Here is a 60948-nt window from a genome sequence, read left to right on the forward strand (position 1 = left end):
TTGTTAAAGAATGGCTAACTCCAATCCAACATGGGCTGATTTACCAAAAATAGTATTCTATAATATTCATATATACATGGATTTTTGAAAATGAAATTGTATTTAGAATCTTCACCTGTGTCTCAATACATTGATGTTACAATCTAGTCGTTGATATATCCATCCTACATTATTCCAGTGTATAATAACATATGCTTTCAACATATGAAATTTCTAGGCATATTTCATTCTGTTTAGCTAACATCATGCTTGTTTGATTGCCACCACTTGCAGGGGTGAGGTTAGAGGGATTTAGCATAGACTGTCAGTTTTACAGTTATCTCAGAAAAGTAAACTACAAGCGGTTTAATCACCTAGCACCCGCTATCAAAATCATGTCAATAGATAAATAGCACGAGGTAAAGTTTAGGGAACATAGTATACCTAAATTTGTTTAATAACTAGTATGTCTTATTTCAGATTCCACTGGTTTTAGAACCAATCAATTCTATGCTTTTTTATTCATATTCAAATTTAATGTCACTGGAAAGAAAAGGTCCCCCAAAAATATTTTTCTGTTTAACTGTTGGTTTATTTATGTCTCTAGTTTATTTCTTCCAAGAAATAAAAATTTGCCATGAGTTCTTAAGGAGGTATCTACAGGAGTAGCACAACCTTGGGAATTTAAGCTCTCCATAATAGTAGTGTTTGAAGGGTATATTACTGACTTATAAATGGGCCATTGTTTATAATTGCTTACATTAATTATTTTACAAACACCAAAGCCAATTATATGTCAGATGCATTTGTTATATCTAGAAGTATTCTAAATTCTGGAAATAAGAGGGTGAAGAAAATATACAAGATTCTGGCTTGCATTATACTTTATTCTTGTTGAAATGGAGTAAGTAATAAACAAATACACAAATGAGATTATTTAGGAAGTGAAATAACGGTGACAAAATAGCAGCATGCTAGTAAGAGAAGAAGGGAAGGTGGAGTGCAAACAGAGTGACCAAAAAGCTCTCTCTGAGGAGGCGACTTCTGAATCAGTGAGAAGTAGAAATATGAAAGAAGGGGATGCAAATCCAGAAGTTTACAAGAGGAAATATCAGTTTGGCATGTTGAAAAAGAGTATTGCTAGAGACATTCCTTTATATATTAAAAAATATGTGAACTCTGATTATATCATGACCCATCCAATTAGTTGCAGGGCACATTGGAAAAATTAATTAACTCTAAGAACTATTTTCTTACCTTTAAAAGGGTTAATACAGGAACTAAATATACCTTATATAAAATGAATTGGGCATAGAACATAACAGGCACTGAAGTTTTAGTTTTGATCTAAGTTTTCCATTAACGATAGATTTCCATGATGGTAGCTCATCTGTTTTAGCTCCACTATTTTATTATTATTATTACTCAAAAAATCTGAAAACATTTATCCGTAAAGATATATGTATCTCTATGTTCTTTGCAGCATTATTCACGGTGGCCAAGGCATGGAAACAATCAAAGCTTTGGCTCCTTGTAAGTGTGGAAATAGCCAGATGAGAGCTGCAAACTCTGGTTGGGAAATAGAGCTAAGGTCAGGGATTTCCCTATGTAAAAACTCCTGACCCCAAATGATGAACCCATAATTCTCTAATTAACAGAGTTTGACTTCATTTAATGGTACTATTGTATTTTGTAAGTATAAAACATTTTTTTTAAAAGCATCAGAGTATCTAAGAAACATAAACTGATTCTACTTCTACAATTCTGTTTCAGTCCTTGTATGATGTGTGTATTTCTCTTCCTCTGCACATAATCATCAGCTCTGTAGTAGTAGAGTTTGTCTCATTCATCTTGGAACTCTTTTAAATGCCTAGCTTAGATGTTAAATATAACTGATATTCAGGAATACTCACACATATGATTATTTAAGAAGGTGTCGTGATCTCTAGCTCAGCTTCATATAATATATTCCAATATTTCAGTGTTATGAAATATTGAACAATCTACGAAAGACTGTTCTAGTGACAACCATCTCACCTTTATAATATTAGTAAGAATGCCTACTGGATGCCTGCAAAATCTTTTGCATGCAAAGGTTATGAAACAGGTTCTATTAGCATCATCACTTTATAAATGAGGAAACTCACGCACTAAAAAACTAAAAAGGTCTCCACGGATCAGACATCTACCAATTGACCTGATTGGGAAGCAAACCAATTAATTTAACTCCAGTGTTGTACCCTTAATAACCTTATGTTGCTACCTCTTTGATAAACTATTATTCTATTTATTTACATTTAAAATTCAGTTTGAATATCCTCCAAGACAGAACAAAATTGTCCTTTTACAATGTCACCCTTGATGAACTAGAAGGGCTCTGAGAGACCCTAGGGCAGGCTGAGCTGTAGTGACAGCAGACCACTGCTTCTCCCTAGCCCTCCAAAGTTAAGTGATCCTACAGACCTAGGACTGGATGACCAAGTGACTTCTGAGTCAGGGCCCATTTATCACACAGGTGTGCCTCATCTATCGAAACAGCTGATATATAAATAAAAAAATCATTTTTATTAATGTTTCAGGAATTTCCTATGAAGTAAAACAGTGAAGGTACAATTACTGGTCCAGTCATTCCCACTGACACAATATCCTCAACTCTATTCACATATATTTTAAAACAATAATATACAAATCAATGGAATTTGTAGAGAAGAATGAAAGGGTGAAAAATGAGGAATAAAAAAATTGTAAATCCCCGCCATAACAAGTTCATTCTTATGATATTTTGAATAAACTCTGGCTAGAAATAAGAATATTTCCCAGTAACATAATTTCACACAATAAAACTCTGGAATAACAAATAAGTCTAAAAATAGGGTCTCAGTCTTTTCTTCAAAACAGGGATGAAAAATGAAAGATTTCACTGTGTTAATATGTACTGCAGAGTATAAAATTTACAGACCTACCTTCAGCAGAGGAGAATAACTAACGATAATTTCTCACTACTTATAAAAGAATTTGAAACACCGAGAGCGTCTCCCCAAGGAACCATCAAGGTAATTATGAAAGGAATAATGATTATAATTCTAGAAACACCTCAGGGGTAGGAGAAGTTACAGTGTTCATTGGAAGAATAATTATTTTAATAAAATTAAGAAATCAAAACTATTGATATCATGTATAATCTATCTCACCTTCACATGAGTTCTGTCCCCTTTCACTCAGTTGGCAATTTTGCCTGTCAAAAATTTTTCTTGGTTAGCATCATATAAAATTTCAACGCTTTCTTGACTGTTGTGCTACAGTTCTAATAAGCACCATCTGTCAGGATACATGTTTGCAGCCATTCATGCCCTATGCATCTCATTTAAAAAAAAAAAAAAAGATGTCAGATGCTTCAAAAGTATAGATCACTTGGAAATATTTAGGGAAAATGAGTACAAGTAAAAGTCATTGGTAAAATGGTCAATTGTAATAGAAGAACTTGCCTCACTGAGTTTAGGCTTTTATGGGTGAAAGTAGAGCATCAGCTTTGAAGTCAGGTCAGGAATCAAACTTGGCTCAGCAGTTCAACGACCTATCGTTTGGTAAGTAACAATTCTCAACCTCAATACTCATTTAAGAATGGGGACCTACTATCTTACAGTGTGATGATCTCAGGTGACAGAGGCATAACTCCTAGCACAGTGACTCTCACATGACACACTCAAAAAAAAAAAAAGAAGTTATTTGTGCAGCTTCACCTCTAAGTAGTTGACAAGTATGATCTCACCACCTCCGTAGGACTGTGACTAATATCCCTACGTTGAAGAATAAAAACATGCATATATAAAATAACTATGAGGTTAAGTTTTTCTACCAAGTTTAGATAGCCAGCAAGTTAGATACCCAGGATGCCAACCTAAGTTGTTCATAAGCTCTAAATTATATACTCTCTCCATTGAGTCTAGAAAATCATAGGCAGAATTACGCAGGCAGTTTTTTCTGCATTCTTGGGTGCCCAAGTACCCAGAACTCCTGCATTTCTCCTCACTTACTATGGAGAAAATTAATCAGATGAACTTTTGGGGACCAGGTTATTAAAAGGTAATAAAAACACTCTCTCAAGAAAAAGTAGACTTGAAAAGAGGAAAGCGCACGTGCACGCGTGTTAGAGAGGAAGAGAGCAAGAAAGAGTGACAAAGAGAGATAAATACACTTAGTGATGGAAATGCTTAAATATAACGAAGTTGATCAATACAGAAATAAATGTAAGCATAAAATCTATTTTTAAAAGTATTTTACAGAAATATCCTGAATGTTCAGCAAATGGAAAAAAATTGCCTTAAGTTCTGCCCCGTCATGGAAATTACGAGCTAGAAAAAGCCTTGGAGATCAAAGACTACAACTTAAAAATTAACTAAATGAATAACAAAATGTGACTTTCCCAACGTCACATACAAATTAATTTGAAATTTAGAAACTCAGACCAGGAACGTGATTTAACCATTGACCTTGGCATCAGCATTCTTCATGTAACACTAAACTAATTCTCCAAAAAAGTAAGTTAGGAAAGCATTTCACCTATGAAAGAAAAACCAAACAGGTAACAAAGTGCATCCAAATAAATCCACCTGCTAAAAGATTAAAAGTATTAAAATGATTTAAAATCATATCTTGAAATATGGCGTAATTTGGCATATCAAGAGTTCTCTAATAAATGGTAAATAAATGGTTTACTACCGAAAGAATTTTACATTTAACTCACCCCAAAGGTAACCATAAGTAAATTCATTCTAGGGAATGAATGTACTTGGAAAAACAACAATTCTTCCATGTTGTCACCAATGTTCCTATATCATCTTTTCTTACCACTGAATAGTATTCCATTGTGTAATAAACCAAAAACAACAAAAGAACAAGACAAACAAATGAGAAACAGAAACTCATAGACACAGACAACAGTTTAGTGGTTACCAGAGGGTAAGGGGGGTGGGGGGTGGGAGATGAGGGTAAGGGGGATCAAATATATGGTAATGGAAGGAGAACTGACTCTGAGTAGTGAACACACAATGGGATTTATAGATGATGTAATACAGAATTGTACACCTGAAATCTATGTAATTTTACTAACAGTTGTCACCCCAGTAAATTAAAAAAAAAAAAAAAAGAACAATTCTTGACTTTGGTGTCATCATCTATTAACATTGATATTTACTTATTTATTTATTTATTTATTTATTTCTCCATTTACTATGTGCCTGGGATAGAATTTTAAATATATATATGTATACACACACACACACACATGTGTGTATATATACATATATATACATATATATGTGTGTGTGTGTGTGTGTATATGTATATATATATATATATATATATATATATATATATATATATATATATATGGTACCTGCTCTCATGAAGCTTATATTCTAGTGATATATTCTCATTCTGATGAGTCTTCCATATTTAGAAGTCTACGACCTCTTAATTATTGCCAACTTTATATACAGTTTTTTGTCCCTTCAAAACCAGGGAACATTTTGGAGCTACCACACTATACTTGACCACAGAAGGCTTTGGGAGACTGAAACTCTACCTCTCTAGACACATGCTGTAATCACTGTTCTGTTGGGAACTTGTATCTTACGATAGTGTGAGTAGAAAGAAATGAAAATACAGGACGTTCTAATACTGAGTTCTACAAATCTAATAGAATGGATGTTTATCTCCCATCAATTCCCCAGCCTAGTGCAGAGAAAATGGATAAAGGACATAGATTCCTCTGTTTCTCAGGCAAACAGCCTGAAAACTTCTAGCTTATTCTTTGTCTCTCCCCTTCCTCCAAATTAGAATATTTTCCAGATGTTTTAATAAACTCAGCTTTCATATTTATTATTTATTTCTGTGTCAGTTTCCTTTCTTAATATGTATGTAATATATAATTGTATAATATTAACTAACATTAACTAAATAGAATTATTAATGATCATAACCTAGAGAGCAAGACTGTTTGGACCATCTAGGTGTCAACAAGTTTTTAATAAATGCTCACAAATGCCAATGACCATATTCAATTTTCTCATAAGCATAACAATTAACATATTGATAAATTATACCTCTACTGGCAAAACTGTTTCAAACCAAAGCCTTATTTATTGAACTGATGGCTAAATTTTATTGGTTAACATAATTTAATAAAACGTTGATAATTATTGTGTATGAACTTCTACTGTGTTCACTGCCTTATCTTTTATAAAACATGGCTAGGTGTGAGAGGAAACACCATCAGGTTTGACTAGTACTTAGCATATCAAGTATATCTCTCTGCTACATGTTGTTTCTCTCACTCCATAGTAATTCAGTCTGTGATTCCAAAGAGTTATGTTTCTATATTCAGTATTTGAGGATTGGATAATATGCTTTATGGACAAGCCACGTAACCTAATTCTAACTCTTTCTTGATTCTTGAGTTTGAACTTATTGACACCAGATAGCTTTACACTTATGGAATATCCTGTCATGGCAATGGTCCCTGAAGACCACAAGTCCTCTCCTCTGACCCAGATGATAATTGTATCTTTGCTTTTATTGCTAAGACATTTTAAGAGATAACATCAACCAATAGAGAAGCTAGGTAAGAAAATTATAGTGCATCCCTGTTCTTCATTGATTAAATATTAGCAGTTTTGACCATTCTCTGTCAACCCCAAAAGATTAAGGAATATTATAATTTGCCTGAGATCATGTTAGAATCCCATGTACTAGTCTAGTGAAGGAAATGGTGGAAGGCAAGAATGGGAGTATGTCTCTTACTTGCATATGACTGAGTCTTACTGCCCATGTTGATATCTAAGCTCAACTAAACCAAAACTTCATGATTTATAAAATAACTTTAGTTAATACTAATAAAAATTATTCATTTGTGATTTCTTTTAAGAAAAGCTCCTTGAATACACACACACACACACACACACACACACACACACACACACACACATACACACACAGAAGTTGGGGAAATTAGATACCATGCACCATCAGCCTACATAAAGGAAACACAATCTTCTATACAATCTTGATTTCTAAAACAGCCAAATGCATTTAGAAAACACACCCATAAAGGCCTTTTTATGATGCTGTAAGAAAAGCCTTACTTAGTTGTAATATTGAGCCCCTAGAAAAATGTTTACATGACAAAATATTTTAAAAAGAGATTTCATTCAACAATATTTGTGTGGAGACTTTATCAGGTATCTAAGATCCTCCCATCATCTGTGAAATAAACTGTTACTAATTTCAAGTGTTGGAAATCACTGGAAGTGGGTTAGTTATGAGTAAGGGGTGAAAGTGAGGTATTTTTAAAAGGTGGGGTTGAGATTGCTATTCACCAATGGGGTGGAGGTAGAACCCTCATCATTTGGCCTGATATACAGTGTCCTGGAATAAACTTCTCCCATACACTGTTTCAGGGAGATCTGACTAAGTTTGGCCCAAGAGATCTAAGAAAACATGTCGTATAGAACAGTTAGAACATCTGAAGAACATTTGCACATGTGCGCTGGCTTCCAGCAGCAATTTTGCAGCATAAAGTGACCTTAAGAATGTAAGCCATGTTTAAAATAAAACAAGCTGTAGGGGGTTCAGAAACCAAACCAGAGTCTGCTAACCTCCAGACTGCTAACCTCCAGACTTCAGACAGAAAAACAAAACAAAGTGAAAATTCCAATTTGCTTAAGCCACTATTTTTTATTATTTTTATTTTTTATTTTTTTGGTAGGAAATGAGACTAGCCGCTATGGGAATATGAATGAATCACATAAGTGTTACTTCCTATTCTTCCCGTTTTCAAACACTGCTTTCAGGCATTTTTACCTAGTCAGCTACCCAACACGGGAAGTTAAAAACGTAGTGTGCAAAACTAACTTAAAAAGAGATGTCTAACCCAATAACATCATATCTTACTATATCTGGGAATGTTTTTAATGACAGTTTAACACTTTCATTTCTGCAATTTTTGTTTCTCTATTGCTCTCCTCAATGCTCCTTTCACATCCTTGTTCCTCAGGCCATAGATCATGGGGTTCAGCATGGGGATCACTGTGGTGTAAAACACGCCCACCATTTTGCCCTGCTCCACAGACTCCTCTGTGGGACGTCTCAAGTGCATGCAGAGGAGGGTCCCATAGAAAACTGAGACCACTGTCAGGTGGGAGCCACATGTGGAAAAAGCTTTTTTTCTGCCTTCTGCAGAACGGCTTCTGAGGATAGCGACAAAGATGGACACGTAGGACGTGAGAATGATCAGGAGGGACTGCACGTTGCTGTAGCCAGCTACTATGTACATCGATAACTCTTTGCTGTACGTGTCAGAGCACGCCAGTTTGATAAGAGGTGGATCAGCACAGTAGAAATGATTAATTTCATTGGCATCACAGAAAGAGAGGTTGTAGGTCCTCAAGGTTTCCATCACACTGAGGAGGAAGCCATAGACATACGGGATAATGACCAGGCAGACACAGACACTCTTGGACATCTTGCTACTGTAGAGCAACGGATTACAGATAGCCACGTAGCGGTCATATGCCATGACGGCCAACATGCAGTGCTCTGTGAGGACCACTGCAATGACGATGTAGCACTGTACTAAACACCCTGCATATGAGATGGTCTTCTTCTCCGATGGGAAATTTTCTAGCATTTTGGGAGTGACATTTGTGGAGAAACATAGATCTAGAACAGACAAACTTAAGAGAAAAAAGTACATGGGAGTGTGAAGTCGAGAATCAATTTTTATCAAAACAATCATGCCCACGTTTCCTATCACAGTGACTATGTAGACCCCAAGGAACAACACAAAGAAAGCAACTTGCAACTCTGGACGGCTTGTCAGGCCCAAGAGAATAAATTCTGTCACTTCAGTATAGTTTCCTCTGGACATTTCTTTGTCTCGTATGTGAAGCATTGGTTTGACTATCGAAGGAAAGATATAAAAGGATTCTTTTAATCACTGAATATTGTATCAGGTTAAATACTGTAAAAAGATCCAAAAGGCCTTAGTTATGCTATCTCAGTAGCATTTCCATAAGTAGATATGAATGAATATACCATGAAGGAAGTATACGAGTTTTTCAACAAATGAGTTTCATTCCGGTTGTATTTGTAATCACACTGTACAATTAAGTTGAAGTCTAAAGACAAAATTATAAATTTAAGTCTCCCTATACTTTGAGAAATTTTTAAAAATCGAGATAACCTATATGTCAGAGAGGAAATTATAACATAAATTGAGAAATGCTTAGAATTCCTGTCTGCATTCTTTCATATGAACACAAGATACATAGAAAGTGAGAAAGGACTTTGAAGGTAACACAGGTGAACTTCATTCTGAACACCAAGAAACTGAATTGCAGAGAGACGAAGTGACTCAGCTGCCAGAACTTCATTTCACATTTCCCAGGTGGGTGATTTACTGATGTATTATACGTCTCACCAAATACAAATTTATAAACAAATGTTCATAAACTAACAATTGCATAAAATGGACTTATATTTAAATATTCTTTTTCCACGATTTTGGCATTAGCAAATGTCATTATCAAAGAACTTGTCCGAGGCTGTGTAAAACTTCTCATACCTTCGGAACAGACTCAGGATATTAGTGTAAGTAGCACATTTTTCACCTGACCTAAGAAGATAAATGAAACTAATAGATCTGGTTAATTTGCTGCTTGAAAGTTTAACTACGCAACAACATTTGCTGGGTTCTTATAGTCCATACACGATATTAAAGGACTTTCCAGGTATTATCTTTAATTCCAACAACAACCCTATGAAATAGATACTATATCATTCCATTTTACAGTTCAGGTACACAGATGGTTTCTTGGATATTCTCATTTCAAATCTCATCTTCTTAGCTATTAAATACTATGAGGTCTTTCAATAATTGTACCCATCTTATTAACACTACATTTTATAGTTCAGAAACACCTTAAGTCACTTTATAAAGCCTTGTAAGTCATTCATTCATTTGTGCATACATACTAATAACAAGTAATTAATGGGTATCTTTCAAGTTCCAGACATGTTGTTGGACGCTAGAAGTAAGATGGTGGGCAAGATAGAGGTTCAGTTAGGTGAGTCATCAGGTTTACAAAATTTAACACTGTGACCCTGGCTTACAACTCAGAAATGGAATAACCAGGAGATGAATCAAATATTACAGTTCCCCACTTAGTGTCCTTCGTCTGTAACATTACTTCCCCAGGAAAGTTCATCAATTCCTCTCACTTGAATGGACTGCTTGGAGAAAGAAAATAACTGTTGCCAAAAGTGTTAAAATTCAATATCTAACATTACTGCCTCCTTATTCTGCACCAGTAATTGTACTATAGGCTACTGGAAAAACAAATATGAATAAAATAGAACTTGAACTAGAGTTGTTTTTGTTTGTTTGTTGTTTGTTTGTTTGTTTGTTTGTTTTTGAGGTATAGATAATAAGGACAGACCAGACATTCTAACAAAGATGAGCAATGGAAGATTGAAAAGAAAGACAGGCAGCCAAGGTATCAGTGCCCTGTTAAAAATAAGATGAAATTTTGACCCAAAGTCTAGGATGCTGCCTAGACACAGTGTGATTCAACGGCAAGAAGGAAGCCAAGAGATCCTTCTTCTAACTCTCTGCTCATGAGCAACTAACTTCTCCAGTTCAAGATCTAGATGATAGTACTGACTTAGAATCTAAGGAGCTCTGTATTTCTGCTGAGATCTCACTAGCCATAGGCACATGTCATTTTTCAGTGGAAACCATTGTCACTAACCATATTTTAATTCTAGAATTGTGCAACCATGGCAAATAGAGACAACTAATATAAAGATATAGCCCGTGGGAGATCTGTCAGACTGCTGCTAAGAATCAAGAAACACTCACAGCAAACATTCAGATACAGTCAGCAACTTTGATGATGACGTATGTGACCTGACAAAACAGAGATGAGAATCCTTCTCTTCAACTAAGTGTTGTAATGTCCTTGACCCAATTTAGTTCTTTGAGTATCATCAGACTAACTCATATTCAACTATCTTGGTTGAAAAAAAAAAATTCTGAAAAGCAGATTCCCTGGAGTATAAAGCATGGCTTGTGAAAAAACAGGTCCTAGACAGAAACAGAATATTGGAAAAGAATCCACAATCTTATAAACAAGAACCATAAAGGATTAGAGATCTTCTAGTCTAAACCCTTTAGCTACATACACTGAAGCTAACTTCTCCATATGTTTAATAGTCACAAGATATAGTCTATTTGAGCAACAGAAAAAATTTAAATCATTAATAAACTACTTAGGCTAAATTTTCAATTTGTCTTTTTCTTATGGAAATTGGTGACAGTAAACACCAAGACATTAAGGAAATGGACAACACAAAAGGAATACTATTTGAAATTAATTTTAGTGAAACATCTTCAGGAGATCTATAGTATGAAATTCTACCAGAATGACTCAAAAACACTGATAAGATAAAGAAAAAGACAGAGCTGAGTGAGCACCCTATAGATTTTCTCTCATGAATAATGCATTGTCTGTGCAAATTTCCTGTAAAACTGCTTATTTCAATACATCAATATCTAAAAAGTATGCAATTTGCTGCAGAGAATAAATTACAAGATATTGAAAACTAATATACAAACACATTTCCACTCCCACCTGTGAAAATGTCTTCTTAATGACACAAAAGGTCAAATTTTGGCCAGTGCTGTAGAATTTATGCCCCAGTTATTGACATCAGCATTTATCTCAGGAGATTTCCCAACTGTTTCAAGAAGAAGCAATTAAAAAATGGAATCCCAATGGCGAACATCCTCACAGGGAGAAACATTAATTAGAAGCACAATACTCTCAAATCACATTTTTGGGTTTTTTTTAAAATCCATATTTTATACTTCACTGATGTTCAAAACAATTGTCCGCTATGAGTATTAGGGCAATACTTTAGACAATAGAAAGGCCAAATATAAAATGTTCTGGGGACACAACTCCTCATGAAACTGAATTCAGGCAATTGTCTTCTTCACTTCAAAATCTCTAACATATTTCCTACATTGTTCATCCTTTAACAAATTCACATAAAATATGTACTACTTAGTGCAAAGATCAAGGCTGGTTAACCTTCAGATTACAAATATGAAAAATATATCTTTACTCTAAAGGATCTTTCACACTGATGGGATACTTAAAATGTATAAGGAAATGATACTTGGTATAAATGATTAATTTCACAACAAAAAATACATGGGATGCAGCAGGTAAAAGAGACTCATAACTACCAATCACAACAGTGCCTGACATAGGTAATAATCAACAAGTATATTTTAAATATATGAATGACTAAACAATATATTTAATTTATTGTTTCCATCATGCCTCCCATGTTGGGAATATTTTCCTAAAAATGAGTCTAAAACTGAACTCAGAGCACACTTGCCTCGAAATGTAATTGAGGAAAAGGTAATTTACAAATAATTTGATATTCACAATAATCCCACTAGATGGGTGCTGCTGACTATATTTTGCAGTTGAATAAACTGATCCTGAGAGGTAACTACTCTAAGCTTACCCAAAGAAATAAATAATAAAACTAATACTTAGACTCAGGTCTGAATAACTCCATAACCAACCCTTATCCCACCCATCATTCTGTTTCAATGTGAAGAGATTTTTTTCAGTAGATAAGAAATTGAAGGGAATATTTCAACAGTGGCATGAATCTTGAGATGGTTGGTTATAAAAAAGCAGCACACAAAGTTGTTATTCACCATATCTAAAGGAACTTACGAATTCCCACCCTAAGTTCACAGCCATGTTTTCTCGGTGAGTTCAGTGGTATAAAGAGCATGAAGAGACTGTATTCTTTTCCGGGACTGAACCTTTCTCGGTCTCGGTAAATGCCTGCTTTATGATGATTCCCACCAAACATTTTCCCAGCTTGAGCAGCAGTAGAGACCCTTCTGTCTCTAAGTTGTTTCCCAAATGTAACCTGTAATTGTGAATGGCTATCAAGGAAGATGCACTGTCGCAAAGATTGCTCAGAACTAGTTCCCTTCAATCTTTTCACTGTGATTCAACATTTACGTTTATGTCTCTATTTAATGAAAATGGACATTTAGTGCATGATCATTCCTGTCTGGTGCCAATAAAATCATCATCTCAAATTCCTAGTCAGAAAGAATTCCCTTCAATGGGTTTGTAGCAGGCTATTTACGATAAAGAGCTTGGATATGATTTCACTAAACCAAAGTAATAAGCTATTGTTTTTCCACAATTACATGTTAGGATGGGATAAGGGAGTATCACAGAGGAAAATCTCTAATTGGCCATAGACAAAGACAGAGGCAGAAGGAGGAAGGAGTGACACATTCTTACTCTTTCAGAAAACATAGCAGGCAATAGCAACTGAAACATGGAGGTGAAAGCAAATTATTGCAGTCTGTTTGCCTTGTCAACTATGGGAATCTGCAGTCCCTTCCAAAACTAACGGAGACACTCTTCTGGCATCAACATGTCCTATTTCTCCTCGCACTTACTAAGTTCCAGCCACAGGGTCTTTCTTTCCACTATTCCAACAGGCCAGGTTACATCCCGGAAATGTTGATTCTCCTGGTCACAGTTCCCCAAGATTTTGTTTATCTTTGGCTTTTTCTGATTATGCTGGCTTCAGTTTAAATGTCTCCTTCTCCAAGAGTCCTTTCCCATCCATGGAAACTGACACATTAGTACGAGCCTCACTTCTGACGCTGCCAAGTCACTGGCTTCCATATTACCTCGTTATACTTTCTCCACAGGACTTACCAAAGCCTGAAATATTTTATCTGTTTTGGTGCCTTGCTGTCTAACTCCCCATCTCCTAAAATGCAACAAAGGACATCTTCTGTCTTGTTTCTTGCTGCATCTCCATTTTGTAATATGTTGTCCAGTAATCAACATAAGTTGAATGAAGGAACACTTTAAACCAAATAACACCTGCGCAGCAGATGGAGACGGCAACCAGTGCAGACTCCAACGGGAGCACAGAGGGGCCCTAGGGAGAAAGCACGCAAATTATAAAGCGTTGACTGGTTTGCCTCTATAAACTGTGCTTTATAGTTCTGTGAAAGGTTGGGGAAAAGTGGGTACAAAAAGACAAAGGAAACTATGAACTCTATGGAAATCAAATAATTGTGCAAGAAAATTGCATTCATAATATTACTCATAGTGTTAGTAATTCCTATTAGTAATGCTCATTGTGTTACTCATAGTATTACTCATATATTACTAATACTATATTCATAGTAATTTTAACAACAAATATCAATTTAAGGAAAAATTTAAATGTGACCATATTATGAAGATGGGAAGGAAAAAGTGGTGGTTCTTGGGTAGAGATGCAGGGATTGGTGGGAGAATTTTCATACTTTATCTTTAATAAAAAGATGCCAATCAATCATGTCCATGATTGAAAAATCAATAACTACACATATAAGCATATAATTTAAAATGAGTTAAGTGCCAAAGGAGATACCAAAAAAGGAGTTATCTATGGGGAGATGGGGCGGGAGAGAAGTGACACAGGAGTTTATATGTTTTGTAATATTAGTTGACATTTAAAACAATATACATGCTCTACATTAATAATTTTAAATAATTATTGTAAGTAATTTTAACTAAACATATGCATATATGTAAAAGCAGAGAAAAGACTAGAAGAACATAAAACAAAATGTCAAATATGATTTTTTTATGGTTGTGGTGTTTAATTTCTATATTATATGCATCCACATGTTTGAATTCTGTATAGTTAATATTTTGTCAGTCAGAAGAGTCTACTTCTTACGATGGAAAAAGCAATTCAACATATTGTACTAGCTTATAAAGCCAAAGGGCATTTTTCATCCATTCTACATTTCTTTTGTGAGTTGGAAGAAGGCTGTATTCCATGTCTCCTCATTCATGAACTGATGCTTACACGATGAATCTTAAATCTTGCTGGTCACCATGGTAAGAAAAAAAAAACACTAATGGGTTCTCTCACCAACAACCAAATGCTCATCTGAGAAACAACCCATACGAATTCTAACCTAACTCATTGTCCAGAAATAGCCAACATTTCCATTTAAACCCCAAAGGGAAGAAGCATAATGCTGTCATGTGCGCAAAAGGCAAAGAAATGAAAACAACTGATGAACAAAACGAATGACAAGTACAAATGTGTAAACTTTTAAAATGAAACTTTTACTTTTGGGGTTTGGATTTTTTAAAAAATCATTGAAGCTTTTTTAAAAATGCAATGTTTTCCATTGGTATACCACATTTCTCATGTCACCATCAATTCTGTCCTGTAACTTAGGAAAGAGATCTAGAATACATATGTGTGGGGACTAAAAGAATAGTGACGTGTTTTATGGAAATACTTTTTTCCTTAACAGTTCTCTCATTAATGCTTCTTTCACATCTTTATTTCTAAAACTATAAATCAGGGGGTTCAACATGGGAATTATTGTGGTATAAAATACAGCAACCATTTTTCCCTGTTCCACAGAGTCCTTTGAAGGGGGTCTAAGATACATGAAGAAAAGAGTTGAGTAGAATATGGTGACAGCTGTCAGATGACAGCCACAGGTAGAGAAAGCTTTGCGCCTGCCTTCTGCAGAACGAATCCTCAGGATAGACGGGAAAATGTAAAGGTAGGAAATCAGGATGATGAGGAGAGAAAAGGAAAAGTTACATCCAGCCACAACAAACATTGACATTTCTTTGTTGTAGGTGTCAGAACAGGCCAGCTTAATCAATGGTGGGTCCGCACAGTAGAAGTGATTAATTTCGTTGGGGCCACAGAAGGCTAGGTTGTAGGTCCACATGGTCTCCATCAGCCCCGTGAGCATGCCATACACGTAAGGCCCCGTGATGAGGGATGTGCACACACTCTTGGACATTTTGCTGCCATAAAGCAGAGGGTTGCAGATGGCCATGTACCGATCAAAGGCCATCACCGCCAGGATGTAGATCTCCACGTGGACCAAGGCAATAAAAAAATAACACTGCACCAAACAAGCAGGATAGGAAATGGTTTTCTTCTCTGATAAGAAATTCTCCAGCATCTTTGGGGTCACATTGGAGGAGAAGCACAGATCCACAAAGGATAAGTGGCTCAGGAAAAAGTACATGGGCGTGTGAAGCCGGGCATTGACCTGGATGAGTACAAGCATGCCCACGTTCCCTGCCACTGTGGTCACGTAAATGGCCAGAAACAGCAAGAAGAGGAGAATCTGCAATTCCAGGTGATTGGTCAATCCTAGCAGGATGAACTCAGTCACTGAAGTGAAGTTTCTTCTCATAATTTCCTTCAATGGGAAATGAGAGCTCTGGATCAGTACAGAATTTTTGTTTAATGGCATAAATACATTCATAGTTTCTTAGGATAATACTTTGGTCTTCTTCTCTGCATTTTTGTCTTTCCTTTTCTGTGACTGTTTTTGTCCCCAGAGACACTAGAAATAGTGGTTTAATTAAAACAGGATCTAATTAAATGTTAGCAGACACATTCAAACTGGCTCTCAGTCACTAGTCAGCTCCAAGTCTTTTTTTTTTTTTTTGTAATTGTCCTCTTATTTCTCTTTGTCTATTTATCTTTTTGGTTTATGTTACTACATTTCTTACACATCTCCGTTTCTACTTTGTTCTCTACATTTTATTTAATTAACCCTACATCAATTTTTTTATCCCAGATTTTGCCACTCAGTGGCAATAAGTAAACGAATACTCACCACTTATCTAAATGAATTTAAAAGACAACTGAATTAGAAGTTGAGGGCCTTGTACCAGAAACTGTTTTTCTTATAATGGGTACGTCTTCCAGTCCATGCCAGATAAAATCCCTTAGGTTCTTTGTAAAAGGGCACTAAGTGACAAATTAAAAGGTATATCTTAATTCATTTTTAGTCAAATATAAAAAAGTCAGTACTTCCTATTTTAGACTGACTAGATGCTATTTTGGGGGGAAACTGAAGAAAAGAGAAATCATTGGAGGCTGAACAATTGTAAATATTTTATCATGAATGGGAATCAATGTAATGTACAGAAAAACTTCCAAAAAGTCATCTAACATTTTTCCAGTCAATTCAATAAAGTGTGGAGCAGCTAACTTTTCAGTCTCTCCCACCTAAATTAGACCTTAGAAATGACTTGGTCCCGCACGTCCTCTATAGGTAGGAAATAGATTGAAGAGCAAAGTAAGCACCAAGCCACACATTGGGGTTTGACAGAGCCTTGGCTAGAGGTGGTACCTCCCCATAATCCACGCTAGTGTTTGCATCTTGGATCCAGAGTTTATCTTTATGAGACAGCATTAAAAAATAAATAAATAAATAAAACAAAATAACCATGAAAGTCCCTTTTCTTTGTTCATTCTCAAACTAGATTTGCTACAACCAAAGAGTAAGTTCTCAACAAAAGAAGGTGACAAGTAAGGGTGCAACCTCGTATAATGTGTATAATTTTATATATCGCTTTATGCCACAGGCTTGCCCTCCCCTTCCACTTTTCTGCCTCCCACTGTAATATGGACTTAGTGCTGAGCCATCCTGGATTATATGAATGAGATGGCAGAAAAATAAGGGGAATAAGTTGAAACTCCTAAAATCATGGCAGCACTGAACTGACAGAGCAACTCAGAATTGTTTGTAAATGAGAATTGAACTTCTAACTTGTTTGACTATTATTTTGTTTTGCTCTTGCAGGAATTGAAATCATTATCCAATGAATACAGACCTCTAGGGATAATACTCAAGATATTCTAAGGCTAACTGCTATATACTATAAAACTATATCAAGTAATAATTATTTCTTTATTTATTAAATTTATTGGGGTAACATTGGTTAGTAAAATTATATAGGTTTCAAGTGTACATTTTTATAATCCATCATCTATATATTGCATTGTGTGTTCACCCCAAAGTCAGTTCTCCTTCCATCACCAAATATTTGACCCCTTTTACCCTCCTCTATCAACCCACCCTCCCCCCTTACCCTCTGGTACCACTAAACTACTGTCTGTGTCTATGAGTTTCGCTTTTTTATTTGTTTGTCTTGTTCCTTGGTTACTTTTAAACCATGAGCAAGATTACTAACAGACAGACAGAAGCAGGAAATGCCAACTCCTACACAGAATAGGGCACTACACACTTAAACATGACATTAAGGGTAAAGAAGATAACAACAAAAAAAGAAAGAGAGAAGAAGAAGACAACTTGCTACTGCAACTCAGAAATCTACTCACAGTATAAGTAGTGATAATTTGTGACAATAAAAACATAAGAGGAGAGAGAGTAAAGTAATAATTATTAGTTAGAATTTAATTAATCCCCCAGAGCTTATGCTCAAGAACCCAGCCATGACTTAGAAATCGTGATGATAATGCTTAGATAACCTCAATGTTAGCAATTTGAGACCTTTTAAAACTGAGTTGAACGTCCTATCCATCCTTTCCATGCCATCTAGAAATCCACAATACACACACACACACACACACACACACACACACACACACACACACACAGCAATTCTATAGAATGCAGGTGAAAGATTGTATTCATTGCAAAAACAAATTTAAAAATTAAATTTAAACAGTGGGTATATTTATTCTTTAAATTCCCTTCTTGTGCCCTAACCACAGAGGATTTTTCCGTAGGCTACTTTAGAGTACTTAATTCCCAGCTCATAACACATACCTGGCTTCTCTTATTTCTTTGCTCCTTCCTATTTCTCAACTCTATCTCTTCTTTCCTGGAATGACCTGAAGAACTTCATGTTTTCCTCTCGATATTATTCTGAGCAGCTCATCTTTTGCTCCAGTGTGTGTGCGTGTATTGTCATGTTGATTGGATGGTGGGATGTCTCAATATCTTTTTCCATCTGACTTAATTATGCTCAGCATAATAATCTTGTTGTCCATCCATGTTGTCACAAATGATACCATTTCATCTTTTCTTATGGCAGAATAGTAATCCATTGTGTATATATACCACAGACAAACAAATGAAGAAACAAAAACTCATAGACACAGACAATAGCTTAGTGGTTATCAGAGGGTAAGGGGGGAGAGGGGTGGTAGATGAGGGTAAAGGGGATCCAATATATGGTGATGGAAGGAGAACTGACTCTGGGTGGTGAACACACAATGTGATATATAGATGATGCAGTACAGAATTGTACACCTGAAATCTATGTCACTTTGCTAATCATTGCCACCCCAATAAACTTTAATTAAAAAAAGTGTATATATATATATATATATATATATATATATATATATATATATATATATACACACACACATATATATACACATATATATAAAGTGCATATATATATATATATATATACACACATATATATATATATATGTATATATATAGCATCTCCTACCAGAGAAGACTGAAACAGCATGTTGTATCCTTCTATGTGTTCACACCCTAGTCTTACACGCCTCCTTCCTTAATAATGGTCTACCAAGTTATCTTTGTGCTTTCTAAAATTTTTTAAAATTATTTTGTGCCCAAACATTTCTGGTATCCTGAATACTGGCATGCATCTCACAAAATCAACCCTGGGTTTTGGAACTAGGCAGATTTGATTTGAAAAATTACAACTGCAGTGCATATTAGCTCTACAATTATAGAAAATTTAACTTCTATGAGCCTCAGTGTTCTCACCTTGAAAATGTTGTTGCAGGGGTTTCCTTTGAGGATTTTGAAAGTTATAATATATGTAACTATCTCACCATGTGTGAGGCATAGAAGACCATCACAAGAAATTTTTCATTTCTACCTCCCCTTTAGTTAATATTAAGGAGAAATAAAATTTCTCAAGTAGGAGCATTGGTGCTTCTCATATAATCAACCCTAATCCTTTCTATGGAGTCGTTTAAGAATTTCTAACATGCACTTATTTTTATCAAATGGGAAATTGGATTCCAAGTATAAATATTAACACTATGGCTAGCTCATAACACACACAATAGACAGCCCTACCTGTAAAGAAGTAGGAAAACCCATGAGCCTTCAAAACGAATAAGTGAGGGAAAGTGTTGCTTGTGTTTATAAGGTTGATTCCTTTTCCCTATGGCTTTTTTAAAAATTGAGATTAAGCAATCAATTCTGCCAATTAAAAGTTCTTTGAAGACGGCTCAGGGACTTTTCACGATGAAGTGAGGAATGGCTTCAGCATCTCTTCTGTATTATCTTCATCTCTCTTGGGAGTGACCTTGCCAGGCAGTGCTGGGCACCATTCTTTCTACTACCTTCATTACTCAGCAAAAAGAGCTGCATTCTAAAGAAAGTAACTCATTCATTTTACTTGACTACCATTGCAGCCCGAGGCTATTCCACCACATGATATCATTGCAGTGATCATACATTCATTTGAAAAAAAGAGGGTATTTTTAGCCCTTTTTTTTTCTTGTTTTATATTGTTTTGTTTTGTGTTTAGAAAAGTCCAAGGGCAAATGTAAACAACTGGAGAAACCTAAAGCAGGCACATGATTTTCTTTACTTTCCTAGGCCATGATGTACTTTGTATAGTTGTTGAATTTTATGTAGTTAAAGGTTTTTAATATAGTTGATTAATAAAGTAACTAACTTTCATTAAACTAGACCTACTAAATATGTTTTTCATGCATAATCTTATTAGAAACTCATAAAAATATCTTAGGTTAATATTAAACCCATTTTACAGTTGAAGGGATTGTGCCTTAGAGATGATAATCGATTTTCCTGAATTCAAAGAGCTACAGTGACTGGACTGAGATGAAAAAACAGATAGATGATAAATCTCTGTCTTTAGCCACTAACATTCGTGGCTTCCCTTACAGTTAGTTCATCTCACTTCATGAGACGGATTAAACGTTATATCATTCATAAATGGATTAAACATATGCTATAACAAGTCAAAAATCCCCATGCCTTCCAGGTTCATGGGAGCAATTTCTAATAAATCCATTACAATTTGTTTAGCTAGAGAGAGAACTAAGTACAATGGGTTTAGTTTCACTGAGTAATTCTGTTTATACAGCCTAGTCCATTTGTTTTAGATAAATACCATCTTTTAGCTTCTTCATTTTTAAAATATATGCATATGTCTATCCTAGGTCACTTCCAATTCAAATATTCTACACTTTAAGTCTCTTAATATCAATAATATAAAGAAAATCAGTATATATTGAAGTATCTTGTCTGGGAGTCAGAAAACACAACTTATTATTTTTTCTGAGGTCTTAGTGGAACTCAGCTTCTGTTTGACAATTTGGGGAATAAAGAGAGATTTATCACCATGTACTTTTGGACTTTGGTAACAGGAAATTGAGCAGCACAACAATAAATCTGTAATGAAATGGGGTGCTGCATAAATCCATAAGAAAGGTGGCAAAAAAAAACATAACAATATATAAATTAATAATTAATTCATGTTTCTCCTAAAGTTAATTCCTAGATGGAAGCAAAGAGCTAGAAACGTTGGATGGGAATAAAAATGGCCTGAGATAGAGACTCTCATTTTCTGGATTGATAATGGTGACGTCGTGTAGTCAATGTCTACTTATAGTTAAAAGAAAATCACTGCTCTTCACAGAAGTCTTCTCTCAGGCACATGCTGAATGATGACTGAAGTCATATTTCCCTTGGGTCACTACTCAGGCTAAGAAGTGTTAATGGTTTGTCATCTACACCAAATTAATTCTAAACATGTTAGCAAAACATTCCTTCCTGAAATACACATGCATTCATTTTCCTTAAAAAAAAAGAAAAGAAAAAAAAGCCCACCAATTAGAGTCATGAACTTTTAGATAAGTGGAAAGAAAAATATGAAATATTATCATTATTGTTCTTTATGGAAATAGAGTAAATATTCTCTATTTTCTCATAGATTCTTTTATCATCACGTTGCTCAATTGTTTTTAAATAAATATAAAAGCCAGCAGGATTAACTTTCAAAGGTGAAACAAAAGGATTTAGGAGCCTGTTCCTAAAAGCCCTCATCAGAGGCTTTATCACTAATGAAGGAATTTCTTAACTTTTACATAAAAATTCAGGTTCTACTACAATAATTCACTAATACAAAAAGGATTTAATCAGCGCATATTTATTCTATGTCCAGCACAGTGCATTATGAACTAAAAAATAAACTGTCTTCACAGGCTGACGGTGTAATGCCAGCCAGCCAGTCAATTCATAAAAGCACTTTATGTAATTCCTCTCATCTTAAACTTGTGTGTATGTCGGCATCACTGTGGGCTTCATATTGCTACTATTTGTCATAAATTTCAATGACATTATGGGTTACTTGCATTTCTGAACATTTCTGTTGGCTTACAACTAATATATTTCCTCAGTCATTTGTTGGTCCAGTCAAAGGCATTTTTTCTGTGTATATCTAAAAACAGAGACAATGTTTTCATTTTCAAAACTGAGATTCATTTATTATTTTATGCTGCCATCATTACTGAATCCTTACTGGGTGCCAAACTAGGCTGTAAACATAGAAACATGGACCCTGAGATAAAAAAATTTGGAATAATAAAGGGGCTGGTTTTACATAACTGAATATGTGTGTATCTTAAATAGTAACAAATCTAGGTATATATTTAAGTAGAAGTCAACAAACTATCAATGGAATGTTAAAAGTTACAAAAATAGTTATTTGTTTATATGTGTTTTAACAGAATTTGTAGACAATCTGACTTTCAACATAAAGTTATTTAAATAACAACAACTAGTCGTAAAAAAGGTTGAAATAACTGTATGGGATAATATAGAATTAATGAATACTAAAATATTACCCTGCAGGAAATTTGAGCAAAAATAGGCTCAAAGGTAGAAAAGAAGCTTTGAAATATAACTGAGTCAAATGTGTCAATTGAGGAAGTGACTAATTACATGGCTTTTCCTTTTTCACTGAAAGTAACATTCACAGATACGATTACAATTGGTTCTGACACTTATTTTGTTCAGACCCTGCCTGGTCTGACATAACATTGTACTAGAAGCTAGCAGTGTGTTGCAGCAGGAGGATAAAGGTTGAAAAAGTTCTTGTCTTATACAACCATAAGATTAACTTCAATTTACTCAAAATAAATTGCTTCTTTCCTCTTTTGATCAAGACTTCTGTTTTCTTATATTTATAGCACTTAAAAAATTGTATTGATTTTTCTCTTTACAGTTTCATAAACTCTACAAAACTGTATAATCCTAGAGCTCCTTAAAGGTGCCTTTGTACTTGGAGTAGTACTTGGCTTACTGTAGAGACTCAGTAAACATTCATCAACTTTCTAATGGGATATAGCTGCAAAATCACCTGAAATGTTAACATCTTTAAAATACCTTCTTATCATTTGCCTCCTTTAGCATTAAAATATTTACAAACAAGTCAACATATTTAATCCTATAGTTAGATATATAATAACTGTGACAAAGGACAATTGTGGGTGAATTTGAACTATGGTACAAATAGAACGTATCTGTCTCATCCTGAAAAAGAGATTAATATGCAAAGATAAGGGAAGGCATGAAAACCGCAGACCCCAGGAGGCTAGAATGTCACTAATAAACTCTACAAAAGACACAAGTAAGGTAAGATTATATCTTTGTAAGAGTCATTCTTTGCCTGCTTTGGGAGTTAATATCTAAAACAAATAATTGTTTGGAGGTTCTTGTTTCTTGTATGGCAGGAGGAAGAAAGTGTTTTTGTGAAAGTGACTCTCACAAGTGGGGAGGAATACACGAATGACAGGGGGATGTTATCATAAGCTCTCTCTTCTGGAGGTGACAGCAAGTCTCATCGCCACTGAACTAACATTCCTCTCTACCATGGGACCAAAGCCCATGCATCATAAATGCTACAGGATTATGAAGCACTAAAAATTAGCTCATGACATTCGACATGTGTATGTACAATTTTGTGTTGGTTTGGAGAGATACAGAAATTTTCAGAAAACATAAGGCACTGTTCATAGTGGTAACTTTGAGGAGTGAGAAGGATAGAAGATGAGCGTGGGGGAAAGTAAAGGAATTATTTTACTCTTTTATTTTATATTCTTCTAAAGACCGAATGTTTTACTATAAGAAAATATAATTTTCATAATGTAAAAGTAATATAAAAAGTTATAAATGTAGAAGTGTATAAAGGAAGAGGAAGTATGCCCCATACCTACATATATAATTCCATCCCTTCACACTCACAATGCATTCATTGTTACATGTAGAACTATAAATCTTATATACCTTTGTCTTTCATGTTTCGCCATTAGATTATAGCTTTTCATCATCGATTCAAAATTGATTTTACTGTTAAGGCAGTTAAAGTCAGATGCAGTTCTCACATACATATCTTTTATTTAACTTATAAAGAAAGGTACACTGTGATTTTGCTCCGAACATACATTTCTTCTGATCAATTTCCGAAAAGCTATTTTTACATCCTTGTTCCTCAAACTATAAATGATGGGGTTCAACATAGGGCTTACAAAAGTGTAGAAAACAGCAAGGATTTTGGACTGCTCCACTGAACTGTCCGTGGGAGGTCTCACATACATGCAGAACAGGGTGCCATAAAACACAGTCACTGCCACCAGATGGGACCCACAGGTGGAAAAAGCTTTGTGTCTGCCTTCAGCAGAACGCATCCTCAGGATGGCCATGAGAATGAAGAGGTAGGAGACAAGGATTATGAGGAGGGAGTTGGAGAGGTTAAATCCTGCTACCACGAACATGGATGTCTCCTTAATGAAAGTGTCAGAGCAGGAGAGTCGGATGAGGGGCGGGTCGGCACAGTAGAAGTGATTAATGACATTGGAGCCACAGAAGGTCAAGCGGTAGGTCCACATGGTTTCCATCAGGCCACTAAGGAACCCATAGGCATAGGGACCAGCAATCAGACGAATACAGAGCCCTTTGGACATCTTGCTGCTGTAAAGCAAAGGGTTACAGATGGCCACATACCTATCATAAGCCATTACAGCCAGCATGTAATATTCAGTAATCACCATGGCAATGAAAAAATAACACTGGACTAAACACGCAGCATAGGAAATGGTTTTCCTTTCTGATAAGAAGTTCACCAACATCTTGGGAGTCACGTTAGTGGAATAGCACAAATCCAAGCAGGACAAACTGGCAAGAAAGAAGTACATGGGGGTGTGGAGGCGTGAATCCATCCTGATCAATACCAACATCCCGAGGTTCCCTCCGACAGTGATCAGGTAGATCACCAGGAACAGCACGAAAAAAATGGGCTGAAGCTCCGGACGATCTGTTAATCCCAAGAGAATAAATTCAGTCACCAAGGTGGAATTTCCTCTGACCATTTTCTTAGGTGCCAGCATTGTTCTCTTAGATGAATTAAAATAAAGATGGGAATGAGAAGTCCATCGTGTGTTTCTTCTCTCTCATGCTTTCATTCTCCTTCTCTCTCCTTCCACTCTCCTCTCACACATAACTATTATTAAACAGAGACCGAGACGATGGGAGCTGGGACAATAGTTTAGTGGTTACCAGAGGGTAAGGGGGGTGGGGGGTGGAAGATGAGGGTAAAGGGGATCAAATATATGGTGATGGAAGGAGAACTGACTCTGGGTGGTGAACACACAATGGGATTTATAGACAATGTAATACAGAATTGTACACCTGAAATCTATGTAATTTTACTAACAATTGTCACCCCAATAAATTTAAAAAATAAATTAAAAAAATAAAAATAAAGAGGCAACCAAAAAAAAAAGAAGAAGATCATGGCCCCTACTAGCTAGGTGTATAAAGTGCAGTTGATTCCCAAAGAGAATGACTCCTGTGACACCAACTTGCTTTGGAATGGGGGAAGTATGACCCAAAGTCTGTCTGAAAATGGATTGAGCCCCCACTGACACTTGCAATTCACTATAAAATCAGGGGCTTTATAATTGAGCCCAGGAATGATGTGAACAAAATGGTGACGGTGTATTTGAAAACATTTTTGCAGTCACTAACATGTGTGCATATTTAGAAGTTCAACCTTTGAGAACTGCACTCCTTACCTGCTATATTAGAGCCCAGAATTATAGAGGTTTGAAGAAAATGCTCTGGGGCCTGTTTTACTGCTGTAACGATGAAATATAGGAGATTGTGGTATTCCTATGCAAACAGACCAAAGATAAGGACCACAGATTTGGAAATAAAGCCCTATACGAATTACCAATGAAAGAATTTTCAGAAGAGTTTGTATGAATGAAAACAAGAGAGACATGGAGAGGGGAAAAGAGAAGTGGCCAAAAGTTTTACTGGCTTATCCATTTTTTTTTTAATTTAACCAAGAAAGCATTTAAGTGGTTTATAGCATATAACAAAATTTGGCAAATTGTGCTGCTGGTGGAAAACAAATTTGTCTAAACTTTCTAGAGGGCTGTGTGGATACCTCAACCTTCTTTATCACAGACTATAATGTTCAGAAGTTATAAAACAAACACTAATTAAGAGAGAATTATTCTTAGCACAAAGGTCAGATGTTACTAATTATAATGAAAGGATTATACATTCAGATAATATTATCAGTTCAGATAATATTGATTATAATGGAAGAAAAAAATGAGAAATCTTTGTGCCAGGCATCTGGAGAATATTATTTTCATTATGTATTCTTATTGTTGTCATGTGTTATTTCATAAGTGATAGACTAAATGGGATAAGGAATCAAATTTAAAATGCCTATGGCATTTAGAAAATAAGAATGAGTGGAGCGGTCTGGGTAAGAGTGAACTGAAATGAACAGAGAATTGTTCCCAGGCTACAGAGGCAGCAGGCTGGTTGAATTTTGTGGTAATGTGGCCCTATGTTCCAAGATCTTAAGACCAATTTTAAAGAGGTATCAGAATTCATTATTTTTACGTGAAGCCTATCAAATACAGCATTGGCAAATAATTCAATTTTTAAACCTATCTTTAACCAGAGCATACTGAAAGAGCATATGAAGAGAAAATTAAGAGCAAAGGAGATTGGTTCAGTAACAAAGATTTGAACAAAGTAACCAATTACATTCAGGAATCAGGATAGGCATCAAAGAATGATAACCTTTAACTGAGGCTTAAAGAATAACTCTACTGTGTTTCCCCGAAAATAAGACCTAGTCGGACAATCAGCTTTAATGCATATTTTGGAGCAAAGTTAATATAAGGCGTGGTCTTATTTTACTACAATATAAGACCCGGTCTCTAATATAATAATATAACATTATAATATAATATAATATAATATAATATAATATAATATAATATAATATAATATAATATAATGTAACATAATATAATGTAACATAATATAATGTAACATAATATAATATAACATAATATAATGTAACATAATATGGTACCAGGTCTTATATTAATTCTTACTCCAAAAGACGCATTAGAGCTGATTGTGCGGCGAGGTCTCATTTTCAGGAAAGAGGGCAGGAGGACAAGTGTGGGGAGGATTCTCAGATAGTGTGAAAAGTATATGCAGTAATAGGAGGCTTTCAAGAGAAATCAAACATAGTCTACACCCATGCAGGGATGAATTTTCTATTGTGTCAAACAAAATGTTTAGGAAGCAGCAAGCTGCCAAAGAACCTGAAAGTCCCCCATCACAGGGCAAGAAGTGTGAACATTTCTGAAAGCTACAAGGTAGCATATTTTTGAATTTGTCTTTGACATATTTTTTTTGGAGTGTGTATGTTGTATGTGTGTTACAATCAAGTTACTGTGATGAATTAGAAACAACATTCCCTGTTAATTTGAAATAGAATTTGCAGGGCTTGAATCTACAACTTTGGTCTCTGGGAGGAAAATACAATAATTAGACAATCAGGATTTACGTAAATAGCAAAAGTGCTTTTTCCTCCCTCACCAAAAGGATGACTGCATTCGGAAAATATTTGCCTTAGGAATATAAGTCTTCCATTGTAATGACATAAAGATATCCATCTAATCTTGAAATCGGTACAACTATGCCCTAAAGAGCAGCACCAGGTTGGTCATCATATTACATTCAACAGCTAATAAAGACAATAAAAATTATAACAAACAGGGGGCTGCCAAATGGCTCAATTGGTTAGAGCGCGAGCTCTGAGCAACAGGGTTGCTGGTTCAATTCCCACAAGGGCCAGTGAGCTGCGCCCTCCACAACTAGATTGAAGACAATGAGCTGCCACTGAACTTCCAGAGGGACGGCCAGATGGCTCAGTTGGTTAGAGCTCTCAACAACAACAAGGTTGCCGGTTCGATTCCCACATGGGATGGTGGGCTGCGCCCCCTGCAAATAAAGATAGAGGACGGCAACTGAACTTGGAGCTGGGCTGCGCCCTCCACAACTAGATTAAAGGACAACGACTTGGAGCTGATGGGCCTTGGAGAAACACACTGTCCCCCAATATTCCATAATAAAAATATATACATACATACATACATACATACATACAAAAAATTTTAAAAATATATGTAAAAATATATATGTATCAAGATTGGAATTTAATCTGCCTATTTCCTACCCTTTCCTGTAAATAGGTTCAGCTATCACACTCTACAGTTTGGGAAGAAAAGACTGTATTTTGATAATAAGGCTAGAAAGATATATTTCCTCTCATTCACACAGGCACTTCAGTTTTACAAAACAATTATGCTATTCTATTTTATTTTACCTTCAGGAAAATCCTCCAACTGATAGAGCAAGTACAATTAGGAATGGGGAAAAGAGGGCACAAACACCTGAGTCTGTAGATTAGTATTTCCAGAACTGTGCTCAGTGGAACAAGTGGATATCAGGCAACAAAACAAGTCTAGGATAAAAATAAGTTTGAAAAATGCTGAGTTTGGGGGAAAAAGGAGATAGGTTTCTCTGTTGCAGAGAATCTCAGAACCTTTTATATGTCCATATGGATTTGAAGCTACAGAAGGTGGGCACGAATATGCAGGCTTTCCTAAGCTTATTTGTTCAAAGAACCCAGAGCATCACAAATGTTCTCTTGAGGCTAAGAAAACCTCATGCCACAATGAGCACCAGAGATTGCTCAAATTCTTGCACTTCAAATGCTAAACAAAATATAAGGAAGTAAGCTATGTTCTGTGCTTGGAAAACCACCTTCATTCACTAATGCCACTGGTAGGGTACTAAAGCATGTTTGAATTGGTCATTGATTGATTCATGTTCTCAAAAACAGTTGCTTGGAGAAAATTTTGAGCATGAAAAAGGAACTCCATGAATGGGAAGAGAATAGAAAACAAGCAGAAAAAAATCTAAGAGCTCTGAAGGAAATAGACTACCATGTGACATCAGTGCTCCGTACATCAATCACAGGTGGGCTCAAATCTTCTCTACCTGCAAACACATAATCTCTACAGGTAGATCATAAATACTAGCACCTGTTAGCTCATCATATCATTTCAAACAAATAGTAATGGTTGCTTACTATTTGGGATAAGGCATATGATAAATTAACATATATGTGAATATAAGAGGAAACGAGTTCCAACTATTTTAAATACTGTCATATAACTTGCACACATTTTCATTTTTCCTGTGTTGAAATTCCTACTTGTTAAGCTCTTTTTAAAATTATACAACCCTAGTTTCTCCTCCCCTCCCTTTTTAAAGCCCTTGTGGTACCATCCATGACTCTGTTCCAAGACCACTCTAATTGAGTTTCTTGTCTGATTCACATTATAAAGACCAAAAAGTAGCTGGAAAACATGATTCTCAATATCTCAAAAAAAAAACAAAAACAAAAAAAACTGAGATCTGAGGTGTGCATATGAAAAATACCATTGGCAAATTTTAAATATTTTTGGTAAATCCCTGTGATAATTTCAAACTTGCTGCATTAGAGCCTTTTTTCTACTGAAAGTATCTGAATAGAAACTCAACTGAAGATTATTTCTGTTTCTATAAGCAAATTTGTATACAGCATGCACTGTTAGGATGTGTCCAAGGCCCCTGCTTATTGGCTGTGGAAACTGCCTTACATAAGTTCCTGCTTAATTTTTACTACACCCAGTGTACCCTGTGGTTAGAAAGATTGTTCATTTATGTGATATATGCAAGCAGCAACAAACTTTATCCTCCATGACTCTTATAATTTCCTAACTCCTATTCCAATACAGAATTCCATGTAATTCCTATTGAATTACTGGAGATATTGTTGAACAAGTGTATAATAGCCATGAATAATTTGCTCTCTGAATGAGAAAAATCACACAAAAAATAATTAAATTTTAGTGAGGCAGAAAACCAGACATCTTTCAAACAGGCATTTCCCTATGGCACTGGTGTCCAATTTGAAATTTCTGGATCAGTAGGAGTCAGTCTAGGTAGCAATGAGTTTTTTTAAAGTCTATGTTCCTTATTTCAAAAAATATAACTAAACAAAAACTTCACATTAGATTTTACTGGCTCAGTAATGTCAAATTGCTTTCCTCTGGTTTGGAATGGTCACAAATAAACTAGGTAACAGAAACCACACAGATTTGTTTATGCTGATGAATTTGCTTCACAAAGATATCATGTATCTGTTTATTTTTTATGCTATAAAGATGCAAGAAAAAACATTACTTGTAGTTGAAAAGAAATTATTGAACAAAAAAACCACAGGGGCCATTTATGGTAAATTAGCAAACACAATAAATATTTGGTGAAAATCTGGAGCTCTAAGAATTTCTTAGTCTCCCATGGGGGGGAAAAAGCAATCAATCAACAAAAGTGTGAAGCTCACCTTTGCAAGTGTCACTGGTACCTGAACTACTACTTGGTGAAATGGTTCACTTGGGGACAAAGCATGCCCTCTCCCCGCTCCAGTTACAGTGCAAATGTCCCAGGATCACACTGAAGTGCTGTCACATTTACTAACTACTCCCTGTGCGTATGGTCACTGTGTTTGGAATCCTGTAAGATGGACTTGAGTGAAACACTAGGGCCTGTTGAAGCCACAGAAAGGAACACAGAAAATAGGAATAAGAGTGATTGAAATTTAGTTTTAGTTTCAGTCTAGAAACTGCCTCAATGCGTCATCAACACATGGAGAAATTTGCAAGAATAGCTGAGCAAAATGATATTTTAAGGTAGGAAATGAAAGAAAAGTTAGATGAGGCATGTAGTTGGTGAAGCCGTGCATTTCAGGTGAATACAATTTCCCAGGAAGGAGCATCTTCAGGTCTACGCTGCCATCATGAACTCCAGTACCTTTCCCGTCTTTTGGTTTTCCATTCCACTGTCTCGCCAATATAGGGCAGGGCATATTACCTAATTACAATGCATGAACCTAAATTACAGAGCATGTTACACATTATGGCTTTGTACTAGCCAATAACGTATCAGTAAAGACTTCTTTGAGTCTTCATTTAGAAAACAATTTTTTGTTTTGTTTTGGTTTTTGGTTTTGGTTTTGGTCTTTTTTTAACATTAATATAGTGGCCCTCTTTGTACAGACTTCAGAGGTTTCATTTCTTCAGTATCAGAATTTGACTAAATAATTTCTAAAATTTCCATCATTTACAACATTCTGATCCATCATTTATGGAATTACAAACCCTATACTCATTGCTAGTCATGTATCTCTTAGTTAACATTAAATTTGTCCCCAAACTTTCCATCTCCAATAATTTAAAGAGATTTAAAAGCTCTATGAGAGTTTCATTTTTGCTAGAATGGGTATTATTATGTTTGAATTTGTCCCTCTTCTGAATTATTTGCCAAGATTTTTCTTTTGGTGAGGGGACTGTTCTTTCAATAGATATTAGTCTAAAAGAATGTTTAAGATTGTCAATTGTCAAGTGTTTACTCCAATACGGTTATTTAATGTGTGTGAAATTATTGCATGAATGGGGAGAATGCTATTTGTAAAGTAAAATGATTAATGTAAACACAATTCCAATAAAATTTTATATTTTCTAGTGACCAATCTACATAAGAAATACTGGCAAAGACATTACACTGACATTCAAAGCTGCTTCTGTTGTCACCAGAATCCTACTCATGAAGATCCAAAACTGAAACAAGAAAAGAAATTACAAACATAGAAGTCAGAATTTTCATTCCTACCTGACCCGGGGAAAAGTTTTCTCAGAGACACTAGCGGTCCAAGGGATGAGTTGTGAGTAATGATTTATAACCAACTTGTAATTTGAAACTTTTATCCCTAAAGTATTTTTCAACACACCCTGAAAAAATAATTACAATGTTGCTACAAGAGAAAACCCCAGGGAAATAGATATTTATGTAGATTCATACTTATTAGAGCTTCGAAATTTGCGCAATATAATTGCATCAATTCATAATCGTTTTGAGCTGATTCCTTTGAGTGATCAGGAATTTATTCCCATAGATATTCTGCATTATGGTTCACTATTTATTCTAATCAGATCAGTTGAAAATTAATAAAGATATAAAACAAGTTATGGACTTTGAGGTTTCTGTGACATTTTCCCAGTCTGAATTGTGTTTTGTACAGTCCCTTCCACAAAAGTATTACAGAGTGTTTGCTAAAAAACTTTCATTATTGAATAAAGTGGTTAAGTTACAAAATCCCATGAGTAAAATCATTTGGACAAGACATAATAAGTTGTAGTGGAGTTCATTCAAGGTGTTAGGTCCAGGAGTTGGAAAGTAATATAGCATGAAAAACCTGGTAAGCATGTAATTTACCAACATGTTATCTATTTACCCACACGTGGAAACAAATAGAGTAAAGGTGAAAATAGTAAGTCTACATTTTCTTCTTCCCACTTACCAAGTATCCAATTATCTACTACCAAAAAAATTGTAATTATGTGAGATGACAGATGTGTTAATTACCTTATTGTGATAATCATTTTCTAATATATATATTTTATAAAGCATCACATTGTACATCTTAAGCTTAAACATTGTTATATGTCAATTATATCACAATCAAGTTAGAAAAAATACTAGTCAATAAATTTTCAAGAATAAAATCATAAGGTGAGTGCTCATTGACAAGAGAATTAAATTAAAAATATATAACAATGAAATATATTTTAAAGTCCCAAATGTAGAGTAATTAACCACTCTCTGCTAAACAACCCACAGGTTAAAGAAGTCACTGAGAAAATAAGAAAATATTGCAAACTGAATTATAAAAAAATTAGTAGCTTTCAGCTAAAGCAACGTTTAGGTGAAAGATATAAATATATATGACAAAAAAAGTGAGACTGAAATAAATAATCCAAATTTTCATTTAAAAAAACTAGAAAAAAAGATGAACAATAACCCCAGTGAGTTCTAAAGTTTTGAAGTCCCAGTGATGCAGAAAACATTTATTCTTTTCCTAGACCTGAGTTTATGGATCCAGCATTGCAGGTCAGGAGGAGGAAGTAGGGTACTATGGCTCAGAGGCCACAAACTAGCTCCACAAACTCAGGTCTGGGGAAGAATGCTCAGAATACTCACTCTATTCCTCTCTCTCCCCATTCTCATACCTTCAGAAGAACCTTCAGCAGTACATGATACAGGCACATTCACAAGAAACGGGAAACCACTATGATGGCCACAATGTCTTGTTTTAGTTGGTAAGTCGGGAAGGAGTACAGAAGGGCGTGTTTCTTAAAGACTCCTACCCCAGAAGAAAGATGGTAATAAGAATAGAATAAATTCAAGGAACTGGGCTGATAGCAGGCTTATCCTGCCTACTGCAATACACAATAAAAGCACACCAGTGACCCAGGGCATGCCAAGAGGGAATTTTCACTTAGTGCACTGTTCCCCAACTTTCATGTGTTTACAGACCACCTAGGATTTGTTTCAAACACAGGTCTGATATAGTAGACGTGAGGTGCAGTATGTGATGCCACATACTAACAACGTCCAAGGTAATGCTGTGGCTGCTGGTCCAAGGACCACATGTTGAGGGACAAGTGCACAGACCAACAGGAGCCGCTCATTTTTCCCCACACCTGAGCTTTGGAGCTGAGTCCCTGAGGCATATCCATAAAGAATACCAAAGCACATCACACATGCAAAGACAGCTGAGCCAAAGGTTTAGTGTTATGGTTTATTGGCAAGTGGAGGCACTGCCCTCTTAGTGACCACATGTTGTCGGAGGACAGTGTTCAATGCTCGCTTTACATCTTTGTTCCGCAGACTATAGATCAATGGATTAAGCACCGGATTTGCAAAGGTGTAGAAGATAGCTATCATTTTGGATTCCTCGACAGTCTTATCGGTTGGAGGTCTCACATACATGCAGAAGAGGGTCCCATAAAATAGGGTAACAGCCAACATGTGGGAACCACAGGTGGAGAATGCCTTGTGCCTTCCCTCTGCTGATTTGATCTGGAGGATGGCAGCAATAATGAAGGCATAGGACACCAGGATGATGGTGAGAGAGCTGGAGAGATTGAAACTAGCTGATATGAGCATGGCACGCTCTTTCACGTAAGTGTCAGAGCAGGAAAGCCTAATGAGTGGCGGGTCAGCACAGTAGAAGTGGTTGATGACATTGGACCTACAGAAGGTCAAGCGGAAGGTCAGGATAGCCTGGAACAGCCCATCTGAGAAGCCATAGACATAAGGAAATGTGGCCAAGCAGATGCAGACACGCCTGGACATTTTCACACTGTAATGCAGAGGGTTGCATATGGCCACGTAGCGGTCATAGGCCATGGCTGCCAGCATGTAAAACTCAGTGAGGAGAAGCGCTATGAATATGTAACACTGGGTAAAGCAGCCAGCAAAGGTGATGGTCTTCTTCTCTGATAGGAAATTAGTCAACATCTGTGGGGTTGCATTTGAGGTATAGCACAAGTCCACGAAGGCTAAGTTAGTAAGGAAGAAGTACATGGGCTTGTGAAGGCGAGAGTCCAGTCTGATCAACGCAATCATGCCCAGGTTACCCACGAGGGTGACAAGATACACAACCAGGAACAGCACAAAGAGGAGAGGCTGGAGTTCAGGGCGCTCTGTGAGCCCCAGGAGAATGAATTCTGTGACTACACTGCCATTTGTCCTGGGCATTTTCTGAGAGTCTGTGCCTGCATTTGAAACAATGGAAATAGAGCAGACATCAAGGTAAAACTCATGCTACTGATGATTGAAATGATTTTTCCTCTGAAATCCTTATGTCGTTCAAAAGCAAACTATTATAAATCAACTTTGTATTTCTACTACGCCATCATCTCAGTTGCCTTTATATTGAATTATTAATTTCTACTTCTTACCTACACTTATACCTATAGCTATACTTATAGATAACTATCCTCATACCCATACTTATATTCACATATGCAACTTATATCTATGTATATATACACATATCCATACATATCCCATATCTCTCCCTGCACTATTTTTTGCCTCTCAAACTCTTACTCATCCTGTATGGCCCAGTTTAAAAGCCCATCCTTCGTGAAGAGTTTATCAATTCAGTCTTATCATACTTGAGGTTGAATTCATCCCTTCCTATTTTATGCTTGCAGTACACCCTGTAAACCTCTAGCTTATTCTCTGATACATCACATCTCCGTACTCATATACTAGTCAGGGGCAGGGACAAAATCCAGTCCATTATTGTACTATGACTTCTAAGCACATGGTTATACACTGGGTTTTAAAACGAAAAGAAAAAAATAGTGTAAGCATGAAAGAATAATTTACATGCAGTGTTTTACTCATCTCCGTGTCCTCGTGGAGATTTTCATGATGTCATATACTTAGGAGAGTTAAGTGCTTTTTGAACTTGAGTTCACAAAGCAATTATTTGAGAACCTCACTTTTTTTTTGAGAACCTTTTTAATGAAGCAAATCACAGAAAGTTGTTTTTTTTTTTTCAGAAAGCCTAATGTGAGATACTGTTATCTTCATATTTAACAATTATCCAGAAGATTCTAATGCAGGTGTTCCCAGAATCACACTGTAAACAGGCACCGTCACAGTAGTACCATAAACATATGCCACATAAATGAACAAGAATCATTAAACCAAGTGACTATTTTGAGGGCACTCTATAGCAATGACATAATGTGTTTATAAATGTTTTGCATACTTAGTATTTAAATTATTAATCACAACTTGTCTCTATCTAGACATACTACAATCCCTATGGTTTTTTAACTCTCCTTCACATCACAACTAGCACTGAGTCCCCTCTTCCTTTCTCTCAAGATGCTTTTATTTTTTGGATTTTCTCTCATACTTATTTTTTAAAATCTGCCCCATTCTCGTCTCATTTCAAAATGAATCACTAAAACATACTTTAGTGGTGTAACTGGTAGAAAGACAGTGACAAAATCTTCTTATATCTCTATGTTCTTTACCCAGAATAGTAAATACTATAAATGTTTGCTGAATACACTAATAACAGTTATTAATAACTTATAATGATCCTTAACCATGAGTCACTTCATTCTCCATTTGTAAGTGGGAATAATAATATTCACCCTTCCTCTGTCTAGTCATTACAGATATACATGAAAGAAATATTTATGGAGACTCATCATATCGTATGAATAGACACTATAAATGCAAAATGAACAAAGCCATCAAAAAGCCCTGCCCTCTGGCATTCACATTCTGGTGGACAGTGACAGACAGCACTGTAAGTAAGTACATGGTGTTTCAAATGGTAGAAAAAGAAAGAAAATGGAGTTTGGGGACAGAGTGATCAAATTTTTTAAAAAGTAGCATCAACAAAGAACTCGTGAAAAGGTGACATTTTTAGCAACAAACTGAAGGAAGACGAGGACAAGCAATAAGGTTATTTCAAGAAGGGTGTTCAGAAAAAATAAAGAGCAGATGCAAAGATACCATGTGTGGTCTTCCTTTGGAATTGCTGGGGATATCTGTTTGTACAGAGTATACACACAGTGGAGCAGAAAATTCCAGCTGAGTTGTTCTCTAAAATACAAATGTTTCACTTCATTGACATCTGATTCAGCTCTATCTATGACTTTCCTACCAAGAATATCAAGAGCCTTCACTGCAGAACAGGAATCATCAATTTGCAGCTTTTCTTCAAGAAGCGTCCAGTACAAAATACTCTGAAAACTGAACTTTGATTTGTATGACAGCAGCAGGGTGGCTTAAAAGATATTTTCATTTTTTCCTGTACCCAGGAAATCCCAGAGAGTGACTAGGTGGTGGTTACCTGACCAGAGAAAACTGGAAAGGTTTGGGAATTTCAGGTTTTTTATAAAGATTTGGGAATTTCAGATTTATGAAGACACAGCTGGAAATTGGACTTGACGGTGTCATTTGCATAAGGGCCATTTGTTTCATGTCACTTGATGACTGCCTATGGATCTGAAATGATTTTGATCACAAGCTCAATGATTTGTAAGAGATCCAGAATTATCCAATCGAAGTAGATCAGAAATGCTGGTAAGTGGAGAGAAGCAAAAAAACACTATGAATAGTGAGTGTTTACAGAGAAAGAAAATCACAGCTGCTCTGACTTTTTGTGTCAGTCCAGATGGAAAGGTTAACGTCTTCTGAACGAGGCACTTGTGGGTTCCTAGTTCACAACCAGGGACAACCTCTACCTGATGGAGGCCAGCAAGGGAGTAGCTCAAGGACAGTAGAAAATTATGAATTGCAAAACCTGGACCTAGGACTAGCTATGCAATATACAGGGCCCAGTACAAAGTAAAATACAAATGATCCTTGTTCAAAAATTATTTAAAAATTTCAACACAATGACAGCAGGGCATTAAACCTAGCTTGAAGGACTTCCGAAAACTAGACTATGTCAACCGCACAAGTTGCTTCCCAATAAAGTCAGCCTAAGAAAATGAATAGAAGAATCCCTAACAAGAATCAGCTCCATCAACTAGCTCCATCAACTAGCTGTCTAGACATATTTCGTGAGTCATTAAACTACAAATGAATGACAAAAGACTTTCTTTTTCCAGAATAAAAGAAAGTAAAGTTAAGGAAAAACTTTCAGCAAGGATTCATTATAAGAAAAAGTAGAGTTAAGGAAAAACTTTCAGCAAGGATTCATTATAAGAATGGCCCTTAAGCCTCTTGTTTTTTAAATACTAATCCCACAAAAGATCTAATGAAACTATTGAAACCATGGCTCCTCAACCTGATAAATGCACACATTAAGAATCTAACAACAACAACAAAAGAATATATAAGGGGCTTATAGATTGTCTGTCTCTAACTATAAGAACTCCTGAATTAGGGTAAGCTCCGTCCCATGTCTGAAAATATCCTTACATTTGTGTGTGGTGCAGAATGCTGGCCTTTCTTGGTTCTTTGCAACAGAGACAGGTCTGCAAAATATTGTCCAGGAAGATCAACAGAAATTGTAATAAACCTACCATCATGGAAATTAGTTAAGGTTCAAACTCTGCCACTGAAAAGAGAAAGGATTGCATGAGGAATTGCGGTACAAAATTCGTAGGCCTCAGTGTGAGATTTTAATACAATTTCCTCCTGACTAAAACACAAAGAGAATAAAAACACAAAGACTTACTCTGGTTCGGATAAGCACCTATTTTCTCAGCCTCTGACTAAGTACTTCATAGAGGCCTCTCTAAGCTGTAAAAAGTGGCCATATTTATACACGGTTGTGGGAGGTAGGAACTGCTCTTAAGGCAAATCTCAGAAGGATTTAAAAGTAGCGGCAATGAGTGTTACATTGGGAATCACCTGTCTTAGGCTTAATTGGAACACTGGGATCAGAAAATGAATCACATGCCTCAGTGACATTTTCCATAATTTCAAATTTACTATTTGTCCTAAGAGCCTTGTGGAAGGCACACAAAAGGATGTCATCTTGAAATTTTATGATGGTCTGGTTGTTATGTTTTCTATTTCTTTTATACTAAAACTATCCTCTCTTAAAATCCAGAGCTCTGAGGAACATCGATGCCTTGGATAAGATCTACCTGAACAAGACTCAGCAACACAGGTCATTGGCAGAAATCGTGGTGAGCATTTCCTATGTGTGAACAACTGTCCCAGAGCTACTTTGGTTGACTTTTTTTAAATTAAAGTTTATTGGGGTGACAAGTGTCAGCAAAGTTACATAGATTTCAGGTGTACAATTCTGTAATACATCATCTATATGTCACATTGTGTGTTCACCACCCAGAGTCAGTTCTCATTCCATCACTATATATTTGATCCCCTTTATTGACTTTTTAACATAACCCTAAGAAGTAGGGGCTTCATCCTAAATTTTCAGCTAAAAAAACAGAGATTCCACTAAAAGAATAGTGATGGATAACTTACCCAGGGCCACGTACCTAGGTGGTGGCAGGGTAGGGTTTTGATGCCTGTCTTCACATACTGAGCTGACTACATTTTCAGTTGTGGGTGGCTGCCATTCCTGGACCTGTAGTCACAGTTTGTTCTTTGTTCCCTCACCATTTTTAAAACATTTCCTTAGCTTCCCTCCAATCAGTGCTTTCCTTATTCTCATAAGATTTAAGTGGGCCTGATAGTAAGATAGACTCAAATTAAAGGAAACAATTGTTTGGACAACATGCAATGAACAACCATAAAGAGAAGACTAATAAATTTAAACTGCATTAAAATGAAGTATTTCTGTACCAGCAAATATATTGTGCACAAAAATAAAATACAGGCTACAAACAGTTTGAAGATATTTGCCTTGAATGTGTAATTAAAAGATTAGTTCCTAGTACAGAATACATAAAGAGCTATTACAAATGGAGACAATAAAGATCAAATTACCCGGATGAAAAGTGAACAAAGAATATGAACAAACAACTGGAAAAATAAAAAGAGACATCTCTAATTATCATCAAAACATTTAAAAACACTTCACCTGTAATGACGATCCAACAACTTATACAAGAAATGAGAATTCATTTTGCACCATCAGATTGGAAAACATATTAAAAGTCTGACAATATATTGTGCTGACAAGAATGTGGAGTAAGGGCACTCTCAAACGTTTATTGTCAGGAGTACGAGAAATTACCATCATAGGTACATAGGTACATACATGAGAGGACTCTTTGAACTGGTACATATTCAGAATTCCATAAGAAAATCTATTGCTGGATTTTTATATCAAAAATTGGAAAAATATAGTTGTGCATCAATAGAATAATATATAAATATATCATGACGTATTTATATATCGACATAGAATATATCAGTAAAAATTACTGCTACAAAAATCAGTATAAACAAATCTGACAAGATTTAGTGAAAAATAAAATAAATTGCAGAAGGACACATAGATTGATTTCATTTCTATCACATTTTAAATCTAGTAAAGTAATATTACATAATTCTGTGGATACATAAACACCTAACAAATGTTAAAACTCTACATAAGGTAAAGAAACATTAAATTACATTATAGTTCAATGGAAGAAACAAAGAGAAGAGCAGAATCAGGCTGGGAGGACTCAATTTTAGAATATCTGAGTATCCAAAATATCAGAAACAAAGGTGGCATTGTGTGAGGATTTAATAATGATCAGTTAGCTTAAACCCGTGGTCTTTCTATTACTTTCTATCTTTGGCTGTATGTTGGAAACAGTACATAATAAAAAATTAACAGGGGAAACCACAAAACCACTTTTATGATGGGATGCATACCAATAAAACAAAACAATCTTCTGAAAGAAATTTGACATTCTGTGAAAAACCTGGTGAGTGAGGATTCTATTGGACCAGTACTATCATTCTAAAGATATTTCTTAGAGTAATAATCTGAGATACACATAGATCTTCATTACTATATGATTGCATGGGGGGGGGGGAGGGAGAAGAAAAAATTCCCCTGCCCTGGTTGAGAAGTTTCTGGAATGTAGTTTGGAAATTATTAAGCACTATAAAAATCTAACAAATTCTCATTACCTTACCATCATTTGATGATTCTGTCTTTTGTAGCTTGGTAGCTCTCTGAGTATTATGGACTGGACCATCTATCCTTTTGATTTTTTTTTCATTAAAGTTTATTGGGGTAACAATGGTTAGTAAAGTTACACAGGTTTGAAGAGTACACTTCTGTAATACATCATCTATATATCACATTGTGTGTTCACCACCCAGAGTCAGTTCTCCTTCCATCACCATATTTTTTATCCCATTTATCCTCATCTACCACCCCCTCCCCCTTACCCTCTGGTAACCACTAAACTATTGTCTCTGTCTATGAGTTTTTGTTTCTTTATTTGTCTGTCTTGTGCCTTTGTTGCTTTCAATTTTATATCCCACCTACCAGTGAAATCATATGGTTCTCAATTTTTTCTGACTTATTTCGCTTAGCATAATAATCTCAAGACCCAACCATCCAGGTTGTCGCCAATGGACCATCTATTCTTTATTGACTTTAAAGAGTAATAATAATGCATTCTAGTGTTGTCTTGAATTACAGTCCAGTTTTTTTTTTCTTTGTTTTTTTTTATTTGTTTGTTTTTTTAATTCACGGACATGGTAAATGCTAGCAAATAATTTGACATATTTTTCCAAGTCTAATATGTGAATTACAAAACACAAAACAGGCCCAAAAGTGGCAGAAAGTGATCTCTTAATTAAAAATGCTCATAATTGGTCATACAATTGGATATAATATATACCTGTGACCAAAATGTATACTTTATTTATCAAACAATTTCGTTTGGATAACTTTCCTTATTGCTTCTTTAACACTTTTGTTTCGTAGACTATAGATCAAAGGATTTAACATGGGACTCACAAAGATATAAAACACAGCTATAATTTTCCCCTGTCCTACAGATGCCTCCGAAGGAGGTCTCAGATGCATACAGAACAGTGTCCCATAAAAGATAGTGACAGCCGTCAGATGAGACCCACAGGTGGAGAAGGCCTTGTGCCTCCCATCAGAAGAGCGAATACGCAAAATGGCCGTGAAAATGAAAATGTAGGAGATGAGAATCATGGTGAGAGAGCAGGTGAGGTTGGAACCAGCCACCACAAACATGGCAGTTTCTTTGACATAAGTATCTGAGCAGGCAAGGACCAAGAGAGGTGGGTCTGCACAGTAAAAGTGGTTGATTTCATTGGGTCCACAGAAGGAGAGACGAAGCATCAGGATGGTCTGTGCCAGACCATTTGCAAAGCCATAAGTATAAGAAACAGCAACGAGAGCAATGCAGACACCTCTGGACATTTTGATACCATATAACAAGGGTTTGCAGATGGCCATGTAGCGGTCAAAAGCCATTGCTGTGAGCAAATAATACTCTGTGATGGCCAGGGCAATGAAAAAGTAGAACTGTACAAAGCACCCAGCGACAGAAATGGTTTTTCTCTTGGATAAGAAATTAACCAGCATCTGAGGAGTGATATTGGTGGCATAACAGAGATCTACGAAGGACAGGTGACTGAGAAAGAAGTACATTGGCGTGTGAAGTCTTGAGTCACTTCTGATTAACAAGATCATGCCCGCATTACCCATTACTGTGATCAGGTAGATGACTAGGAATACCACAAAAAGGACAGTCTGCAACTCCGCTCGATCAGTCAGTCCCAGCAGAATAAACTCAGTCACTGCTGTGTAGTTTTTCTTTAACATTGTGGTTTTTTGGCTTCAAAAGAGAACTAAATAAGGGAAAAAGAAATTCACGTATTTTGTCATCCATCCATTGCTCCCCTCATGTCATCTGATACTTCCCCCTGTTCTCTCAAATTTATAAATACATGTGGCATAGAGAAGTAGCCTAGTATCACACAATTGGTCTTTTAAACATCTAAATTAACAGCGAACTCCTCTGTATAAAGGCAGTCATACTATTTTTTGCTTTTCTTCAAGTCTTTTCATATTTAAAAACCTTTATCTTTTCTGCAAGTCTCTATCATATTTGATAATTTACAATTTCTTAAACATTGCTTTCCTTTGAAATTGTAAACCCATTTTTGTTAACAGGCCTCTTGGTGTGGTAGCTAATACATCATCATTGAAACTCATGTGTTTTTTCTCAGCTGAATGGACATAGGGAAGTGGAACTGATGTGTGGCACACATCCTTATGGAACTAGGATCTGCCTACCTGCCCCTCTAAACTCTGTTCGTTTCCAGGCTGTTCGGTCCCCCTGCAATGCATGTGCCTTTTCCCCTCTTTCATCCACCTCAAGTGACCCTCTTATCACCAAATCTTACTTAACTTTTAAGACTAAGCTCAAGATCCCCTTTGCTTTGTGTTTTATTGCCAATTATTGGGGGCAAAAATTCATTCATGGGTCACCAAAGCAAATCAGTATTTTTATATAAAAACAGATATACAGACAGTGCCAAAAAAAAATGTATACACATTTTAAGAAAGAAAAAAAAATTAAAATTTAACACTCAATATACACTGATAACAAACGATAAATACAAATCATGTTTGACTTCTGCAATTACAAAAGGGGCTCAAAGTGGTTGCCATCAGCGTCCAGACACTTCTGATTATGGCAAACTACTGCTTAAGCAACGTTGACCAAAGTGTTCACTTGTATACATTTTTGGCACCTCTGATATGCGTGTGTGTGTGAGAGAGAGAGAGGGTGTGTGTGTGTGTGTGTGTATGTGTGCAGGTATACATATGCACATATATCCCTTGTATTAAATATTCATGGGGGGAAGTGATTAGGGGAAAAAAAATAATGTATTAAAAGGCTTCCAGCTTGGGGGGGAGATCATCATGAAAGAAAAGGCTCACAAACAGTCTTAATGATTTTGCAATTCTACCTCACTTTAACTCTTTCAAAAAGTAAATTTAAAAAAACAACCTCTATACCATAAATTCAATTTAAGTTATTAAAAACATCTAAAAGGTCCACTGAAATAATCACCATATTATCCACACAACTGAAAGAGTACATAAGATATCATGAAATGCTATCCCCCAAAATTTATGTAAGATAAAAGTGACCATGAAGACCATCATGGAAAAATCTACATAATCCCTCAGTAAAACTTACCTAATATTCAACATTATACTGACTCTTGTTAATAGCTACAATGCCAACAATGGACCCAGGCCACTTCTGAGGCCCTTTCTCAATGCACCACTCCAGCATTCTGTCTGTTGCATTATCCCATTCTGCACTTGAGGGCTTTGGACTTGTCATCAAGAGGGATAAGATGCAAGGCAAGTCACCTAAATCAGCAAAATCTTAACAATTCTGTGATTTTATGTAAGTTCATATTTAAGATTATTGTCATTGCCATAATAAACAAATACTCTCTTGGTGCTGGGCTATATATTTAATAAGTCTCCATTATTAAAACATTAGTCAAAAGCTAAAATTATTAAAATCTCCATTTCTTTTTTTACCGTAAGGAAATGAGACGACGCAAGCAATGAGCATTCCACGTAATTTAGCCAAGTATTCCATGGTAACACCCTTCCATTAAAGAAACAGAATACAATATCCTAAATGACTTAAGCAAGAGAAACCCAGAAGTATTTCCAAGTGGACAAAGTGGCTCCGGGGACCCCAGAGGTTTAAACTTTTGACTTTCATCCTCACTCAGAGACTTTCTCATGTAGATGTTTGCTGCCACTACCAGTCACTCGAAGAGTCTAGAAGAGTCGTCTTTATCTTTAACGAGGATGATATCTTTTTAGCATGTGGTCATGGTTTGATTTGAAGAGGAGAAAGAAATTTAGAGAAAGCATCTTTATAATTATAAAGATTATAAAAGTGCCAATTCTCCATGAAGGGAGCATAGAACATTACATGATATGATGTTTATAAAAAGTAGCATTGTTAACTCAGAAGGAACCAAAAACACTGTTTCATATCACCCCCACCCCCCACCCCCCATTTTTCTTCATGAAGCAAAAGTCAGCAAAGTGTTTAATGGTTACCGGGATTCTGCTGTCACACTTCCTGGCTACATTTCTATCTCTTCTAATTCCTGTCTCTGGGGTTTGGCCAAGTTATTCAACATTCTGTGAACTCTAAAATCAGGATATGGCAACTTCCAGTTGGGAAATTGACCCAGATGAGTACACCACGCTTGACATCATTCTGTGCCTAAGTCTCCTCATGCATATAATTTGGTAAAACTTTAAAACTATGTCTGACATGTAACCAGCACTTAAGTTGGAGCTGGGTTATTTTTTGGTGAAAAATCCACATCTAGCCTAAATCAAAACCCAGCATCAAAGTGTGAGCTCCTTAAGACAAGGAATTTACCTATTCTGTAGGTATAGCCTCAGGCACCTAGAACAGTGCTTGTCTTCATACAGGCGATCAATAATTATTGAGGGTATGAATGTTCTCTTTGGTCCACTTTATTTTATTGAATAAAACACCTATTTCTAGATTCCAAAATATATTTTACAATAGCGAATCCTACCTGTGAAAGAATAGCGATTTCCCAATGATAGAGTGGATATAAAGAATCTGAAGAGTTTATAATGGAATTGTCATATAGGGACCAAATCCCTATGGTTCAATTATTTCTAGCAGAAAGTCATTCAGACTATAAACAACCACTACAGTTTTAGTCTTTTGAAAATCCTAAACCCATTGAGGACATAACTTTGCCTATGCCCCATGTCATCGGGGAATCAAATCTTCTAAGAATGATGAAATCATGGGATTTATTATTTATGTTAACTTATGCCTGAATGTCTTAATATTTTGTGGCTTGGGAAAATATTAAGATTTCTTGTTTATAACAGGTGAAATAAAATAGTGCACTGTATAGCAAGAAAGTTTTAGAGTCTGGAAAACCATTAGATCAATTAACTTTGATTAAATTGGACTAATTATTTACTGTTTCTGAGCCTTGTCCTTTATCTTTTTAATAGGAACAACCCAGGTCTAGGCTAAAACAAGACTCACCTTCAAAGAGTGAGCTCCTTAAGGTACAGCCTCAGTGAGCTACGAGAACATTGTGGATATAGATATTACAGAGGTGCTGGCGGGTCTCTCTTTGTCACCCTACCCCACCCAGACCTGTTGTGTCTTCTTCTCTACCTTGCTTTGTGCACCTAGAACTTAACCCTTACAGATTGCATCACTAGAACTCCTTTGGTAACTAGTACCCAGCTGAATTTGGACAATGAGAAAAACCAGCAATATGTTTGAGGTGGGACGAAGACAATAATAGTTCACTTTCTTATTCTCTCAGTTTCACAATAACGGGGCTAGAGTGGCTAGACCCTTCAAAGGAAAACTCATGCTGAGATGTGTGTTGGGGAAGATGGCAGACAAGGACTTTCTTCCTGGTTCTCACTCTCACTGGTTTCTGGTGACAGTAGCCACTGCCTGACCAATACTGGACTAAGGGTAGAAATGTCACATAAGCAGCGCCACATAAACAAATAATTTCAGAAATGAAGATGATATGAGAAAAAAATTATCATGGTACATGGTTTAAGATCTATTTAGAAAGGAATTATCTTTGACAAGTGACCAGGAAATACCTTTCAAAGGAGGTGTTATTAGAAGAGAGATCTAAATGAAGTGACAAAATGAGTCAATCACTTAAAGGTCTGGGGAAAGAACATTCTAGGCAGAAGGAACACTGTGCAAAGGCCCTGAGATAAGAATGTGCTCAGAACATTCAAGAAATATCTAGAAGTCACTGTGGCAGGAGAAGAAGGACTAAAGAAAAAGTGGTCGAAGAGTTTGGAGAGTGGCATATGAAGACATCATATAAGATCTTGTAGACTCTGGTAACCAGTTTGGATTCTAGCCCAGATATGACGGAACATCTTGGAATATCTTACCAAGTCAGTAACATGATATGATGGTGTTTATAAAAGATCAATGGTTTATGTTGGAAGATAGAGTATTTCAAATATAGAATAGTCAAATTCATTGTAGTAGCTTATAGGAGGAAGAATTTGTCTTAGACCTTGCTGGTAGCAGAGGAAATGCTGACAAGTCTTTTTAAGATTCAATATGTAATATCTGAAGGTAGAGCAGATAAGATTCCTGATGGTTAAATATAAAGTGTGAAGTCAAGGGTATGAGATCAATTAAAATATGAATATAAAGTAAATATGAAATGTGAAATAAATTGGGATATTGTGATAAAAGCTATTAGTGAGATCAAAGGGGATATTAGGTGGGGTAAAAAAATGGACTGTTACTTCCTGATTTGGAAGAAAGGAAATGGAATGGACTGAACACCAAAGGACCAGGAGAGTTTCCTTGCTGTTGGACAGTAAATAAGCAATGAGGACGAAACTGAACCTGAATAAAAGTTCATCAGGTTTTCTAGAAGTATAGGCTACTCAAATTAAGAAGGTTTGCTCTCACTTACAATAGTAGAACTGGTCTATATTCTCCCCATTCCCTGATCAAGCATTTACGTCATGCTCAGGCTATGGCAGCAGCCATCTTTGACATCCTGGGTTCCAATTCCCTAGCCTCATTAGGAACACCAATGAGCTAAGTCAAATTCCCTATGTGCTAGCAGAATTAAGGTGGGAGTTGCAAAGCAGTCAGCACAGTTGGTACGTGGACTTGAAATATGTTTCTCAAATGCATTGTCCACTTGAATCATCACCACCAGCCACCTGAAGGCATCTATTGAAACTCTTCCATCTCTGAGCGAAATAACAACCTGCTTTAAACCTCTCCTTTCAAAACCCATTGGTTTCATGCCCATTATGTTGTCTATTTTTGGAAGGTATACAATTTATTTTTCTTTTTTATAACTGAAAAATTATTCTTTTCTTATTAGAGAATATGAAGATGAAGCTAGTTCCACCATGGCATGTTGGCTGAGACTGACCAGCCAACGAGAGCTGCAGCCCATCTTTTTGTGGTCTTTCTCCTGATTTACCTCAAAACAAACAAACAAAACAACCGATTAAACTTTTCTAAACAAAAATATGAATATTCCTTATGTGAATAATCATCAGAAATCACGTAAAAGGCAGTCATAAAACAATATTTTCTTTATTTTTTAAATATATATTTCAAAAGAAAACAGAATTCTTTCCTAACAATTTCAGTTAAGACAACAAAGAAGCAAATAATCTTAAATAATATTTCCTAATAATAACGGTATAGTTAAATGATTATTCGCTAATATTACTATTCATAAGTGTAAATTGTGAGAAACTTTCTTGAGAAATATTTACCCATAGATAAATTTAGTAAGAGCTTTAAAAATGTTCAAAATATTTAATTCAGCAATTACACTTCTAGGAATATATTCTAATGGATATAATGAGAGAGATGTACATGCAGATACTAATTGACCTCAAAAAAAATAGGTTACATCAGCACGGCGGAATAATGTTTTGCAAAATAAGCCAAGTGGAAAAACATATGCCAAAATGTGTTGAGAGCAGCTCTTTTTAGGTAGGAGATTACTCAAAAATTTTGTTTTCATCTCTTGTATCTTTTAGTATTTTTCAGTTTGTTTTTCTATAATCGGTATGGATTGTTTTTTAATTAAGTTCAATATGAATTAATTATTACACTACATTAAAAGTGGTGTTCACCAAAATGTTTAGTCTATATGAAATGCAAATATTACACTACCAAGTGAAAATCAATGTTCATGAGATTATCATGCTAAGTGAAATAAGTCAAACAGAAAAAGTCAAGAACCATGATTTCACTCATATGTGGGATATAAAACTGAAAACAAGTGAACAAGACAAACAAACAAACAAAAACTCATAGACACAGACAACAGTTTAGTGGTTACCAGAGGGAAAGAGGGGAAGGGGAGGTGGTAGGAAAGGATAAAGGGGGTCAAATATATGGTGACTTGACTTTGGATGATAAACACACAATTCAATATATGGATGATGTATTATAGAATTGTATATGTGAAACCTATATAATTTTATTAATCAATGTCACCCCAATAAATTTAATAAAAATAGAAAATCAATGTTTCTACTTGTGGATGGCAAATGATTCCAATTTTGTTTTATTAATTATAATAGTATGTATGTATTCTCAAAATTATTGAGAAGTATTTAAAAACACAAACAGAAATTATTCACTGTTTATGATATATCACTGATATACATTATTTCTTCTTTCCTGTCTGCTTTTCCTAGTTATTTATAACGAACATGTGTGCTTTTATTATCTGAAAAATATATTCATAAAATACATTCTAAATAGGTTTGCCATACAGCAAATTGCCTGCTTTACATGGAACAGTAAGAAAATTATACTTAAATTGAATACAAATATCATGTTTACCCAAAATATAAGAGGATATCTATGCGGGTGATTATTAGGTATATCACTCTCGTCATAATCACCATGATTTTATATGTAGCAGTGACTTCATCAGTTCACTGTCCCCAATATGGCCCCTACCATTTGTAGTGTGTTGAGGGGTTTAAACACTGCAGTGTGAGTTGGAAAGAGAATTTGTAATCAAAGGATTTGTCTTTGTGCTATTTAGTACCCGTGTGACTTTGGGTTGGTCCATTTAATCTCTATGTGCCTAAAACTTCAAATATTATAAATGAAGATAATAATATCCTACTAGTTCTCTTGTGAAGATTAAAAAAGTGATATAAAAGTGAGCATTAAACTAGAATTGAGTCTCATTTATGTTATTTTTATGCATGTTAATATAGGTTCTATCTATCTCAATAAATTTTGAGGTGGCTTTCAAACAAAGACTTACACAATTAAAAAATTAAATCACAAATAGAATTAAATAAATAGAATACTTTAAGAAGACATCAAAGAGGTCAACCATTGAGAGCAAGAGAGTTGCCAGGACTGAGTTTTTAAGTTTGGTTCCTAAAAGCCACAGTGACTCTGCAGACTAGAAACTGAAAGGAAGCATAAAATCACGTAGACAAAATATACAGTATTTTCACAATGATTCTAAAAAACATTTCAAATAGGATTATAAATCTGGATAGCAGTATATTCTGGTAGCTAAGAATGGAAACACAACTCTTTGCTTAACAAGAAGGGAACTTTGTTGTAAATTAAGAGAATGTCCCACAGACTAAATGGTGCTGATCTTCAAAAAGAAATTGGAACAAAGAACTCTATTACAGTTAGAAGCCCTCGCTTACTCATTTCTGGGCTCTAATCGCTATCTCATAACAGACACTTAGTAATTTCAAATTAACGGATGCCTAACCTGCATTTTTAGGGAAGAGATTTCCCTTCATCATTTGTTGCATGGCATGGATCACATGTGTGTTCCTTAGACTGTAAATCAACGGGTTCAGCATTGGGCTCAAAAAAGTATAAAAGACCGCAATTATTTTGGACTGTTCTACGGTCTTCTCAGATGGGGGCCTTAAGTACATGCAGAAGAGGGTCCCATAAAATATAGTGACTGTTGTCAGGTGGGAACCACAAGTAGAAAAGGCCTTCTGCCTGCCTTCAGCAGAATGAATCCTCAAGATGGCTGCAATAATGAAAAGGTAGGACAGGAGAATAATGAAGAGAGAGCTTGAGAGAGTAAAACCAGCAACTACAAACATTGCCATCTTTTTGACGTAGGTGTCAGAGCAGGCCAACATTAGAAGAGGAGGGTCAGCACAGTAGAAATGATTGATTTCAAGGGAGCCACAGAAGGACAAATGAAAAGTCAGTAATGTCTGAGACAGTCCATTAAGGAAGCCAAAAGCATAAGGGACCATGACTAGAGAGATACAAATATCCTTGGACATTCTGGTACTGTAATGCAAAGGGCTGCAAATGGCTACATAGCGATCCAGTGCCATCGAAGCAAGGATATAAAACTCAGTGATCACCAAGGCAATGAAGAGAAGACACTGCAAGAAGCATCCAGCATAGGAGATGGTCTTCTGGTCTGAGAGGAAGTTGTACAGCATATTTGGAGTAACATTGGAGGAATAGCAAATGTCTACAAAGGAGAGGTGGCTAAGGAAGAAATACATGGGAGTTTGGAGGTGGGAATTGGTCCTGATCAGCACGATCATGCACAGATTCCCTGCCAGCGTGACTAGGTAGATAACCAGAAACACCCCAAACAGGATCTTCTCTAGTACTGGGTCATCCGTGAGTCCCAAGAGAATGAATTCTGTTACGATAGTGTGGTTTCGGGAAGACATTTTCTTATCCGTTGAAAACTGAAAATGATAAGGAAAGTGAGTAGTTTTGTCTGATCCAGATTCTGCATTTATCTCACCCATTTTATCACTTATTCTTTGATCTATTTATCTATCAAGGAAATTACTCTTCTCTTTTCAACAAACACATCAAAATTTCTACATAAATATTTTCACCCTATATCTCTGTTATCTCTCTCTCTCTCTCTCTCTCTCTCTCTCTCTCTCTCTCTCTCTCTCTCTCTCTCCACACACACACACACACACACACACACACACCACACACACTCATACCTGTCTTATTGGAGAAGTCCATATTTGGTATTTTTTCAAATTTTGTGGGGAAAAAAACAAATACACAGGCATTGATATCAGCTATAAAAAGAAAAAAAAATACAGCAGGTCGTTTGGCACCATTCAAATGAAAAAATGAAGAAAATTGGATTTCTGTGGTTCATCTAGATCTGATCTCCTATTTGTCAGATACAAAATAGAAAATTAATATTCAGTACAACCTTTTTACTTGAAACCCCTAGTTGTTTGACTTAGTTTCCTTCAGAAGGCATTGAATTAGTAAATTTACCTGCTGATATGTAACTAAGACTGTACAGAATGAAGAATTGTTCTGTCTGCTTTGGAAAATCACCGAATCATTTATTCGTGTACACTACAGAGACTGATTTTTCTTTTCTTTTCTAGGTTCTGGGGTTACAGCATGACCAAATGCCCCATCCTCATGAAGCATATATAGGAGAAGGTGCAGATAGTAAACACAGAGCCAAACATATATAACATAATGTCAGTTAGAAGCAAGTAATGTCAGTTAGAAGAAAAATAAAGGTGGGATGCTGTTAGATGGCCATTCAATGAAGGTCTTTCTGAGAAGGTAGAATTTGAATAGTAAATAAAGAATGCAAATATCTGAAGAAAAATGTGGGGGATTTGTCCCCATTTTTTGTGCAACTAACACACATATGAAAATATCTGTTTAGGGGAGCACAGATAGTGTTTAAATGTGTCCTTGCTCCCTATGTCTCAATTCTTTGTGAAAATAATATACGACTGGAAAAATTGTTCCTCAAGAATTGTACCCTAAAGTTATTTTTATTTAGATTTTACATAAACATTAAAAGAGCTTGCAGATAATAATTGACTTTTAGAGATGCCGTTAAATATAATATAGAAATAGAAAAATCAAGTATAATTTATGAAAATAATTTTTTTCCACATTAGTGGGCTAGTGATCTTCCCAATCCAAAGAACAAACATATTTTAATGAACAAATGTAGAAAATGACCTACCTGTCAAAGTTGACTTGGCATATTTTGCAAAAACAAGGTGAGAAAATTTATAATGTATGTCTTGGGTACATTCCCTATAGTATTTTTAAAATAATTCTAAAGAACCAATTAAAACAGTCATTTCTTTCCTCAAGGGCATAAACTTAATTTGAGGCTTTGAGATCTTAGATTCTCCTTTGAGGCCAAAATCTCTAACATCTGTGCACCCTGCTTATGCTGATCTCATGAAGACCTTCAGCCACATAGAAAAACTGGCCCTCACCTTTAGTACTATGGAAGGAGGCGTGGGTAGATAAGTTTTGTATTTTTAGTATAGTAAAGATGAGAGGCTTTAATGTTTCTCTGTAAGCCCTAAAATGGGGTCACCTCCTAAGAGTGAGAAGACTAAAAGTGAAGTCCATGCGAGATTTGAGGAGCAGAAAAAGTGTGGAGAGCAGCAGAGTAACACAACCACTGGAAGGAAGTACAAATACTGGTCAGGGGTAAGGTGGACATTTGGAAGGTGGACATTGTGGATTTATACTGGAATCATTTTGCCCCATTGAGTTCATTTCATCAAAATGCTAGAGATCAAAATGAGTCTAAGAGCTAGGATCATTCATAAAACTGGTGATTCAGGAGGAGGGTTGAAAATAGAAGAAAGAATATTTCAACACTGTTTGGAGCTGTATTTGCTAGAGAATAAAAGACTCTGGAGATGCTTTCCTTAATCTGTATCTTCCAATGCACTGACAGTTCCAGGTCATTACAATCAACGGAATTCAAGTGTAGTTTGGCCAAGGCAAGGGAGGCATCTCTCATTTTGTTAGATCTCCAAATGATGGGCCACACTGTGAGAAATCAGTCAACAGAATAAAGCTGTATATCAATATCAAAATGTAGAATGTTATCAACTCACTACCTTTGAGAAGAGTTAAGCATTACTGCATTTTTTTTTTCCCAATCGAAGTGGAAATTTTTCTCTATCTCAATTTCTATCCTGATTCCTGGAATAAATAATAAACTGTAAAAAAAAAACAAAATATGCTGCTTAATTATTCCCATAAAATGAAAGTTCCTTGTAGGATTATAGACCTCTTGGTTGGATTGTAGAGTCATTTTCTGATCCCTTAAGGTGGGGATTCCTTGCTTTACATTAAAATAGTTCAAGATTTGACCCTTCTTTAGACAGAATTTCAGCTTTTAGTAAGAAGAAAATTTGTCCTGAAGTAGTTATGTATGTATGTATTTAAGTTTTTCTGATATGTTTTAATATATGATAACATTGTAATAATCATAAGATTTACAAAAAAGACTTCCGACAAGAAATAGAAGTAGCTCAATAGTAACTGAATGTGTAAACAAAACCTAGTGAATTAACACTTTTGGACCCGGAAGGGCAAAGTATCCATACTTTTCAGTATGGGATCAATCACTTGAGCAGAAGTCCACAAGTAAGAGGTTGATACTCATTTATTTATATAGCAAAGGATACGATTAAAGGGCACAGACTTTACCTGGGTGAGTGATATCAACTCAAAGAGTTTTATGCATTCTAATTTTATTTTCCTAAAAAGCCATCAGAAGACTCTGTTTAAATTATACTTAAATACATGAATTCCTTGGTTAATATCACTCTGCTTCAGTTGTAATGACCAATTGATGTATGTCTGCTAAAAGGACACCTCATGACTTTAGCTACTAAAAAATCCCCAAAGAACACAATGTTATCATAGTTCTTTTATATGGTAGGTTAACACAAGTTTGAAAAAGGAATCCACAGATTTCATCATGTGGGTAAACATTTAACTCATCTACTAATAAAGTTAACACTGGTTTTAACATTCTTGTTGAGGTGTGAACAGCATAAAGCATCAATTCCTGAAAGTGGAGTCTGTAAATGAAGGAGCAGTGCTACCCACCCACCACAAGTAATTCAATTTTACTGAGTAAATGTACAGTGGATTGCAGTAGCTATTCCAGAGCAAGATTTCCTCTGATAGCTGGCACTGCCCTTACCACCAACATACAGACACGCACACGCACACACGAATACATATATACCCCCCCACACATATACACAATGAAAATTTGAGCAATTTCAGGTAATAGCTGTCCTTTCTAAAGAGATGCAGCTTTGCCTGTAATGCAATCATTTTAAGAGTGTAAACCTGAGGTCATCATGTGAAAAGTCTGTGAAAGAGAATAAGTGAATCCATAGTAGGAGAGAAGACATAGAGAGGCAGAGAGACAGAGAAAGAGAGAGCTGGTGGCACTGAGAATTCCAGTCCTACTAGGTTAGCGTGAATCAACTTTGTGTTCCTTCTTTGAAAAAATCCTGAATCCTCTATTACGATATGTTGAAATCACACATATGTAAAATGACCGATATAGAACATTGAAATATCATCTGTTTACTAAATGTTTAGTTTCAAAGAAGATAGGACAGCTTGCTTTGAAAAGAATAAAATATTATCTAACAGATGGTCCGACTAGATATGAGAACTTTTTATTTCTAACATTGACTTTTAAAATTTCTGGTTATTGGGAACTTTGAGTTCCAGATGCCAGATGCAACATTTTGCCTTCCATCACCCTGTGTCTTCAATTGGAATGATTCTGTCTTAATTTTAAAACTTTTATTGATGGTTTCCTATGAAGGCATGGAGATATGAAGGTAGATATAAAGAAGCTATTTTCTCAAGGTGCTTTCAGTCTATGTCAGGAAACATTACACTGTATTTTTATTATTTGTTTCTGTGGCTAAGGGCTTGATTATGGTTGCAATATCTCTAAAATCACAACAATGAGAAGAAAGAGGGAGGGTCAGGAAAATCATAGAAGAGATAATATGTGTGCTGTGTCTTAAAATATGAAGAGGTGTCCTGAAAAAGAACCGTAAGATGAACAAAAACCATTGGATAAGCAACAATATTGTGTATTTTTAACATACAATGTCTGAAAAGCAGAATAAGGGAGAATTAAATGATAAGATCTGGATTTGATTTCTTACCAAAAACCATAAGCTGTAACTGAAAGTAAAATTATTACTTAGTCTCTTTTAAGTGGCTATTTTTCTGTAGGATGACAATCAGTCTTTTGATGACAAAGAGATACACTAAGATCACACCAAGTATATTTTACCCAATCCTAAGCAGTTTAAAACATTTTCTGTTGACATGTCAGTGGCCACTTTCTGTAAAGAAAATCCAGTCCTACTGGGCAGATATCCCAGTTATGAAAATATCAGTCAAACCAGTTGAAAGCTTTAGCTTTGTCCCAATCAAATTGCAGCTAGCAGTAAACTAATGTGTGGTTATTTGTTAAGGTATTAGGGAAAGAATGTCTAATTTGCCCTAGTTCTTTAAACTTAAACTCCTTACACATGCAAAGATCAAACAACAGGACACTCTATTTTCAGGAATTATGAAGATTTACCTTTCAGGGTTGAAGTATTTATTTTTCCAGTTTCCTAGTGTATTGACACCTGACACTCCACAGCTGAGTTCCACCCCTGGAATTGCCCCTGCTGAAAGGAATTGCCAGGCCCAAATCATCCCCCTCCCAGTGACCCATATCCAAAACAGATCATTATAGAGGTACAAATACCTGAGTTTTTTCATAATTTTCACAATGTTTATATATAATAAAACTGAAATTAAGAAAAGGCAAATATTGAAACTGGTCAGTCAACTCCAAGTCTTTTGATATTTTACCAGATACTGCCACCCCCCACCTGCCACTGTGTTGATTCATCATATAAGCCCATGAGTACAAATTTAGGAGATTAAGAAGTATGCCTTATTTTCAACAATCTACTTTAACACAGAAAAAGAGCTTAAGCAATCACAGAATTAATATGGAAACATATTTTCTTCTACATAACAGATGATGTGTAACATGGCTTTACAGAACACGTTTCTGGAAGATCTTCTTTAGGGCCTCTTTCACATCCTTATTTTTCAAACTGTAGATGAGGGGATTTAGCATAGGGATCACTACTGCATAAAATACAGAGACAATCTTGTCTTGCTCCATTGAGTAGGTAGACGTAGGGCGCAAGTACATAAAGAGAATTGTTCCAAAGAATATGGTGACAGCCGTGAGGTGGGAGGCACAAGTAGAGAAGGCTTTGTGCCTGCCCTCTAATGAGGGCATTCTCAAGATGGCAATGAGGATACACAGGTACGAAATGAGGACAATCACAACACAGCTGATGACAACAAAACTAGAGAAAGCCATGATCACGATGCCATTGATGTGAGTGTCAGAGCAAGAGAGTTTGAGCAGGGGTGGGGTGTCACAGTAGAAATGGTTGATCCTATTAGAGCCACAAAAGGACAATCTGAAAGTCATTCCTGTGTGTATGGCTGCATTCCCAAAGCCTGCTAGGAATGAGGTAGCTACTAGCAAGAAACAAGTTCTCCCAGACATGAGAACTGGGTATAGCAGAGGGTTCCAAATGGCTGCATAGCGGTCATATGCCATCGTGGCCAACAGGAAGCATTCAGTCCCCAGGAAGGAGCCAAAGAAGTAGAACTGGGCAGCACATCCATTAAAAGAAATGGCCTTATTCTCAGCCACAAGGTTTACCAGCATCTTAAGAGTAACAGAAGAAGAGTAAGCAGCATCAACAAAGGACAGGCTGCTGAGAAAGTAGTACATGGGGGTGTGGAGATGGGGATCGAGCTTAATTAACACGATCATCCCCAAATTACCCACTATGGTTGCCAAATAGATTAGCAAAAACAATCCAAAGAGGACAACTTGTAGATCTGAATTGTTTGAGAGTCCCAAGAGGATAAATTCTGTCACTTGTGTCTGATTCCTGCCTTGGACCTCTCTCACATATCTGATCATTTGAGCTGCAATAAGAGAGAAGAGAAAACATGGCATTCAGTCAGATGAATACATGGCAAAGCTATAAACACCTTTTTGCTGGCATATATACCTACAAATTCTAACAGAAGAGTGCAAAGTGAAAAAGAGTGCATACTTGTAGTACAAAGTGTGTTCGACTTGAAGAGAAATCAAAAGACATCAAAACACTGTGTCTGAGTTCTAGATGTGCTGCTTACTAACTAATTGAGAAGAGTGACTTAATATCCATTAAGTAAGATCATTTTGGGCATTAACCATTTATTGGATAATTACAGGAACTGGTCTTTAAGAAGTATCTCTCTTCATTATTTATGATAAATAATTTATATATTAACATGTCCTCTAGGCACAGTTTCTGGAGAAAGGTGGCAAAATTAATGAAGGCACTGACTATTCCTCCACAGTACTAATGAAAGAAATAAAAAATACTGACAATTAGTAAAATTTTACATTAAAATTGAATAATTAGTAAAATTAGTCAAGAGTGCCAATCAAGAAGAAAATAATTGAATCTCCTGGGTGTGTGAGGAACTTTAAAAAGTGATGATCGGGGCGGGCCGGTGGCTCAGGCAGTTGGAGCTCCATGCTCCAAACTCCAAAGGCTGCCGGTTCGATTCCCACATGGGCCAGTGGGCTCTCAACCACAAGGTTGCCAGTTCAATTCCTTGATTCCCCACAGGGATGGTGGGCAGCGCCCCCTGCAACTAGCAACAGCAACTGGACCAGGAGCTGAGCTGCGCCCTCCATAACTAAGTCTGAAAGGGCAACAGCTTGAAGCTGAATGGCACCCTCCACAACTAAGATTGAAAGGACAACAATTTGACTTGGAAAAAAGTCCTGGAATTACACACTGATCCCCAATAAAGTCCTGTTCCCCTTCCCCAATAAAAATCTTAAAAATAAAAAAAAAAAAGTGATGATCAAGGAAAGAAACAGAGGACATTCCTAGGTAAGTAGCATGGTTCCAACGCTACCCTAATTTCTTAGTACCAGCATCTACAGAAAAAAAAAATGTGTCAGTTAAATATTGATAATTTTAAATAATCCCACCAATATTTAGTAAATTACCTTGTAAAAATAGTAGACATCCCAGATGAAAATAATAGAACAAGCTACACAGTGAAAACCCCTACCTAACACTCAGATTCACAAGCTCACAACAGAACCAGAAAACACCAGTAGCAGCTTGAGGAATGTTCCAGCCACCATACTGAATCAGGGGAATAATTTAATACCAGGTCATCCAAATGGAAATAAAATTCATTGCATGCAAGGTGAAATTATGGCAAATACAGGAAACATTTAAATTCTTTAATAAAATTAGTTAAAAAAAAGAAAACTCAAAATAAATGCCCATCTGAGATCTTCAAAGTGAAAGCTTGGGCAACAGCTCCAGTGGAATTCTCCACTTCCACTCCAATCCCCTACTCCATCCATGACCTTACCTTATTGAACAACAGATAAAACTTCACTAGTCTAGCTGCTGTCGAATCATAGTTCAATGTTAAATCCTTTATCACTTGCAGCAGGAAGTTATTTGATATTGTCTAAAATTAAAACTTGAGCCCCAAGTAACTCAATACCTGGGCTATCTCTGGAGATAAAGGATCTACCGAGAACAGTTGGGGAAAAGAGTGGGCGGGAGCTTGTTCCATTCTCACAGACACTGCCATATACGAAGTGCCTATCCACGTTCTGCTGCTCCTAGTTTCTGTTGGGATGGGGGCTCAATAATCCAACCAATAAGTTATATACGTATTATAACACTTTCAAAGGTGTCATTGTACCCATTATCTTATCTGAGCCTCACCACAAATCAGTGAGGGACATAAGCAGGTACTATCCCAAGAGTATTAGCAAGATTGTCTTTTGTTAGGTGACCTCAGTGATAGATAGGCCTTTCTCGGCTACTCACTGGAGAATCCTGGGCTAGAACATAGGCCTCTTGAAGCCAAACTATTTGGTATTCCTCCGCACTACATTGCCTCTCTCTGTATTTCACTGGACAGATGTATGGCCTAGGTCCTCTTCCTTGGAATAATCTTGCTGCATGAACTTCAAAGAACAGCATCTCCAGAAGGAATGAAAAAGGAGGAATAGACCTTTTCCTCTCATCCTCAACCAGAAAGTCTCCCCAACACATTGTTCTAACAAAAATAGTGCAAACAATAAAAGGCTATGGACATTTGTATTTGTGTGTGTGTGTGTGTGTGTGTGTGTGTGTGCGTGTGTGCACTAGACACATAAAGAAAGGCAATGATGAGTATAAATATCAAGTACTAAGAGGCACTAAACTATACAGAGAATTTCCTGGGCTCGACGCATATTGTGTATGTATTTTTCTTGCGTTATTTTATTTAAATCCTGTAAGATAGGTCGCGTTATAATCCTCTTTTCACACATAGGAAATGGGAGATACAAAAGATTAGTGACTCTTGTCCAATGTCACAGAGTTAGCCTAATGAAGATTAATTTATACCCAACCAATGCAACTCTCTCATTCTCTTTACATATAAGGTTATTTATAACAATAATAATAATAATAATAGATGTGAGCACTAATACATACACAGCAGTTGATATTGTAGTCCTCAGAGATTTCTTAATGCTCTAGAATACATTAAGCTACATTGAAAAAATCCATGTATCTTATGAAGAGAAAATATACAGTGGCTGAAAATTGTCTTCTTAGAACTTACATCCATTCATTTACATTATTAGCAAAATCCCATTTGGTTTACATCTGGCACTGTGAATTACATGCTCTGGTCTCCCTTCTACTCTGGCAAATATTCCCATTCCCCCAATGAGATTTTACAGTTGACTTTGTAGTCCAGAGATTCTTGATCTAGATTTTCAATTTCTAAGGGTTTGTAAAAATAATAGTGACATTTCCTGAGAATTGCTGGTATTTACAAAGGTCTTAAAATCATATTATCTACTGCTGCTTATATTTCTCCTAATGACTTACAAATTTTGTAATATTAAAAACAGCAGAGCATTTATTGAACATACTTTCTCAGCCACTCAATACTCTTAGAATTTTGAGTCTATGGGTGATTGGTGAAATTAACAGGATTGTGAATTTTACTTCAGGTCAATAAGTTACATGAACAGAACATTTATATCTTTTACTTACCTTTCTTTATTGCTGGACTTCTAGTTGATCTCTTCGCTTGTCCCTGGTCAATGCCTAAATTCACCAAAAAAAGAAAAGCAGGAGAAAAAAATAAAGCCTTCTTAGAGAAGGTACTCACTCAGGTTCTCTCAGGTGAAGCAGGACGCACAGTTGGAATGGATGTTAGACACCACCTGTAACAGAAATAGGAAAACTGAAACCTTTGCACCTTCCCTGTCATAAGAGAGTTACTCCACATTCAACAGAGACCGCGTTCTTTCTTTTACTTTTCCTTAAAGATAAGTATCCCAGTTTGTTAGATCAGGGTAAAATTCATTTCAAAGTACAGAATCTATCACTGTAGAACAGCTGCAAATTGTTTGAAGTGATTTCCAGCTGCAGAGTCTCCAGACCAGACTGTGAAGTCAGCAGCCTGACTTACTTTAAATAGTAGGGCTTTCTTGTTCTTTAGTCTCTGGGGACTGTATCCCTCATGTCACCTCATGGGGACTGTATCCCTCATGTTACCTCATTTTACTCTACTTGTTTCTCCCCTCTGAAACTAAGGAAATTACATGTTGCTTTCATATTTCTCTCCTTTACCCTGGGAATACCTGGGCCCAGTGGAGAATGAATTTGCATGCCATATTCCTAACCACTCTTAAATTTTTTTTCTACAAATAGTTAGGGGTTTACT

General features: G+C 36.0%; 7 protein-coding genes across 7 annotated transcripts; all 7 read right to left on the reverse strand.

Moving 5' to 3' along the window:
* Positions 1 to 7966: 7966 nt before the first annotated feature.
* Positions 7967 to 8905, reverse strand: LOC109435482 (olfactory receptor 5M5-like). Its single transcript, XM_019713419.3, has one exon. It carries the CDS (start codon positions 8903 to 8905, stop codon positions 7967 to 7969), a length of 939 nt encoding a protein of 312 aa, XP_019568978.3.
* A 6492-nt stretch (positions 8906 to 15397) lies between these two features.
* LOC109435477 (olfactory receptor 5M8-like) lies at positions 15398 to 16333 on the reverse strand. Its single transcript, XM_019713413.3, has one exon. It carries the CDS (start codon positions 16331 to 16333, stop codon positions 15398 to 15400), a length of 936 nt encoding a protein of 311 aa, XP_019568972.3.
* An 8048-nt stretch (positions 16334 to 24381) lies between these two features.
* Positions 24382 to 25429, reverse strand: LOC109435465 (olfactory receptor 5M5). The gene has a single exon (XM_019713400.3). It carries the CDS (start codon positions 25366 to 25368, stop codon positions 24382 to 24384), a length of 987 nt encoding a protein of 328 aa, XP_019568959.2. The 5' UTR covers positions 25369 to 25429.
* An 8613-nt stretch (positions 25430 to 34042) lies between these two features.
* On the reverse strand, positions 34043 to 35134 carry LOC109435476 (olfactory receptor 5M11). The gene has a single exon (XM_019713412.3). The coding sequence runs from the start codon at positions 35009 to 35011 to the stop codon at positions 34043 to 34045; it is 969 nt and encodes a 322-aa protein (XP_019568971.2). The 5' UTR covers positions 35012 to 35134.
* Positions 35135 to 41556: 6422 nt separating this feature from the next.
* Positions 41557 to 42917, reverse strand: LOC109435466 (olfactory receptor 5M5-like). Its single transcript, XM_019713401.3, has one exon. It carries the CDS (start codon positions 42519 to 42521, stop codon positions 41583 to 41585), a length of 939 nt encoding a protein of 312 aa, XP_019568960.3. The 5' UTR covers positions 42522 to 42917; the 3' UTR covers positions 41557 to 41582.
* Positions 42918 to 49922: 7005 nt separating this feature from the next.
* On the reverse strand, positions 49923 to 51062 carry LOC109435481 (olfactory receptor 5M10). The gene has a single exon (XM_019713418.3). The coding sequence runs from the start codon at positions 51054 to 51056 to the stop codon at positions 50028 to 50030; it is 1029 nt and encodes a 342-aa protein (XP_019568977.2). The 5' UTR covers positions 51057 to 51062; the 3' UTR covers positions 49923 to 50027.
* Positions 51063 to 56158: 5096 nt separating this feature from the next.
* Positions 56159 to 57112, reverse strand: LOC148755967 (olfactory receptor 5AP2). Its single transcript, XM_088790011.1, has one exon. The coding sequence runs from the start codon at positions 57110 to 57112 to the stop codon at positions 56159 to 56161; it is 954 nt and encodes a 317-aa protein (XP_088646137.1).
* Between the last annotated feature and the right edge of the window lie 3836 nt (positions 57113 to 60948).

Source organism: Rhinolophus sinicus, chromosome 14 (genome assembly GCF_057876585.1).
Source record: "Rhinolophus sinicus isolate RSI-liver-muscle chromosome 14, RSI-T2T, whole genome shotgun sequence".
Taxonomy (NCBI): domain Eukaryota; kingdom Metazoa; phylum Chordata; class Mammalia; order Chiroptera; family Rhinolophidae; genus Rhinolophus; species Rhinolophus sinicus.

Coding starts and splice junctions, on each gene's coding strand:
- LOC109435481 (XM_019713418.3), bottom strand. CDS start 51,056: ATGGGTGAGATAAATGCAGAATCTGGATCAGACAAAACTACTCACTTT.
- LOC109435466 (XM_019713401.3), bottom strand. CDS start 42,521: ATGTTAAAGAAAAACTACACAGCAGTGACTGAGTTTATTCTGCTGGGA.
- LOC109435482 (XM_019713419.3), bottom strand. CDS start 8,905: ATGTCCAGAGGAAACTATACTGAAGTGACAGAATTTATTCTCTTGGGC.
- LOC148755967 (XM_088790011.1), bottom strand. CDS start 57,112: ATGATCAGATATGTGAGAGAGGTCCAAGGCAGGAATCAGACACAAGTG.
- LOC109435476 (XM_019713412.3), bottom strand. CDS start 35,011: ATGCCCAGGACAAATGGCAGTGTAGTCACAGAATTCATTCTCCTGGGG.
- LOC109435477 (XM_019713413.3), bottom strand. CDS start 16,333: ATGAGAAGAAACTTCACTTCAGTGACTGAGTTCATCCTGCTAGGATTG.
- LOC109435465 (XM_019713400.3), bottom strand. CDS start 25,368: ATGCTGGCACCTAAGAAAATGGTCAGAGGAAATTCCACCTTGGTGACT.